The 65,081-nt window shown below is 38.6% G+C and overlaps 4 protein-coding genes across 4 annotated transcripts; all 4 read right to left on the bottom strand.

Annotated features, from left to right (window-relative positions):
* Nucleotides 1-4,847: 4,847 nt before the first annotated feature.
* Nucleotides 4,848-5,780, bottom strand: LOC122213586 (olfactory receptor 2A14-like). Its single transcript, XM_042927661.1, has one exon. It carries the CDS (start codon nucleotides 5,778-5,780, stop codon nucleotides 4,848-4,850), a length of 933 nt encoding a protein of 310 aa, XP_042783595.1.
* Nucleotides 5,781-20,558: 14,778 nt separating this feature from the next.
* LOC122213585 (olfactory receptor 2A12-like) lies at nucleotides 20,559-21,491 on the bottom strand. The gene has a single exon (XM_042927660.1). It carries the CDS (start codon nucleotides 21,489-21,491, stop codon nucleotides 20,559-20,561), a length of 933 nt encoding a protein of 310 aa, XP_042783594.1.
* A 10,038-nt stretch (nucleotides 21,492-31,529) lies between these two features.
* LOC122213584 (olfactory receptor 2A25) lies at nucleotides 31,530-32,462 on the bottom strand. Its single transcript, XM_042927659.1, has one exon. The coding sequence runs from the start codon at nucleotides 32,460-32,462 to the stop codon at nucleotides 31,530-31,532; it is 933 nt and encodes a 310-aa protein (XP_042783593.1).
* Nucleotides 32,463-43,458: 10,996 nt separating this feature from the next.
* Nucleotides 43,459-44,516, bottom strand: LOC122213583 (olfactory receptor 2A5). Its single transcript, XM_042927658.1, has one exon. It carries the CDS (start codon nucleotides 44,451-44,453, stop codon nucleotides 43,521-43,523), a length of 933 nt encoding a protein of 310 aa, XP_042783592.1. The 5' UTR covers nucleotides 44,454-44,516; the 3' UTR covers nucleotides 43,459-43,520.
* Nucleotides 44,517-65,081: the final 20,565 nt, after the last annotated feature.

Raw genomic sequence — 65,081 nt, 5'->3', positions numbered from 1 at the left:
TGAATTCAGCAAAATCACAGGATACAAAATCAGTATACAGAAATCTGTTGCATTTCTACATACCAATAATGGAGCAACAGAAAGAGAAATCAAGAAATTGATCCCATTCATAATTGCACCAAGAACCATAAAATACCTAGGAATAAACCTGACCAAAGATGTAAAAGATCTGTATGCTGAAAACTATAGAAAACTTATGAAGGAAATCGAAGAAGACACAAAGAAAAACATTCCATGCTCATGGATTGGAAGAAGAAATATTGTTAAAATGTCAATATTACTCAAAGCAATCTACACATGCAGGGTGATCCCAATCAAAATTGCACGGGCATTCTTCTCAGAGCTAGAATAAACAATCCTAAAATTTGTACAGAACCACAAAAGACCCCAAATAGCAAAAGTAATGTTGGAAAAGAAAACCAAAGCGGGAGGCATCACAGTCCCGGACTTTAGCCTCTACTACAAAGCTGTCATCATCAAGACAGTATGGTATTGGCACAAAAATAGACACATAGACCAATGGAATAGGATATAGAACCCAGAATTGGACCCACAAAGGTATGGCCAACTAATCTTTGACAAAGCAAGAAAGAGTATCTAATGGAAAAAAGACAGTCTCTTTAGCAAATGGTGCTGGGAGAACTGGACAGCAACATGGAGAAGAATGAGACTGGACCACTTTCTTACACCATACACAAAAATAAACTCGAAATGGATGAAAGACCTAAATGTGAGACAGGAAACTATCAAAACCCTAGAGGAGAAAACAGGAAACAACCTCTTTGACCTCAGCCACAGCAACTGTTTGCTCGACATGTCTCTAAAGGCAAGGGAAATAAAAGCAAAAATGAACTATTGGGACCTCATCAAGGTAAAAAGCTTGTGCACTGCAAAGGAAACAATCAGTAAAACTAAAAGGCAACCGATGGAATGGGAAAAGATATTTGCAAGTGACATGTCAGATAAAGGGTTAGTATCCAAAATCTATAAAGAATTCACCAAACTCAACACCCCAAAAACCAAATAATCCAGTGAAGAATTGGGCAAAAGCCATGAGTAGACACTTTTCCAAAGACATCCCCAGATGGCTGATAGACACATGAAAAGATGCTCAACATCACTCATCATCAGGAAAAAACAAATCAAAACCATAATGAGATACAACCTCACACCAGTCAGAGTGGCTTAAATTCATAACTCAGGAGACAACAGATGTTGGAGAGGTTGTGGAGAAACAGGAACCCTCCTATACTGTTGGTGGGAATGCAAACTGGTGCAGCCACTCTGGAAAACAGTGTGGAGGTTCCTCAAAAAATTAAAGACTGAATTGCCCTATGACCCAGCAATAGCACTACTAGGAATTTATCCAAAGGATACAGGAGTGCTGATTCATAGGAGCACATTTACCCCAATGTTTATAGCAGCACTTTCAACAATAGCCAAATTATGGAAAGAGACCAAAGGTCCAACAACTGATGAATAAATAAAGAATATGTGGTTCATATATACAATGGAATACTACTTGGCAGTGAGAAAGAATGAAATCCTGTCATTATGCAACAACATGGATGGAACTGGAGAGTATTATGCTAAGTGAAAGAAGTCAGTCAGAGAAAGACAGATACCATATGTTTTCAGTCATATGTGGAATTTGAGAAACTTAACAGAAGACCATGGGGGAAGGGAAGGGGAAAAAATAGTTTCAAACAGAGAGAAGGCAAACCATAAAAGATTCTTAAATACAAAGAACAAACTAAGGGTTGATGGGGAGTGGGCAGAGGATGGGGAAAATGGATGATGAGCATTGAGGAGGGCACTTGTTGGGATGAGCACTGGGTGTTGTATGTAAACCATGAATCATGGGAATCTATCCCTGAAGTCAAGAGCACACTGTGTACTCTGTTGTTAGCTAACTTGACAATAAATTATGTTTAAATTAAAAAGATACAACCACATAAAAATGTCTTTCAGTCCTTGGTAATTTTTAAGAGTTCAAAGAGGTCTGGAAACCATATATTAGAGTACCACTAAACTAATTGGTAGATTGCCAATCTAGAAAGGGTCAGAGCTGGAAACAAATGAATCTTATCTGATACCAATAGTTTTATAGTTTTCTCTTGTTGTTGCCACAAATGAACACAAACGTAGCAGCTTAAAACAGCACACATATGGTATATATACACATACAATGGAATATTACTCAGCCATTAAAAAAGAATAAAATATTTTCATTTGTACCAACATGGATGGTTGTAGAAGTATAATGCTAAGTGAAATAAATCAGGCAGAGAAAGATAAATACCACCATTTGGTTTCACTCATATGTGAAATTTAAGAAACAAAACAAACGGAGAAAGGAAAAGAGACACACACAAAAAAACAGACTCTGAACTATAGAGAACAAACTGGCAGTTACCAGAAGGGAGGTGGGTGTGGGGATGGGAAACATGGGAAGGGGATTAAGAGTAGTCTTATGATGAGCACTGAACAATGTATAGAATTGTTGAATCACTATGTTGTATACCTGAGGCTAACATAACACTGTATGTTAATTATATTGGAATTAAAAAAAATTAAAAATTATATATACATATATATACACATTCATATACACACACACATACACTCTCTCACACACACACAATGTAAAAAAAAACACCCAGACACATTAACAACAACAACAAAAACCCTAAGCTACAAGTGTTATCTCTCAGTTTCTCTGGGTCAGAAGTTCTGGTGTCGGATTCTCCGTTTCTGTCTCACAGGCTAAATTCAAAGATGTGGCTGGGTCTGCAGTCCTCCTGCAGTCCTCATTGAGGGCGCCCTCCATCCTCACACTTGAGATCTCCTGACCTCCTCCTCTGCTGTTAGATGGGAAAACACCCTGCTTTTGGAAAGCTCACCAGACCTGATTAGGCCCACCAACATAACCTCCAGAGTTTAAGATCAGTTGGTTTTGCAAAACATCTTCACAGCAGAGCCCAGATTAGCCCTTGATTAAAAAAGAGGGGCAGGTTCCTCAGGGGGCCATCTTGAGGATCCCACCACCCACAGTCTCTTAATTACAGAGCAGTGCCTTCATTTTCTAGATCCTGTACCTTTCCTCAGACAGGTGCTATCCTGTGACTCTCTTTATCATCTGCCACATGCACCTCCAGGACTCCCTCCCCAGATAATCAAAGTAATTCTGACACTTAACCCACAGGGACACAAATTTCCATTTCTGTGTCTCATGCTAAGTAACAAGACCAGCATATTTTAAAGTTCCTTTTAATTCCTAATTTATACAAGTTTAAGAGAACCCTTTTTTTGCACAGTGCACACACCTGGCCCTCGGCCTGGTGCTCTTACAGCACAATGACCATATTTTTCTCAGCATCTACATTTAGAAGAGCACTTAGATAACAGGTACAGCAATGTTTTACTTAAAATAATAGAAGAAGCAATAACATGAATATGGCCCATATTTGGAGGAGCCAGTGGAGACGAGGCACAGACTCAAAGAAACATCTATAGCCTATAAAGCCATGACATACATTTTCACATTTTTGATACTAATTTGATGACTTGTTCTCCTTGGAGCTATGTTGTTCATACCTTGTAATAACCTTGTGCAGAGCTATTTAGCATAGAAATGAGCTGTGGGTTAGTTAAATCAAGTTCTGCCTAAGACCAGCCATTTTCCATTGATATGACAACTTGTGAAAGATTTAACTGGATCTCCCAATACATTTGGTCATCAATATCAGCATTGTCATATCACTTACTTACATAATGTAGCTGAATTTTAGCAATAATGTCAATGTTACCTCACAGCAGAGCATAGTCATGGTACAATTCAGTTTCATTACAGAACATATCAGAGATATGTAAGAATTATAGTCGTATTTGCTATGACATTCCAACAGGTTTGGCCCTTGTCCATTTACCAGATTATCATGACAGGTGTCATTATAATTAGCCAAGATTCACTGATTTCTCAGTTCCAGTCAATTGAAGACAAAACCAGTTACCCTATCTCAGTTTAAAGTCTTGTACTGAAACTAGTTTTTATTGTGTATCATTATATATTGATGAGGATACTCCGTTATTCCAAACAGTTCCTTTTCCTCCCAGCTGATGAACTTGACACATCTTAGAAGTTCATGAGCTTTGTCATGCTGTACAGAGGCTGTCAAAAGGGCCTGCAGTCTCCACCACCACCCTGCCTGCATGGTGATGCCCTTTCTTTACATGGCAAAGATTTGCCTTTTATAGGAACCCACAAAAGGGTTCTTATACACCCTTTATTGTTCTTATACACCCTTTATTGGTTGTTTTCTGTGGAAATGTCCATAAACACAGTGATGTAAACCTTCTCTTGCTCCCGTCTTCTGCCTTCTGACCACCCTGGTGTCTTTCCTACATGTCCCTGGGATCCTGCCTCCTTTTCCAGAACCTGTGAGGACAACAAACTTTGTGCTTTCCTAATATATCTCTGTGTCTCCTCATGTGGTCGTACTTGACTCACCATTGCATTTAAAATGTACAAAACACTTGGTATGTGGCTTGCTTTCTTCACAGGAATATTGAAAATCAGAATGATTCTGAAAAGGTCTAATATTTATCAATTTTGCAAACGTTATGTCTTGTGCTTTTTGCATCATCTCTAATAATCTTTGCCTACCAATGGTCATGAAGACATTCATCTATTTTATTTTCTAAAGTCTACATGGCTTCAGGTTGTATATTTAAGTCTAAAAGATTCTATGTTAATGTGGTATTTTTTATAGCATAAGGTGAAAATGCCACCTGCCAGATTTCATTGGGAGCAAAATGCCTTTCCCCATGTTGGTTTTTGGTATCCTTCATACGTGCCTCTGTTTGTACAGCGTTCTCCTCAGGGCACCCTTGACCTCTGTGTTCCTCAGGCTGTAGATCAGTGGGTTCAGCATAGGGTTGAAAAGGCTGTAAAACAAGGAGAGGATCTTCTGCTGCTCCTCGGGGTGGTGGGATTTGGGGGCCATGTACATGACAATGGCGCTTCCAAAGAAGAGCCCCACCACGCAGAGGTGGGAGGAGCAGGTGGAGAAGGCCTTTCTGCGGCCCTCCCCGGACTGGATCCTCAGGATGGTGAACAGGATGCGCGTGTAGGACACCAGCACCAGGCAGAGGGGCCCTAGTAAGATAAATACACAGGCCGCAAAAATGACCACTTGGTTGAGCCAGGTGTCAGCGCAGGCCAGCTTGAGGACAGATAGGATTTCGCAGAAGAAGTGATTGATTTCATGAGGTCCACAGAAGGGCAGCCTCAGGATGAGAATTAAATGGACGAGGGCCAGGAGGAAGCTAAATACCCAGGAAGTGATGGCCAGGACTGTGCACACTCTCCAGCTCATGATGACAGTGTAATGTAGGGGATTGCAGATCGCCACAAGCCTATCGTAGGACATCACGACCAAAATCAGGCACTCTGCGTGAGCAAAAGCTAGATACAAAAAAGTCTGCATAATGCAAGGAACAAAGGATATGGTTCTTCTCTGAGTCAAAAGATTTGCCAGCATCTTGGGTACATTGTTGGAAGCATAGGACATATCAACGATGGCCAGATGGGAGAGGAAGAAGTACATGGGGGTGTGCAGTCTAGAGTCTAAGCAGATAAGCCCTAAGATGACCCCATTCCCCAGAAGAGTGAGGGTATAGAAGAGACAGAAAAGTCCAAAGAGAAAAAACTCCAGTGCTGGATAAACCTGGAATCCCAGCAAGGTGACTTCTGTGACCCATGTCTGGTTGCTTCCCATGCTCCTATGACAGAGACAGACAAATCCATGTTCACAACCAGAAGATCAGAGTTCCAGGACAATCAAGACACAGAATATTACTAAATGTTACAGAATGAGCATTTTGAAATATATTACTCTGGATGGATTTACGGTCATTTATCTTTAGATATGTTAAAAAACAGTGTGCTCATGTAAACCAGAAAATTCCACTTGTATCAATGGAATGGCAGGATATATATGTATACAATTTGTTATAGGTAATATTACAACATGATACATCATATACTGCACCTAAGAGCATACACACACACACACACACACACACACACACACACACACACACACACGCAAACATATGTTGTTTTGGAGGATTCAGGTGTTCTGGCTTCCCTTCAAGGGTGCGAGTCTTGATTATTACTAGAGTTAGAAGTGAGACAACCCAGACGGAACATCTGCACTGGAGATATTTTTGTCTCCTAAGTTTGCTTGTCTTCTTGGTCCAAGATATGAAGTGATTAGGGTCCTTTTCTTTATATATGTTGCTTACTTATCCTTTTACCTTCACACATGCTTTTCTACCCATTTATTTCAGATTTGAAATGCCTTCTAAGTAAATTCTCAATTTTATGATATCTTTAAAACTTTGTAAGCCCCTCGTTTTCAGCTAATACTCCCTACAAGCATCTTCTAGTACCTCTTTTCCATCTCCAGTGTTTGTGGTTTTATTCTGAGAGGTTTATTTACTACTTTATGACCATTAGATGCTGAAATGTGGGCACAAGTGAAAGAATTCTTTGGCTGCAAGCAATGAACACATGTACATATCCTACATTCAGGTAAATATGATGATATTTTTGCAGCTTTTTCAAGATTGAAACTCAAAAGGGAAAATGAATTTACATTAACAGTTATCTTGTAATTGTATTTTCTTTGGGTGTTTTCTCCTTTCCCTTCCATAACTTAAGACAGAGACAAATCTCAGAGCTCATTTTCTAGTGTGACAGAATTGTTTGTCATCAGGATGTCTTTGCCGCTTTGGCAATTCCTATGGCCATTAACTCCCCTCAGATCTTCTACACCTGTTACCATGCTGACTGCCCACTGCTGTTTTGATGTGTTCTGGGCAGGTCACAGGGAGTGGGGATAGGTGGAGCATTGGTTGGATATTTCTTTCCAGGGAGCTCCTCCTGGGAGGTGGCTAGGGTTGTCCAGAGGCAGAAATGGTCATGGAACTGCCACGTGGTTATGTTACGCTGAGAAACCATGTGACCTGATGCTGTCCCTTTACACTCTCTTCACATTTTTCCCAGAAACAGCCTGAGACCTATCTTTACTTTCTAATTAGGCAGTAGTTTCAAATCCAACAGAACTTTCAAAATAATTTCATTGCTCTCTCTGTAAAAATTTAGATCCTCAAATTCATATTTTAAAATCAGGATTATATTGTATAGACTTTTTAAACTACCCTCTTCCCTTAATATAATGAACATTTTTCATGTGTTAAAATAATATTTTACAGATATTATTTAAAACTAACATATATTCTATTATAATTTATTTAATTTCTTATTGTTGAAAAACTTTTGGTTCTCATTTCTCTTATGTTTATCAGCACTGAGATAAATATTCTTTCAAACTGAAGTTCTGTCTATATTCATGGTTACTTCTTTAGGACATATTCTAAAATTCAAATTGCGGATGTTAGAGACATTTGAAAGCTTGTGATTCCTATGATCAGCTCACCTGCAGGAAAAACATACCGATTTCTCCCTCTGACTGTGGGAGAATTGTGTTTCTCTCCCACATGGTCAGCTATACTAAGTATTATAAGTTACGAACTTTGAAAATGGAATATGTGAATAGTTTATACAGTTTAAATTTATATTTCAACAATCCATTAACACATACTCCTTGAATACATCATCTGTTCTGGCCTGTTTCAAGCTCTCGAAGAACAAAGTAGACACAAAAGTAGACACATTCTGAAAGAGATACAGGTAGCGAAGATGTCAGGTGGTGTATTTGTAATCTACTCCTCATGTTTCCATTTAGGAGAAATCTCCCTCCCCCAGATGGAAACACTGTTCTCTATATGATTTGCAGAACAGGAAACAGGAAGTGAGGATGCCCTTTCTCTGCTCTCATTTTTGGCCATATACATTTCTACTCCTTCAGGTTAAAGCCTGCAGGAATATGTACTGTCCTGTTTAGAGGTGGGAATGGGCTAATGATTGGGATTTTAATTTGGAGAGACATTTTGTTAAAGATATAGACCATGTTTTCCAATAAACATAACTAATAAAATATATATTTTTTTAAATTTTTACCTGATTTCTTGGTTTATTTCTCTATTTCTTCAGACCAGGATAAAGGAGACACCATGGTTGATTACCACCCCTAAAAACCAAGAGCAAAGAAATAAAATATTTGTTGACAGTGGAAAGTATGATGAAGAAAATAAACAGGGTAATATGATTAAAAGTCACTTGGTTTGAAGGGGGGTGGTGGTTCTTTAAATGGGATTGTCAGGAAAAAAAATCTCTCCAATAAAAAAACACATGGGTGGAATGTAAATGATGAAGGGGGGTGCACCCAGTCTAAAGCCAAAGTAGACGTTCCTTGCACAGGGAACCGTAAAGACAAAATCCCTGTGTGGGAAGGATTTAGTGAGGTCTGGGAACAGAAAAAATCCAATGTACCAGAACCATGGTGACCAAGAAGATGTAAAATATTCATTGTAATCCTGCTTATATTAAAAAAAAAAAAAAAAAGAAAAAAGGAATGCTCATAAAGGTTACAAGTTGGAGGCAGATTAAAATAGCTGGCTACTTTTATAACATAGAATATGATGCAGACATTTAAAAGGTTAATATAGATCTAGGGGTGCTTAGGTGGTTCAGTTTGTTAAGCATCTGACTCTTGATTTTGGCTCAGGTCATGATCTTATGGTTCAGGAGTTCAAGCCCCACAGTGGGTTCTGAACTGACAGTGAGGAACCTGCTTGGGATTCTCTGTTTCCCTCTCTTTCTGCCCCTCCCCAGCTTGTGTGCTCTCTCTTTCTAAAATAAATTTAAAAATTTTTAAAAAGTTTCATGTAGATCTTTGTACAGTGGAATGAAAAGTTTTCCACATAAAGTAAAAAAAATGTGTATATAGTATGATCCAACTTATATTTTAAAATATAAACATATTTACACACATATGTCTTTTGTATATATATATGTATATATATATGTATATATATATGTATATATATATGTATATATGAAAATTCTGTAAGTTAAACATGAAATTGTTTATATTGATTATTTCCAGACAGTAGGATTGTATAGGGATTCATCTTTTATAGAAATCGTTTATTTGTCTGTTTAATAAACTTCATGCATTAATCAGGGGAAACAAGATATTTTCATTTTGGAAAAATCTATAATGTAACATAAAACAAAATTTGCACATTGTTCCTGCTCATCTTGAGAGTAATCCTCCCCAAATTTTACCAGGAATCTCACATCAGAGCAGATTTTCTGAGAGTTTCAACTGGGAGAAATATATCAGTACATTATAAAAAATAGTAACCTTTGACAGGAATGGGGAAATGGAAAACCTCAAGCTCATTTTTTTTTTATGCAGATGTTTTTTTCCTGAATCATCCTAATAGAGAAAAAGATCAAGATCTTCCTTCAAATAAAAGTAGAAATAGGGGCGCCTGGGTGGCTCAGTCGGTTGAGCTACCGACTCCAGCTCAGGTCGTGATCTCACAGTTTGTGAGTTTGAGCCTCACTTCAGGCTCTGTGCTGACAGCTTGGAGCCTGGAGCCTGCTTCAGATTCTGTGTCTCCCTCTCTCTCTGCCCATCCCCACTCATGCTCTGCTCTGTCTTAAAAATAAATAAAACATTAAAAAAAATTTTTTTTAAATTGAAATAGATCTGAAATCAGGTTGAAAATTATTGCAACACCTGCCAAAATAGGAAAAAGAGTACAGGCAGAGGTGTGACTTTGTACAGGCCAGAGAAAGGACCTTTGTCATTCAGAGATGCACACCGTATTGCCCTTTTAGTTTCCTTATTTGCAATGCAGCTTTTGGGGATTGGAGGTGAAAAACTGAAACACTGAGGACAGAAATAAAACCAGTACCTGTAAGCAGACTCAGAAGTGACAGAGAGTTTAGCAATCATCCAGTCCAGGAATCTTTCCATCAGGATCTTAGAAAAAGTCACTTAGAATCGCCCTGCCTACTGGAGGGGACTTTTTATTCCAAGCCAGTTCATGAAGGCCTCCTCTTCCCCTGGATACTGTTCAAGTGGTACTTTCCTGTTCCCCTCTGTGAGTTCACTTTATTCATATTCTTGTGGTTGACCAGCGTGCTTACTAGTAGACAATGTGCAGAGTGAGCAGAATTGCAAATTTGAGAGACATTCACCCTCTTTCACAGGAACTTACGTGTCTATGCCTATGTGGATTTGGTGTTTCTCTTAGAAAAAGGTGGTCATCTTAACTTCCTAGGTTTTGGGTGCACACTTCACTGGAGGTGCCAAGAAATAGCAACAAACTACGATTGGTAAAATATCTTACAAAGTCACTCAAATATTACGGATTTTATTTGGGCTGATAGGTCTACTTTTGACTTGTTTTTAAATTCATGCAAAGAGAGCACAGTTAAAGGATGTATATTGAACTTCCAATTCGCAGATATGAAATGGGAAACTGTTCAATTGTTTGGACAATGCATATGTAATGACAGAATGGAATATGGCATTTTGTGGACAGACCAAATATTGTGTTAATGGGTCCCAGTGAATCAAACCAAATAGGGGGGTTCAGAGAGCTCCTAACGCCCAAGTCCTCCAGGAACAGGAACATCTTGTCAACATTTAAGGCTCTTCTTGAATAAGCACATTCTGTCACTAGGGAAAGCAAGGCAAAAGTAATGACAGAAAATTTGATAATGCCTTTGGAAACAAGTCTTATATGCAGGTCTTAGAGCTAATAAAGACACAGGAGGCAGGAAAGACTAAATTTCTTTCCAAAGATTCCCTTTGGATGAGTCATAGGAGATGAAATGTGATATGAGCTTCATATTATCAGGTGGGTAGGAGAAGGAAGGTAGGCTGAGCACAGAGCCTGTGCCCAGGACAGGCTCTCTGGGCCTGACATGGAATCCTGAGAGTGGACCAAAGGAAAAGCACAGTGGGCTCATCTGTGATGGGTCCCTCGTGTTCCTACTGCGCCCAGGCCAGTGACCCTGGACAGCAGACACATGGATGCGTCAGCTATCAGCTACGCCAGTCATTAGCTTCCCTTTCCCAAATGATTAGAATTGTCTGATTAATCCAAGTGCATAATGAAAGCAATCTGGACTTACGGAGGTTTACATGTAATTTGTTTTCTAAGACATCTGAAAGAAACTGGTAGCCTATTTCCAAAATGGCAGGAATGAATAGAGAGGCAAATAGAATTCTTAGCAAAACAATTTGTTTCATCAACTGTGAACTACAAACACACCATATGTCATGCAGGATGTGAACTGCACCCTTTTACAGTTTTGTAGGAAGGTCGCGAGGAGACCACTCTACAATGACGGCTAACTACACATACCAGTTGCTGGTCAGCTCATCTGTGAGGACAAGGAAAATAGAATGCAATAGAAGGTGAGAGCATTTTTTCTCTTTTAAATGTTGGCGTGGTTTTGCATTTTGAATTTCACAGCTCAAGTCAGGTTTGGTTTTCCTCTGAGAAAAAGCCTGTGGCAAATAACAAAGAGAAAAATGTCTACAATGATTTTAGTGCCACCTTAGCTACATATTAAAGAAAGATCTTCAGTGCACAGAACAAGGGCAAGTTTCATGGATACATTTCTCTGTTCTTCCACAGCATGAAAATTCACAGGGACTGAAAATAGCAAGATCCTGAGCAAGGATGAAAGCACCATGGTTAACAGTGCTGATCAGAGCATCACCCCAATCTCCATTCTGCAAGGTGAGCTTATGAACTAAAGCCACTTAGTCTATGCCTCACTGCTGCTGTTTGTTTGTTTGTTTGTTGAGCACGCTTCACACCCAGAACGGAACCCAATGCCGGGCTTGAACTCAGGACCCAGACAGAGATCAAGACCTGGGCTGAGATCAAGAGTCGCACACTTAACCAAATGAACCACCCCGGTGCCCCTCAACTCATTGTTTTCATCCATAAAAAAGTGACAACAGAGGTCTAAAGGGTGGCGGTGAAGAATAACTACATTAAACTGGCATATTCTACGAGTTACAGAAAGGTTAACTGTGGCTAATAGCATTAATAAGACCACAAATGTCAAGAAAGAGTCCAAATCATCAGCATTAGCGATCCAACAAAATCATGAGATTGTAAACTCACATTTATCTTGCCTCCGTTTGGTTATTTTGGAGTTGAAATAGAAAACGCACCACTTTTGCTTCAGATTCTGTGTCTCCCTCTTGCTCTCTGCCCCTCCCCCCACTCGCACTCTGTCTCTATCAAAAACAAATAAACATTTAAAAAATTAAAAGGAAAAAAAGGGGCACCTGGGTGATTCAGGTGGTTAAGCGTCTGACCTCAGCTCAGGTCATGATCTCACGGTTTTTGAGTTCGAGCCCACATGGGACTCTGTGCTGACAGCTGGGAGCCTGGAGCCTGCTTCGGATTCTGTCTGTCTCTCTCTCTCTGCCCTTCCCCCACTCACGCTCTGTCTCTCTACCAAAAATAAATAAACATTAAAAAAAAAAAAAGAAAAAAGAAAACACACCACATTACTTTCATTTCTGTTAATGTTTTTATATACTGATTTAAAAAATTAAGTTTCAAACAGATTTTAAAGAAAAGGAAAAATCCTTTAAAGGAAACTCACTCCCGGATTCAGGAAGAAAACACAGGTTTTAAAACTCAAAAATCTCTTGAAAGGAAAGGAGGCTGTACTTTGGGTATTTAACACTGACCCACAGTGAGAATATGTAATGATCACTCTGAGGGAGAGTCCTGGGGTGTCAAAGATGGGGTTCTGGGGCAATTTTCACACTTACTCAGAAATTACTTAGCATCTTCCAACAGTGACTTCAAGACTTGATCTTACCGAGCAGGAGTGTAACAAACAAACATGGATTCTGGGCTCAACTGCCTGGGTTTCCATTCTGATGTGGCTGCATATGTAGTTTTGCAACCTCTCTGAGCCTCTCCCTTCGTCAGCATCACCAGCTGCGAAATGGGTTGAACGATAACCCTACCTCATGGGTTAATTTACACAAGACATTTAATAAGTGCTTAATGATCTATTTGGGGATTTAGAAGCCACCATGCAGAGTAACTTCTGGATCCAATAAGGAAATATGTTAAGAATCATAATGTTCCTCTGCTGAAACATAGAACAAAAAGAGAATCAGTACATCAACAGACCTGGGTTTCCCTTGTAAGAGAATGCCATCTGTCTCCCGGGCAAGCAATTAGTGGGTCCTGTTTGGGCAGAGGATGTTTCCCCGTGTCTGCAGGGGGAGGCGTTTAACAGGCAGGGAAGGAAGATCCGTCTCAGGGCAAGGAACCACTTACCTGTGACTTCAGGATTTTTTTATTTGTAAGGAGAGACACCTGGGCCACGTGACCTCTGAAGTTCTTTGTAGCCCTTTAGTCAGACCGTATCCTACATGCTGATTCCTCTTCTCTCACACAGTCAAGACAAAGCTAAGAGCTGCCACATGAGGACGATGAGGGGAGTGTGGACAGATGGTCCTAGAGGGCCAGAAGCAGACAGGGAGCGGTACCTAGAGATCCTCACCAGGACTCTAGTTCTGAAGGTAGGCTTAGGGCCACATGGAAGGCAGCTAGTCACTAATGCCCAGAGCCAGCAATTTCATTCCTACCCCCTTTCCCCATATCCCACCTGCAAACCCCTTCTAGGGGCTAATGAACCACATTTACTTACAGTGGTATAATCTGTGTTCTTTTCTTCAAACATAGCCTTGGGTTTAAAAGAAACCGCACAGGGAAGGACCAAAATTAACTCTCCTGTGCAAAAGGGGTCTCATCGGGAGGTGAAGCCCATAGACACGGTTCTCTTGGCGGAACCTGATGATAGATCTGCTTCCGCAAGCAAGGGCTTTCTTCTGTCGTCATTTGAACCCAGCTCCCTCCCTGCAGACACAGATAATGATTCAAGGGACAGAACCACATAGCATTCCATCCACTCCCATTCTCCTCAGAGAGATTTAAAGTTTGCTACTTTTCTTTCGGCAGGCGAACCACTAAACAGATTTCCCATGTGTATTCATTTTGCTCTTTCGATGTCCCCTGGGAATTTTTATGTGCATTTGTTTGGGACTTGTGTGTGTGTTTTTGTGTTTGCTTGGGGTTAGGTGAGGTCAGGATGTCTCTAAACTATGCAAGACCCTGGCACAGTAAATAAAAAAAATTCAAGATCATGTCATAAATTAATTTCTCTCAATATGTATTTTACCAGTCTTAAAATTTCCCCACACTGGAATTCTTTCTGTTTGTAGAAGAGAGGCTGTGATCGCTTGATCTTTCATGGTAGGGGTCCCATGGGTCCTGTTAAGACATCATCTCGGAGAAATAGATTTCTCCTAATAGAGGAATGTTATTGCCAGATAATCACTGAACATTTCTGACTTACAAGTATTTTTGACTTGGCAGTTTAGATATATTTCTCCCTTAATTTTCTTTTTGTAAAGACATTTTTAATGTTTATTTTTAATTTTTGAGACAGAGAGACAGAGCATGAGTGGGAGAGAGGCAGAGAGGGAGAGGGAGGCATAGAATCCACGAAGCAGGCTCCAGGCTCTGAGTTATCAGCTCAGAGCCCAACGCGGAGCTTGAACCCACGAACTGTGAGATCATGACCTGAGTTGAAGTCAGACGCTTAACTGATTGAACCACCCAGGTGCCCCTCTCCCTTAATTTTCTGAAGTTTATCCTCCATTTCAAACTTCTTGAGATTTCTGGACCACATTTTATTTCTTCATCCTGAGTTAAGACTTACAGTTGAAATGAATTTCTCTCTCTCAATCTCTCTCACCCTCTCTCATGCACTAAGTGATGTTTGATGATAAGAAAGTCCTTCCACTTCTAACTTCCAGAGGGTCTATCTAAAGTTTCAGTTCTTAAACTGTGGTAGAAAAGACACTTCAAAATAAAAGTATTTAATCTATTGGACAGGGGGAAAAAATATATATATATATATGGAAGCGAGGCATATTGGAGTTATTTCTTTTCTTAAAATAACCTGGGTGGATAGAGCCTCCCTCCACATACCTCCTTATTCTTCAACACACACTCTGAATTTTATTCAAGTACTACTCCCTCACCGCTCCCACTCTTGAGATGCTTATTCCTTGTTCCAAGTCAATTTTATCCTTGTAGTGTCCATTTCACTTCAAACATAATACCAATCCTTCAAAGCATTCAGGGAGCCCTCTTCACCTACCCAAACCCCAACTGGTCTCCCTTCTCTGGAAGACTAATGGCACTTATTATAACATCCTTCAAAATTGTGCTTAAATAATTTTACACCCTTATTATTTTTATTGTTTGCATTTCCTGTATTTTACAAGGAAAACAAGATTGTTACAGAAGAATATGTTTCACTCACCAATACCCAGATAGAACCAAGTTGGTGCATCCTCATTCAAATATGTATAGTTACCACTTTTATTTCTTTTGATTGAACAGTATGACAATATTTAACACAGTGTATTGTGGATACAAAGGGGCTTATAGTTTGTCTCTACTATTTTGTTTCTAATCTTTGAAGTGGAGGAAGCAAAAGCATTCCTTGTGAAAAGTCTTAGACTTCTTTTATTATCAATAATTCTATTGACTAATATTTTATATTTTAGTAAGAATAGGTATTATAAAGTATACTTGGCTCTATCATTAGTGATGGACCTTTATTAAAGAAGGTCAGTATAGGGGAGCCTGGGTGGCTCAGTTGGTTGGTTGAGCATCCGACTTTGCCTCAGGTCACGATCTCATGGTTTTCAAGTTCGAGCCCCGTGTCGGGCTCTGTGCTGACAGCTCAGAGCCTGGAGCTTGCTTCAGATTCTGTGTCTCCCTCTCTCTCTGCCCCATCCCCACTCATGCTCTGTCTCTCTCTGTCTTAAAAATAAATAAAACATTAAAAAAATTTTTTTAAAGATCAGTATAGAGATAGAAGTGTTTACAGATCACAAATACAATACCTAAATATCATGTTAATATTTTGCCATCTCTGAGATAGTACATCCTCCTGCAGAGGGCATGAGTCTGTTCCCTTCCTTTCCCTTCCCTTCCCTTCCCTTCCCTTTTCATTCAACCTTGCACATAGAATTTCAATGGGGCGTTTGAAGAAGATAAAATAGTATAAATGATGATAAGAAATGAGAAGTGTTGATGACTGTTTTCACCACAACTTCTGTCATGATAAACATCTCTAACTGTATGAAGCTGTTTAAGGATGTGCTCCATCAAAACAAGGGGACTACACTGAGAAAGAGGAAGACATGAGATTAATGAACTAAGGAATCTAACACAGGGTAAAGGCAGATGGTATTGCCAGGGAACAGCCAGTCCAGATAGAAGGAGAATGGAAATCTCCTGAAGGATGGACATATTATTTGAGGCGGCTGATGGGAATTGAAACATAGAGAAAACCTTAGGAAGAGGGACTAAGAGTCCAGGTGGGGGGAAAAACACAGCAATTGGTTACTATCACCTTTATTACTTGTATCTATAAGCTGTTAATTGCTATATACTTCCTGCTTAGAAATCAGGTGAGGGAAAATATTAGCCTAATAAAGAGTTTTCTTTCTTTTTTTAATTTTTAAAGTTTATTTATTTATTTTTGAGAGAGAGAGAGAGAGAGAGAAAGAGAGAGCGCATGCACACAGGAGGGGCAGAGAGAGGGAGAGAGAGAATCCCAAGCAGGCTCAGTGCTAACAGAACTTGAACTGATGCAGGGCTTGAACTCATCAACCATGAGATCATGACCTGAGCTGAAATCAAGAGTTGATATTTTACTGACTGAGCCACCCAGGTGTCCCAAGAGTTTTCTATACAAACTTGTTCACACTGCTGATGTGCTGTGGATAAATGGACTTCAGTGGGGGTGTTGTTTCTTTCTTCCAGCAGATTTTTCCAGAAATTGTGTCTCCTTGGTTGGGTTGATCAATGCGACAACAACACTATATTGCACCCTGCTCAGGATTGGAGAGTGGGTGCTGACCACTACTATCTTCCCTAATCAAATGTTTATCATAAACCAGTAATGTGTCAGACACTAAGGGATACAACTGATGGAGACAAAATCTGTATTCCCCTTGCTCACATTCTAGTGGTAAACAGGAGAGCTACACTCATGTTACCCTCTTTCTTAAAAGTCTCCATGCTCCTTTTTTTAAAAAATATTTTGTAATGTTTATTTATTTTTAAGAGAAGAGAGAGAGAGAGAACACCAGTGAGAGAGGGGCAGAAAGGGGACAGGGGATCCAGGACAGGCTCTGTGCTGACAGCAGAGAGCCTGATGCGGGGCTCAACCCCACCAACTGTGAGATCATGACCTGAGCTAGAGTCGGACGCTTAATCGACTGAGCCACCCAGGAGCCCCAAAGTCTCCATGCTTCTTTACCAGCCTCTCTCTCCACCAACTTTTAGGGGGAAAAATGACTTTTTTGTTGTTGTAAAATGGAAATGAGCTCCATATGTAAAAAATAAAGCAATTCTGAAAAGTACAAAGAAAAAAATCTAAAATTATTCCAGGTCAAAGCACCCTGAAATAACTATTATGGCTAAATAGCTCAAGAAATCCCAGAGATTTCTTCAAGTAAATAAACAAATTCAGGGCTAATAGGACAGATAGATGAATAATTTAACAAAATGTAATCACATGATATTTTAGGAAAGTATTTTCACTCTTTATTTTGTGTAAAAAGAATATTTTCCCCAAATGAAAATAAGCAGTTCAGAAAAATACAACAATATCACCCACACATTTGGTTAGTAGACTCCCACATATCTCTGTGTACTTGGATAAATAGATGGAGGAAAGGATAAATAGATAACATTTTAATGAAAATTGTTTCATATTCCTCATGCTATTTTTAAGTGTGTGTGTGTGTGTGTGTGTGTGTGTGTGTGTGTATAATCTAGCAGAAGGAAAATTAAGTTCCCACTATGTAACTAAAATGTTTATTCTAGTTCAGAGTCCTTTTTAATCTTACCAGATTCTTAATACAATCTCTTTGATATAACAATTTTTCATTATATTTAGAGGTTGTAGCCTTTAGGTTTTTAAACATTATGCCTTAATGTGAGAGAGTATCCATTGGATCCCTAATACTAAAGGATAAGAAGATTAGCACACTTCAATTTCCTACTCAAGATTTCAGAAATCTTGTGTCAGAACTTGAACCATTTAGCAGATACTATTGGTTGTCTGCCTTATGGCCATTACCACTTCCTGAGCTAGTACTGATATTCTTGAGGTATTAGATAGTAAACTTATCAGAGAAAGTGGGTCTCACTGATTAAACCATAATGGATCTAAGCCAAGTTCTCAATTTCATCCTCTTTGTCAGTGACTATTTAGAGATCACCATTTGGCTCAATATTGGCCAACGAAATACAAGGAAAAATCTGCTGAGAGGGAGTAATTATATGTCAGAAAACTCTCCCACCCAAAACATCTGAAAATGGCTCATCTACCAGGTGGACAGGAAAGAGAAAAATCTCCATTTTACCCTTATTCCTAAGGTCTGTTTATTTTGTAAAAAGTGATTTGGGTACAAAGATAAACTGGAGTGATATGATAGAAAATCACCTGTTCCAGACACGTGTGACTCTGAAATATGCTGGTCTTTGAGGAGGTAATGTCTGAGACCCAATAAATTAGAAGAACAGGTAGAAGAGGACTCCACATCTTGTCTTTCCACTCTTTTTACACCCTTTATTGATTGATAGACATTCTTAATTTTAATCTAGTCAAATTCATCAATGTTTTCTTTTGTGACTAACAATTTTGTATGTTATTTTAAAAATCCTTCCCCTTCTTATCTTTTAAAAGCTTTATGTATAGTTCATGTTTGACACTTAGGTCTTGAAAACACTAGGAATTGAGGTTTTTTTGCCCTTCAAGTATCTACATGGTTCCTTAAGTGTGCCGGCTCTATTTACTGCAAAGCCCTTCCTTTCCCCCACAGAACTGCCATGGCACATCTCTAATATAGCAAGTGTCATTTTATAAAGGCATGAATCTTGCTTCTGTGCTTCGTACACTGTTCAGTTTATTTATTGGTCAGTGCCTGGAAGAGCAGCACGTTGTCTTATTTACTGGTGCTTTATGGCACACGGAAAAATTAAATACTCTCACCTCATTCTTTATCTTTTTAAATAGTACTTGGACTAGCCTTGGCCCTTTGCATTTTAGAATGTATTCTAAATGCAGAATGTGTATTCTGCACATACCCACACCACTGAAATATTGTAGGATATTGATTAGGACTACATTAAATATATTAATCAATTTGAGGAGATTGGATCTTTATTATATTATGTTTCCCAGTCCAAGAAGTTGGCATATTTCATGTTGTTTACCTGTGTATTTACCAACTGAGCCATCCAGGCTCCACAAGTTACTATTGGAACTCAATAAAGTTTTCTAATTTTGTCTTTATAGTTTTTTGTACATAGTTTGTTAAATTTATTCCTAAGAGTTTTAAAATGAAGTCCTATAGTCTCACTAGCATTTTGCAAAATTTCATTTCAATTATTTGTTGTTATATAAAAAATGTAATTGAGGGGCGTCTGAGTGGCTCAGTCGGTTGAGCGTCTGACTTCCGCTCAGGTCATGATCTCACAGTCTGTGAGTTTGAGACCCGTGTCGGGCTATGTGCTGACAGCTCAGAGCCTGGAGCCTGCTTCGGATTCTGTGTCTCCCTCTCTCTCTGCCCCTCCCCCACGCATGCTCTGTCTCAGAAATAAACATTAAAAAAAATTTTTTTAATGTAATTGATCGTTGTATTGATTTTGTATCAAGCTACTTTGCTGAAGTTTCTTATAATTTTAATAATATATCAAAAGATTTCTTTGGATTTCCTACATCTATAATCATGTCACTTGTATATAATCACAGTCTGTTTATTCCTCTGCAAGTGTGTGTGTGTGTGCACATGTATTTCTCCTTTTTGTCTAACTGTGCCGGTTAGGGTCTCTAGTAAAAAGGTTAAAGCACGGAAAACAAGTGGTGATAGTCTACATCTTTATCTTATTTTTTATCTTACAGGGAAAGGTGCTAGCATTTCAGCAGTAAGAATGATATCTATTATATGTGTTCTTTTGTTTTTTGGTAGATCCTCTTAGGAATACTTACTGTTATACTAGGTTTAAAGAGTTTTATCATGAATTGATGTTGAATTTTGTCAAACACTTTCTTGGATCTACTGATATATATCTTTTTAATGCGGTGAATTATTTTCATTGTTTTAATGTTAGGCAATTCTTGCATTTGGAAGATAAAAACTTTATCAAAATGTAATATTATTTTGTGGACTTATTTTACTAATATTTTCTTTAAGATATTTGCATCTCTGTTCATAAATAGGACTAGACTACAATTTTCTGTTTCATAATGTTTATCTCAGGTTTTGTATTAATGGCTTAAATGGTAAGAGTATTTATATTCTCATTTTATAAGAAATCCAAAGATAAAGACTACTGAGTTTGTTAAATTAAGGGACTCAAAAGTGCATTCAAGGACCCAGAACCATGAGGAAAACCCACAGGCTTGGAATACTCCAAACCACCTCTCACACTGATGTCTTCTTCCTCAGAAATCTCCTCAGGGCACCCTTCACCTCAGCATTCCTCAGGCTGTAGATCAGTGGGTTTAGCATAGGGTTGAAAAGGCTGTAAAACAATGATAGTATCTTTCTTTGTTCTTGAGAATGGCGGGATTTGGGGGCCATGTACATGACAATGGCACTTCCAAAGAAGAGCCCCACCACGCAGAGGTGGGAGGAGCAGGTGGAGAAGGCCTTTCTTTGGCTCTCCGAGGACTGGATCCTCAGGATGGCGAACAGGATGCACGTGTAGGACACCAGCACCAGGCAGAGGGGCCCGACTAAAACAAACACAGAGCCCACAAAGAGAACAGTTTGGTTGAGTCTAGTGTCAGCACAGGCCAATTTGAATACTGACATGATTTGACAGAAAAAGTGGTCGATTGTTTGTGGCCCACAAAAGGGCAACCTCAGGATGAGAGTAATATGGACCAGAGCCAAGAGGAAGCTGAATATCCAGCAAGTGGCAGCCAGGATAGTGCACACTCTCCAGCTCATGATGACAGCGTAATGTAGGGGGTGACAGATGGCCACATACCTATCATAGGACATTACCACCAAACTCGTACACTCTGTGACAGCAAGTGCCAAATACAAAAAAGTCTGAAGTAGGCATGGAGCAAAGGAGATGGTTTTCTTCTGCATTGTAAGATTTGCCAGCATCTTGGGGACAATGCTTGAGGCATAGGACATGTCGACAATGGCCAGGTTTGAGAGGAAGAAGTACATGGGGGTGTGCAGTGTAGAATCCCAGCAGATGAGCCCCAGGACCATCCCATTTCCCATCAGCGTGAGGCTATAGAATAGCAAGAAGAACCCAAAGAGGAAAAGTTCAAGTTTGGGGTCAACCTGGAATCCCAGCAGGATGACTTCTGTGATCCATGTCTGATTGCTTCCCATGTTCTTTTGACACACAGACACAATGCCACACATAGGATAGGAGTTTTGGAGCTGAGGGGTAGAAAAGGAGAAAGGAATGATCTGTTCATACAGAGTGAGAATTTATGCAGGGGCCACAAATCAGTAATTCATGGATCCAACCCAGTCCAAAGTCTGTGGTGTTGACCTGTCCATTTGGCTTTTGGAGACATTTAACAAATTTAGTTATTTACTGATATTAAAAATTAGTAGGCTTCACATAAAAATTGGAGTCTCTGGCTACTGTTTAACAAATAGAAGAAATGTCATTTCTTGAAATTCACTGTAAGCAATAATCAGCTGCAGCTAATAAGGAGATAGAGTCAGATTCTCTTCCATTTACCTCCACTTCCACTAATTTCTATTTTCTCCCAGAAATACTATTAACAATAATAACAGACACTAACAATGTTATCATTGCATTTACACTATTGGTTGTATATTTAGTTAAGAAGAAAGACCTGTGCTCAAGAGGGGTTCCTCAGCCTTCCTCTACTTCAAACACATGAAGATGAGAAATCAAAATATAAAATACAACCCCCCAAATAGATATCCAGAGTTTAAAATGAGGTCATTCCCACAATGCCAGAAATGAATCAGAAACATGTATGCTCCAAGTGTGAAGGCAGAAAGTTACACCCGGAACTCAGCTCTTACAGAGTCAAGGCAAGTTTTGGGAGATGGAATATACTAATATAATCGTTCAATCCTAAGGGCTTGGATATAAGAAGAAGTTTAAAACAGCTATTGGGCTGCTGGATAAGGTGACTACAAAGAAGACAATATGCTTCCTGGGTCTCTCATTAGATCACCAGAGCCTGAGACACTATTATATTACATATTACATTTTATATATTGTATATGCAGGGCTCATGGAGCTGGGGTGAAGAATAACAAAAATTCAAAATTACAAGACAGAGAGAAAGAAAAGGTGGAAAAAGCAAAAAACCATGCTAAAAAAAAATCTTTCACTCAGCAGGTGTGCCTAAACACTTATTTTGGGAAAAATAAGTCCTGCTAAATAGGAAAAACAAAGTAAACATTTGGAACTTGGAATTCACTCAAGATTTAATAAAGCTATGGCACAATCTCCCAAAGACTCCAAGAATGGTTAGGATGCTCCAATAAATTAATAAAGGCATAACAATTACTAAAATGCTTGATAAATTAAGAAAAATGAATAAGGTAGCCATAAAAAAAAGAGTGTATAAAATGGATCAAGCACACACATTTGAAATAAGACATGATGCCACATTATTTTGTAACCAATAAGGAAGATCATTTCCAGACCTCACATTAAAGAGAGAAATAGTGCATTGGAAGGTCACATTTAAGAACCCTCCCAGATGTTAATACAGACAAACAAAGGGGTACCATTTTGAAGGTGCAGTCTTGAGACATGATTAATCCGACTGAGCAGCTAAACTTAGACGTGATAAAGTTTCCAGAGCAAAAGAATGGAGAGAACAGTGAAGATATAATACTTGAAGAGATTTCACGAAATCAACTCAAAATAGAACTCAAAAATTCAAACTAGACCTAAATCCTTAAATGATAAAAAAAAAATGCATTCCACTTAAGGAGTGCAAAAATTAAATGTACAGTCAAGCAAAATGAGGTATTTTTCATTACTGAAGAATATGTGAATCTTCAGATAAAAAAATGTATTCTGATAACAGAATAGGATAAATAAAAATTCCCAGTGATTGCAAGTTCTTAACAATTATCTCTCCAACTGTCGTCTTTCCTCCATCGCCTACATTTCACTGTATCTAGACCCTGTGGGTCTTTTATTCAATCGATGTGTAGTCGATCAACTTATGTCCCTTCCAAAATCCTTTCAGATTGTTTTTCTTTTTCTCTTCACCACGTGATAGACTTTTTCATAACTATACCCTAATTGTACATTTACTCTATGACTGACACCAGGTTAACATTTATCCCATCTACCTAATTTTTTAAATATTTAAATGACCTTACTTTTCCTTCCTAAGACTTTAAAGGTGATTCTTACCATACACATTGTTCTTGATTCATTATAGTGCTCTTTTTATTTCATTCATAGGTTTCATGATTTTGTCATAGCAGCAATAATTTCATTTGTGTCTTCAGCAACTTTTGTTAGACTGTTTTATCATTTACTTTTTCCAGGATTAAGAGGAAGTACTAAGAGTTACCAAAGGTAAAAACAATGAAATACATAGGAACGACAATTCAATGGCCGCTGACGGCAGGAAAGGGTCTGAAGACATAAGCTACTGCCTTTAATGTGCCAAAGAGGTAAGCTGATGTTCCAAAATTTTGTATCTTCAAGAACTCTCTCTAATGAATGAGAGCAAAGTGACGCATTATTGGATATACAAATAAGAAGGGTATTGATACCTACAGATCCTTCCTAGTACACTATTAAAGTATATTCCTCAGGAAGAATAAAAGCGAACTAGAGGTAAATCAAAATACACAAACAATATTGACACAGCACTTGAAAAATTATGCTGGTAAATTTTATAGCCTGTGGGTTATAAAGTAATTATTTTGGTATTTTGAAGAGGTGAGATGAAATCTTTTAAAAATACTAACTAAACAAGGAAGGGATGTTTGATAAGTGGCAAGTGCTGAGATTCTTGATAAGAATTGAAACCCCAGTGGCTTTAAATTTTTTAGAATAATTTATTAAACTTGGATGTTACCAATTAATGAAAATCATCAAAAACAGACATAAAATCTACAGTTTCCAAAATTATAAGGCAAATAAAATAGATTAAAAACATTATCAATCCAGCAGCAGGCAGAAGGGAAAAAAGGAGAAAGAAACAAATAAAATTTTGATTGAAAACACAAAATAAGCTGGCATTAATCAATGTATATATATATATATATATTATCACGTTACATGTAAATATGTCACTAAAAGACAGAGTTAATCATATTAGATGGAAATCAGAAAAACAAGTTACAAAACCCTTCAAGAGTCATACCTAAACCACTCAAACATAAATCAAACTCTCTCTGTGTCTCTCTGTCTCTCTCTCACCCACAAACATACACAAAGGCTAAAAAATTAAGTGAAAAAAAGGGGAAAAAAGAGAAAAATGACAAAACAAGTCCTTGGCCACATAAATACGTAATACCATTCCAAAGCATCTATTGGCACAGAGGAGATACTGTACAATACTAATTGGGAAAAAAAATCCACCAACAAGATAAAATTCAGGACCCATTTCCTAAAAAAAGACTTAGCAAACTTCAAATAGAAAAGAACTTTAGGGGAATCTGGGCGGCTCAGTCAGTTAAGCATCTGACTTGATTTCAGCTCAGGTCATAATCTCACAGTTTGTGAGATCAAGGCCCACATGGGGCTCTGTGCTGACAGCACAGAATCTGCTTGGGATTCTCTTTCCCTCTCTCTGCCCCTTCTCCCCCCTTCTCAAAAAATAAGTAGTAAAAAGAAAAGGACCTTAATCTGAGAGAGAGTATTTACAAAACCTATAGAAATATGATACCTAATTAATGAAATAGTAAAAGCTTTTTCTCTGAGTTAGGAAACAAGCTTACTGTGCTCCACTTACACTAATGTCTAGTTAGCACTGACTCTATAACTAGCCAGAAATAAAGCAGAAAAGAAAAAACAAAGGGCATAAGAATTAAAATGGAGAATATAAAATGTCATTATTCACAAAAACACAATTATGTATGTAGAACATTTTTAAAAATTTATAGATAAATTATTGAAATCAATGAGTGATTTTGTAAAACTCTGAATTCAAGGTCAATGCACAAAATGAAGGATGTGTGTGTGTGTGTTTATAGATTGGAAAATTTGTAAAGTTCCAAATCTCTCCAAACTGATCTATACCTTCAACGAAATTCAAATCGGAATCCCAGCAGGTTTTTTTTTACACGTGGAAATTAATAATCTTATTGTAAATGTTATATGAAAATGCAAAAGGTCAAGGATAGCCATGGGAATCTTAAGAAGGAAGAATGAGGTAAAAGGAGTTAGTCCATCAACTACCAATACTTATCACAAAGTCACAGTGATTAAGTCAATGTGGTATTGGGCAAAACAAACAGATCAATGGAACAACTTGATTGACTCAGAAATTCGGAAATACACACACACACTCATGCATGCACATTCAAGTGCACTCATATGATCTACAGCAAAGGTGGCACTGGTATTTGCGATACATGATGCCAGGTCAGTTAACTATCTACGTGGAACAAAATTAAAACATGGCCCCTACTACACCTAATACACAAAATAAACTCAGGGTAGGTTTTAGATCTAAATGTGAAAGGGGAGAACAAACTTGCCAGAATACAAATTAGAGGATCTTAGAGCTGCAGATATTTCTTACACAGAATCCAAAGAAAAGATTTTCTCATTACAATATTAAACACACTGATGTGGATTCTCTTACTTTTTTTTTCTTTTTGCATTTTTAAAATTTAAGAACAACACATTTTTGCTTTGTTTTTTTTTTTAAAAAAACACTTTTTGGGACCCTTGGGTGGCTCAGTTGGTTGAATGTCCGAGTGTTGACTTTGGCTGAGGTCATGATCCCAGGGTATGGGATCCAGCCCCGTGTTGGGCTGCACACTGAGTGTAGAGTCTGCTTAAGATTCTTTCTGTCTCTATCTCTCTCCCTCTGCCCTTCTCCCCAGCTCACATGTGCACTCTCACAAAAAAAATAAAAATAAACTTTAAAAATGAAAAAAGAAGCAATTCTCAAAAGTGACTTAATAAAGAGCTCATTTAAATTCTTTAAATTTTATAAAGCAAATGTTGTCACTGAACATGGTGCCAGACACAGAACAGAGGTGAAATCGTTTAGTAGTAGTGGCTTTTACCACATTTCCATGAGCTGTACTTTCCTCTAAACTTTACTAAGTGACAATAGTGGTCACATAATTCCATTCTAGGATCTGACAAAGAGTTTCCCTAGGATGAGGACTCCCATCCCTGAACAGTAAGCCTGGAATGCCAAATAAGAATAAGCGAATCAGGCACCTCTCCCAGCTTCACTGATAAAGAAAAAATAATAATGGAACTTTGTCCAATAGGTATAGGATGTGTCCCTGCCACTGACCAACACCTCCCTCCTGGGAGGCTTATAAAAGAAGCCCCAGTGTTCTCACTTTCCTGGTTAGAAAATATCTCTAAGCTGTAGTAGGAGCAGGTAGTTCAGTTGGGGAAGAAATGACAGGTCAAGGAAAATTGCAGAAGATCTCTGGCTTCATCTTCTCCAATTATAAAAGGAGGCTAAAGGATTAGATCCTTCTTAGGCTCCTTTCTGTTTGATACCATGAGTCACAGACATCTAATTCCACCAGGTGTGACTTCCCATAGGTGTGACTGGGGAGGGGTTGTGACAGCATGAATGCCAGGTGATACTGTGAGGACACCCCCCCACCCCACAACATAGTGGGGGAAAGAGGTCTTCACAAAGGAGACTGTTCCTTCTTTTTAAACCTGATGATTTCTGCCAGCCTTCTGGCTTGCTCTTGTGTTAACCATCAACCAGCTTTATATATAATGATTTGTACAAAGGGGAATGCTATTTCTGGTGTAGCTCTTAAACTGGGCTTGAATGTACAGGAAAACTCACAGAGATGGGGGAATGAGTCGCCGACTCCCTGGAGCAGGTTTGCTGGATGAGGAGACACAGATATCCTTTCTACCTTGACCAAGAGGACAGTACTCAGGAGTGTTCAAGACACATCTGGATATGAGGGCGTTGTACTCTGATCACCTACAACCACCCCAATTCACAGAGGCATACCTGTGCATCCAGGGAACACATTACAAAGCGTCTTCACACATTGTCTTCCCTACAGACTAGTGTAAAACCTGCCCAGAGTTCTCCAGCTTTGTCATCCGTGTGGGTATGTGTGTGTGCACCTATTTATGCAGAAAAGTGAGAACTCAGGGAGAATGGCATGAGTGATCCTACTCAGGAGGACCTTGGCCTGAAATGTAGCAGATACAAGTCATATTTCATGGCTTACGTCACACAGTACAAGCCTCAAGTATTTGGACGTCTTATGTACTTGATCTTCAAGTGTGCCTGGTTTCATGTCCCGTTTTGGAATGGTTTAAATGTTATGGTGTAAGTGTGCCCCCCACTCCCCGGGGGCTTGTTAAAGAAGCACCTATAGTCAAAGGACTAGATCCTCCCCAGGGAGTGAACAATCTTTGCTGAATAGTATTACTGTAAAGTGAATTATAAAAAATTCCCATTGCAAATACTTAGTTTTACATGGAAACTCACAGAGATTGAACCTTATTCCCTCCGTGCTTTCTTGTCTTCCTTTGATTGCAAGCCACTCCCTAAATATTTCTTCCTTTTTTTAACATTTATTTTTCCATCACACACTTTAGGGAGGTAATTTTAGTGTCTCTGTGCTAAGCCTTTAGGTGTTAGACTGAATTTCAACAATGAATGTCTCTGTCCACCTCCACACATCTGGAGGAAAACACAAAACCCAGACGACTCAGACCCCTTTAAATTCATGAGTATTCACATCAATTTGACCCTTGATGCTACCAGAGCGCTTCCTGTTTCCTGTTTCTCTAGTCTCCTCGCCAGGTGATTTTTCCCCCATATTTTCTCTCTTTAAGCCTCCCATGAGTCCTCCCACTCAACAGTCCCAGCTACTGACTGACAGTGACTGAGGACACAAAAGAATCAAACAAGAACTTGCACAACCCTAACACATTGACGGAGTTCCTGGACCTGCACTTATTCCCAGCTCCTCGGCTGTTACTGCGAAGTTACTGGGTTGTCCGTCATGAAGGACAGTCCGCCACTTTAGGCCAGGAATCCAGCCCTCCTGCCTACTCAAGAACTGTTCTCCCGCCATTTGTCTCAAATGCCTTTGCTCCTGTTCCTTTAAACATATCTATAGTCAAATGTGAGACCGTTTTTCTCACCAATTATCTTGACTTTGCTAAACCCAACGACCGGTTCTCTATCCTTATCTGACTTGACCTGCCAGCAGCATTTAACACAGTCCATTGCTCCCTCTTTGAAACACTCCTTTCCCTTGACTATCATGATATTCTGCCTCCTCCCACCCCAACCAGTGGTCCTTCTACTTTTCTGGCTCTTCCTTCTCTGTCTCCTTGGCTGGTTTCTCTTCATTTCCCATGTCTATGAACACTGACATTTTTCAAGGTTTGTTCTTTGTATCTATTTTCTGACCACTTTCTATGGCGCCTCCTTGGTCCCAAGGATTTTACATGCTGATAACACTTAAATTAAAATGTCCTGCCAGGCCTCTTCCCAAATACAGTGTTCTGGACTGAATGTTTGCCTAGTACACATCCCTGTGAATCAGCAGTGCCCACTGACCTCCTATCTCAAGAGAGTAAATCCATCATCATTAAAGGCACTGACAAGACTCCAATTGTAAGCTTCCCTCTCATGCCTTCTCTCTGTCATTGAGAGTGCCTGCTTTATGTAGAGACTGTTTCATAGAATATGTTTAAAAATGCACTTCTATATACCTATCCCTTCTGTTCTCTTTCTCTCTTCTCTTCCCTCTCTTTGGTGATCAATATTACTTTATATATATTTTTACATTGCTAATTAAACATGTAAAGTGCTCATTGTATTCTCAGAGGTTGACAAAATTTAGTCTTAATTCTACAATTTGGATTAGAGTTTAAAAGTACAGGATTCATGGTCTGCCTAAATTCTAATCCTAACATTACCATTTATACTTTAACTGTTATTTGCTGTCATATTAGATGTTATGATGTTTTGTTCCTCTGTTCATTCCTTCATTACTGGCCCCTTTTTGTCAAATATTTTGTAGTGCACTGTATATTTTTTGAGTTATTTTCTTAGTGGCTGCCCCTTGGGCTTATGATCAGCATTTTAATTTATAATAATATGGTTTAGGTTAAATCAACTTAATTTCAATGGTTTATAAATAACCTTCCTGTGATCATCATGCTTTCATAAAGTGAAAATTAACCCAAAATTAGTTTTGTAGAATGATACTAGAGATTTATTTACTTCTTTGCTCTTATATTGCTTAAACCTTATTCTCCCTCTCCAGAGGCTGCAGAGATGCTGATTTCCACTATGAATGTAGGGCTGTTGCTTTTCGAGGATTCTGCAGAGCTGGGGAGAAAGTGATGGAAACACAGCAAGTTGAACCATCCCAAAACTCACTGTTCTTAACAAGGTCAGCAGTGTTTCTTGCATAAACACTCCCCAGATTGTTGCCTCTTTTTTCCCCCCAGAGTTCTTAAACAGTCAATTTATACCAATTTGTCAGAGTACTTTTTTCTTTATGGAGCAGAAGATTTTTGGAGATCCTTGCTACATTATTTCTGTTGACCAGTGCTTATATTTTTTGAAGGAATATATATAAATAAGTATATATATTAATACTATGTTAACATATTAATATATATATGATCACATATATCCATATTGTCCATAATGGTATTTATTTTCACACAGCTTTAATTAATTTTTAAGATAAATTTTGCTTATATGATTCTTTGAGAGAGTCTCATAAAAATGCATTGCTTGGGCAAATTTATAAATAATTTTCCTGTGATCATTGTGCTTTCACTAAGTGAAAATTAACCTGAAAATATCTAATATTACTTTCATACAATGATACTATAGATTTATTTTTTCCAAAGACCTCAATAAAAGACTTTTACAATTAAGAAAAAAGATTTTACTTTCCAGACTTGAAATAAACTCTCTGTTTGTCATTTTTTTCCCATAGCGGAGAATTTTCCAGTAGCTGCTTAAATGTTATCTTTGGTAACTGACTTGTACTTGACAATGTTTGGCCCTCTGCTAATTATATTCATTTGATTCTCTGTTCTACCTCTGAGATAATATATTAGTTTTCTAGGGCTGCCATATTAAACTATCACACACTGGTCTGCATAAACAATAGAAGTTTATTTTCTCACAGTTCTAGAGGGTGAGTAGTCTGAGATTTCAGTGTGGACAGGGTTGATTCCTGCCAAGGTCTCTCTTCTTGGCTTGTCGATGGCAGTCTTCTCCCTGTGTCTTCACATGTTTATATCTGTGTCCTAATCTCTTCTTATAAGGACATCAGCTCTGTTGGGATAGAGCTTACTTTAAACACCTCACACTGATATAATTACCTCCATAAAACCCGATCTCCAAAACATCCCCCTTTGAAGTATTACAATGCCATGACTTCAACATATTAATTTTGAGTGAACACAACTCAGTCCAAGACAGCTAATTACTTGCTTGTCAGACAATGAAACCTTACCACATGGTATGTATGATTAAGGGCCACAAACCAACTTGCATAGCATTTGCTTCCCAAGTACCTGACTTGATCTTTCAGAATAACCATAACTTTTGGAATATGGTTCAGGATTATACTGCCCAAGTTCTTACCGTGTCCTTATATTTACTAGCCAGACATCTTTTGTGTTTTTCTTGTTGGTCGTGGCATCACAGTTATATTTTTCATTCTCTATCCCATGAAGCCATGGCTCATGCTCTTCCTAACTTAAATTGATTATGCCTTAGAAAGCATTACTATCACGGGAATTTATACAGGAATTGTATTTTAATTGCAGAACTATTTTTGAAAGAGTAGACAACTGCTGGATTTCAAATATCGAAATTACTATGTATCAATCTCTGCTAATTGCTGTATCTTAAACATTCTGCCAATACCTTCCTTTATTTTATAAAATGTTGTCTCTGAGTCCTGATGGCAGAAAAATATACAAATTTATTTCCATTCATTCAGAATATTTAATATAATTATATTACAAGTATGTCCACTATTCAGCTGGTCAGAAGTTATTTTCATTTTCTTGTGTAGCATTGACTTGCGATGCCAGAGGGAGGAAAGTAGAATGAGCTTTCTTGGGAGCTAGGAAAGTGTGAAGATGAAAAGGATGCCCTTGAGCATGTTTATGAATCCTGGTAAATATTGGATGAGATGATTTCTCGGGTCCCTTTAAACTCAGTTATTTTATTATTCTACAGATTTTCATGAAGTTCGCTCTTTTTCAAGCATCCTCTTCAGAGCAGCTTTGACTTCTTTGTTCCTCAGACTATAGATCAGAGGATTGAGCATGGGATTGAAAAGGCTGTGGAACAGGAGGAGATATTTCTTCTGCTCCTTGGGGTTCCCATTACGGGGCCCAACATACATTATAATGGCTGTGCCATAAAAGAGTCCAACCACACAGAGGTGGGATGAACAGGTGGAGAAGGCTTTCTGGCGCCCCTCCCCTGATTGAATCTTTAGGATGGCACATAAAATATAAATGTAAGATATCACAATGGAGGAGAATGGTCCTACCAACACAGATACTGCCCCAGCCAAAACCATAGTCTCATTAATGTGGGTATCTGCACAGGCAAGTTTGAGGACAGCTATAATTTCACAAAAAAAGTGGTTAACTTTCTGGGGTCCACAGAAGGGCAATGGTATGAGTAACACTAGATGTACTAGGGCTAGGAGAACTCCTAAAATCCAGGAAGTCAATGCCAGGGTGATGCAGACTCTCCAGCTCATGATGACAGAGTATCGGAGCGGGTGGCAGATGGCCACATACCGATCATAGGACATCACCACCAGGAGAAGACATTCAGTATGAGCAAAACTCAAGAACAGAAAGGTTTGTGTCATGCAGCCAGCAAAGGAGATGGGCTTGTCTGAATTCACGAGGTTTACCAGCATCTGGGGCACCGTGTTGCAGGCATAGGCTATGTCGACGATGGCCAGGTGGGAGAGGAAGAAGTACATGGGGGTGTGCAGTCTGGAGTCCAGCCAGATGAGTCTCAGGATGAGCCCGTTCCCCAGCAGGGTGAAGGCATAGAACAGGGAGAAGAGCCCAAAGAGAAGCATCTGAATCCTTGAGTTGAGAGGAAATCCCAGTAGGATGAACTCTGTGACAGAGGTCTTATTTCTCCCCATTTCTGTGTGAGACAGTGGGGCTCCCAAGCCTGAATGCCTGAGGGAAGGGTTTAAACATGATGGACCTGTGTTTGTCGTTGTTTATTTCCTAAGAAAATATCTTCAAGGATGCTTTTGTCCTATTAGTTACTTACTAAGTGAAAATTATGCATTCCAAATGAAACAGAAGGAAATTTTTTCACTTCAATAAGCTAAATGCTAATATTCTGTTAAAATATTCAGTAAATCTGGGATGCCTGGGTGGCTCAGTTGGTTAAGTGACCGGCTTCGGCTCAGGTCATGATCTCACAGTTTGTGGGTTCGAGCCCTGCGTCGGGCTCTGTGCTAATAGCTCAGAGCCTATAGCCTGCTTCAGATTCTGCATCTCCCCCGCTCTCTGGCCCTCCCCTGCTCATGCTCTGTGTCTCTCTGTCTCTCAATAATAAATAAATGTTTAAAAAAATTAATAGTATTCAGTAAATCTTATGTTTCTTTCCAAACCAACTTTCATCACGGTTCAAATGTTAATACTTAAGTGGTCTTCATAGGAGCGGGTACTTTCCTCAGTTTGGAATGATTCTATCAGAGGTTTGCCCATGCATATTCTCAGATTGCAGTATGCATATCTCCATACGTGTGAATTTGTACTGATGTCTCTTAGCTAGAATATATCTAGAATATGAGGATGGGAAGAAGGATAAGGTGAATGTCAGAAAAGCTTCCATCAGGTTTTCTCATGAGTTTTTGCCTTCAATATATAAATTATTTGTTAGCCTTGTGATCTTCACTGACAGCATAATCTTGAACAAAGTGAGAGAATGGCAGGCTGTTTGCAACAACTCTGGCCAGGTTTCAAATGGAGACCTTTGTCTTTTGACTCTTGTACCCACGATGTTCTATTCTGATTGTGCTATCTCATTATCAGGATGTTACCCCACCACCCCTCTTATACTCTATGTTATATTTACATTCTGTATCTATCTACCTACCTATCTATATTCCTACACTAATTTAAGGACTCTTGAGTCCTTATTACGTGCAGTGTGTTTTCTATATTATTCTATTCCATTATTTAGTAAGAATTTTGGTTAGGGGGTTCCTGGGTGGCTCAGTCAGTTCAGTGCCTGACTCTTAATTTCAGCTCAGGTCATGATCTCACAGTTTCATGACCCCACATCAGGCTCTGAGCACTGACCACATGGAGCCTGCTTGGGATTCTCTCTCTCTCCTTCTCTCTCCGCCCCTGCACCACTTGTGTTCTGTCTCTCTCAAAATAAATAGACTTAAAAATTTTTTTTTGAAATGTCAGTTGAATGATTTCATGGTGGATCGTAGCCTAGGACTTAAAAAGTACTGTCCCTATCCAAGGCTAGAGCAAGAGCCCTAACTATAGATTCGTATTCATAGTATTAGTAACATATTTTAAAGCTTCTTAACTCTATGTGAAAAGATAATTATTATTTATCATGAATCTTTCATTTTTTGTGGCTTAGTAAATTAGAAAAAATCTTTCACCACACAGTGGGTGCTCTGAAGTTGGAATCATTGTAACTTTTAAGCCATTCCTCCTGTTTTCTTGCCTGTCTGACTCCATATCTTCAGTCCAGAATCCATCTGAATTTCACCAAAATAAGAATCCTAGAAAAACTCATAATTGAGTTCCTACCAGTTCCCCATCCACTTTTCTGTTAAGTTAGTATTTGAAAGCTTTCATAAACAAAAGTGAGTAAACTTTTGCCCTGCTTTAAAGACAGAATCAGAATTCAGAACAGAAATTATTGAAGGATGATTTTACCTTAGTTCAAAAAATAAGAATCTCCTTGGAAGCTGGTTGTTTTATTAGAGCTGAACTTTAGGTCAGTGAATGTTTGAAATCAGAAATTGATTAACCATCTATTCAAGATGGGATTCCTGTGTTATGTGAGAAGTTGACCCAGAAGAATGCTAACTTCCCTTCCAACTATAGGATTCCTTGGCCCTAAATGTGTAGAAAAGTGTTAGCCATTTCCACTTTGACTTTCTTGCAATATTTGGAGTCAATGGAAATAACAATGCTGTTTCTAAAATTTCATATGATGAAGGCACACAATAAACCAGAGTAGGAGGGCCAATTTTCCTCCTACCTACAAGTAGCTAAAAGACAAAATATAAAATTCACAGATATTTACTAAACATACCATATGTCCTGCTACGTGTCTCAGCTGAGGGCATATAAGACGGTTCCTGTCTGCTGGTGTATATAACCTGATTGGAATGACAGGACTGCTAAAAGCATCCACAAAGATGGTAATTCTTATATTTAAATAACTCACCACAAGAAATTTCACCTTCAAAAAGAAAACCTTCAGGACACACTTCTTCTGTAACAAACTCATTTTTTGGTGCTTACTTAAGTTCTTACTTACTTAAGTTCTTACTTACTTAAGTTCTTACTCCTTAAGTTCATGAGGCAATAGAAAGGTTTGCAAGAAAATCTCTCAAACAGCTGTTATAATTTAAACAAGAAACACGGGGTACCTGGGTGGCTCAGTCCGTTAGGCTTTGGACTTCTTATTTCAGCTCAGGTCATGATCTCGCAGTTCATGGGTTCTAGCTTCGCATCAGGCTCTGTGTTGATAGCTCAGAGCCTGGAGCCTCCTTCAGATTCTGTGTCTCCTGCTCTCTGTCCCTCCTCTGCTGACGTTCTGTTTCTTTCTGTCTCTCAAAAATAATGAATAAATGTTAAAAAAAATTTTTTTAAATAAACAACACTACATGCAGGAGAGGAAATGATACATATTAGGTGTATCTAAATTATCCTATTAGCTAAGGCTATCAATAGCAGAAATTTGGCATTGACAGGCAATAGCAATTGTATTTTGAAATATGATTGCTCAGTACAGCCTGTTCGAAATTGTGTAGTGAACAAAGACTAGGTAAGAAACTTGGCTCAGATTCACAGCTAAAAATGAGATGACAAACTCAATAGAAGTTGGGTGAAGTGAAAGCACCCCAAAAAAGTAAATGGCATTTGTAAGTTAATGCTGAAATTCGTTTCTTCCCATGATCTCTTGCAAGAGAAAAACTTCTCCACAGGGGCAAAGGAATCTCTTTCAGAAGAGAGGATTTAATCTCTGCTCAGCTCACCCACCTCTCAAGATACTTCTGAGTGTTCGGTGTAGGGAGAGATGAACACCTGTCCGTCACACCGCTGTCTGCTGCTCCCGGGGAAGGGGGGGTCTCGCTGTACTTACCTCTGGTTTCTCTAGAAGGATGTTCTTGACAAAATACTGCTGTTGCGGATTTCTTCACTCATTGTGGAGCCCATGATCCTAAATGTGAGACGCATTAGAATGCCTTCCAGGCTCCTTCATACATCACAATTACTACAAGCTTGTTTTATTTCGGTTTCAAAAACTCCAATGCCCCCCCTCCCCCGCCACATCCTTAAACCGCCAAATAGATTAAGTGGTATTTAGGACAGATGAAACTCATATTTTCCCCATGCTCGCTGGTGTTGGCTAAGTTTTATACCACACCTGATCTGATGGACCATGCATCCTTTTTTTTTTTTTTTTCATCAAATCACCACAAGGAATACAATTTATAAAGTAAGACCAGGTAGCAGGACCTATAGAAGCTATGAGGAACATGTTAAGGAGTTAGGAAATAGGATAAGGTATCCCAATGGGACTTGTTAAGTCCTGTTTTGTAGGATTTACCTGGAGTGCAGAAAGGGAAGGAAAACTCTCAGCAGGAAACAATCTCTATTTTTTAATTTCCAGAGATTCTGAGCTCAAGGGGACTGGAAAACCAAGGTCCCCCTAGGTCTTCCCTAGGTAGCCACCATTTTCTCTCTCCTTAAAATGGAAATTAACTGACCGCATCTTATAATTCTGGGGAATACAAGAGTCAATTTAATAGTGACTTTGTAATTTAAATTTATTTTGTTCTTTTATCTGAATCAACTCTTATACACAAATATAAACAGGGTAAAATATAATTCCTAAGTTAAAGTTATTTTAATGTACATGCCAACTAAGAAAATTATCAACAGACTGATTATTTTTTAACCTGAGAGCACTGACCTGCCATAGATCTGAAATGGGCTTTTCTCCATCACACCTGTTCAGGGAGAGGCTTACTGGTGACCAGCATCCAGCTTGCACCCTGACATGTTGGAAAGATGCTACCCCTCCTACTGATAACATCCAAGGGCATCTGGTGCCTAGAGAGAAACACTCATCATTACCTGTATTTTGTTCATAGCCCAATTTATTAAACATACAAAAGTACTACTTTTCCTCCTTTTTTAAATCTACTAGCATAGAAGGGTCCTATTTTTCTCAAAAAAAAAATGTTTTTGCTTTAAGTTCTTTTTATATGAAAAATATCTTTTGTTTGATACTGAATATACTGTTTGGTTTACTGATTATTTAAGATTTTTTGTATTTATTTTACCTTTTGAGATTTATTCAATAAATTACTTTTCTTCTACTATCCTTTGGCAGTTTTGCTGCCAATGTCATATTAGCCTTGTAAAATGAACTAGACACTTGTCCCTCTTTTTCTGTTCTCAAAAAGGTTTTATATGATCTGCAAATTAGCCATTTCTTGAAGATGGGTAAAATTTGCCTTTAAAACCATATGACTCAATGTTCTCTGATTGTAGGATAATTTTGGTCATCAATTTTTTTGAAGATTTCCTGTCTAGATTTTCTATTTCTACATAAGGAAGTTTTAGTGATATTTCTAATCTTAAATTTTATTGTAATAAATTTTGTTCATAGAGTTGTCTTTTCAATCTCTACTTTTTGGTTATATAACTTATTATTCCCAACATTGTATATATAGACCTTTTCTCTTTTGTTCCTCTCATCAGTCTTATCTGTTTTAGTGGTGTTTGTTTGTAAAAGGAATCAGGTTTAGGGGCCCTGGTGGCTCAATCGGTGGGTGGAGCACTCAACTCTTGACTTCAGCTCAGGTCATTACCACACAGGGTTTGTGGGGTCGAGCCCTGCCTCAGGCTCCATGCTGACAGCTCGGAGCCTGCTTGGGATTCTCTCTCTCCCTCTTTTTCTGCTCCTCCCAACTCATGCTCACACTCTCTCTCTCTCTCTCTCAAAATAAATAAATAAACTTAAAAAAAGAATTAGGTTATATTTTAATGATCTTCATACTCCATTTTTATCAATAAAGTTTGTTGTTATATAAATTACATCCTATCTTTAATTCTTGATCATCTTCCTGGGTTGAATATTTAACTTCCTTTTTGCGTCCTATTTTTTTAATAAATGTAATCTGAGGTATAAATTTGCTTTTCTTCTACCATTTGAGCTGTACATCTCAAGTGTGATATTCAGAACTTTCATCATTATTAACTTCATTTTTAAAACACAAAGGGGATACTTTGGTGGCTCAATTGGTTGAATGTTAGACTCTTGATTTTGGCTCAGATCATGATGCCAGGGTCTTTGGATCCCAGGGTCTTTGTTTTTCAAAGCCTGTATTTCTAGTTTTTTTTGGGATTATCAATTTGTTTCTGAGAACATTTGCTAAATCCTTTACTAACAAGTTGAATTTACAAATCTTTTCATTATAATTCTTGGGGGGTTTTCCCCCTAATTCTACACTGTAGCTATGTCGTCACATACATACATATTTATGATTGTAACACTGTCTTGATAGCTTCTTACCTGTATTTGTATATTATAACCCTCTGTATGCTAATGAATGCTTTCTGCCTTATATAAACATGAATGCAAATTTATTTTTTATTTATAGGTAAATAAACTATTTATAAAATTAATCTATATTTAATAAACTATTAAAAATAAATAGTTTTATTAAAAAACTATCATTTGTATTGTTGCTTCCACTTATCACATATTTGTTCAGGGATATGCTCTTCAAGACCCTTATTCCCAGATTTTTTTGTGTGACTGTGTTTTAGTTGCTTTTGTAAACAATATATAAGCTATATTTTATGGGTTTAAAAATATCAATGTGAAAATAGGATGTAATCTATTTTCATTCAATGTAATTACTGAGATATTTAGACTGTCTACCATTTGTGTTTTTTCTTTAGCACTCTTCCTCTTGGCTTTCATGTTTCTCTCTTCTTTTGCTTTCTAAAGAGATACTTTAACATTGTCTGACCTGGTGCCCACTCTTTTTTTACTTCATCATTTTGCCTTCACTTAGTGAACAAAATTCCTAAAAGTCTTGGTCATTTTCATTCAGAGTATAGGTAATACACACATACCTATAATAACTGGATCACCTTGAAACACATCAGGCAATTTTAGAAATATTTTACAGTAATTTTCTGTTCTTCAACTCTCATACCTGCCTAGATATTTGATGTCATCACTCATAGTGATGTCCCAAATTCAGAGTGTTTTATAAACCTCTCTTTGAATCCGATGGGAATCCCATAGGAACAGAAAAATCATATAGATTATTTCAATAGAGAATTTAATGTAATAAAATGGTTATAGCAAAAAGGAGCAGAGAGAATTTAACATAACAAAATGGTGACAGGAAAAATGGAGCTCTGTGATAAACAGGCAGGAGCTGTGTGGGGCAGCCGCCATCTCTAGGGCAGAGGTCGGTGTAGTTAAAATCTAGAAGGTCAGAGGAATCAGGGTCCAGACTACCGAGGAGGGGAGGTGGCCCCCCAGCTTGCACAGTTGTTTTCCAGGGGGTTGGGGGGAGGAGGAAGACTCACTTTGGGGAAGTCAGAAAACAAAGGCTGCAGTGACAGACATCAGCTGCCACTGGCAAGCTAAAGAGAGATTGAGCCAACATGACAAGACCAGCAAGCAAACAGGAAGGAGCAAGTCCCTTTCCCCCTGGTCTAGGCTCCCAGTGTCCCTTAGAGCTCCCTACCCACACAGCACAAGCAACTGTAGGCCACTGAAATCAACAATCCAAATGCCCCAATGTGGTTAATCTAAACTGTAAGCTTGGGTACAATATGCTGGGGTTTTCAGATTTATCATTGAAGAACAAGCTTCTACATCATTCCTACTGAGAACTAATTAAGGGAGAGACACAACGAGGATGTGACTTGGATGTGGTACCAAATAGATTTGTTAACTCCTTACCCAGAACTGAACCCACCGCCTTGTCATAAGAAACACTATCAAACAACAGGCCTTCCTGACAAGACCCAGCCCTCATGCAACTTAAAGCACAGAGGGGCAGAGAATGTGTGCTTCGTGTTGATGGCTGACACTCAGTGGGAGGAGAGAGAAAGATGGGCAGCCAGGCACGCAGAGTTGCATCTCACAAACAACAACCTGGAAGACTATTTTAAGTGTAATTCGCTCCGTGTGGATTCCTCCAAGGAAAAGGTAGTTACTCCATGCTTACTTCCTTCATACACCATGCCCAACACAAACAACCCAATACTCAAAAAAAGTACTGCATTGTCGTTTCTGGACTAGCGCTTTTTTTTTTTTTTTTTCAGGTCTTGCTAAGTACCTGTTTATTTGCACTCAATACATTTGGGAAAGTCTGCTACCTAGCCCGGGTCACTGTGACCACAGAACAACAGATGAAAAAGATAAAGCACTGAACAGCAAGAAAAATTCATCCCACCCTCGTGAGGATTTCAGTGAACCAGTAAGAAATTGAAGATAAATAAAATAAACAGATACAGCCTTCATCTTTTACGAATTACTTCCTCCTCAAATTTCCCCCATATATACACTTTGGAGTGTTTATATATATATATTCAGTCAAGAAATGGTAGCATCAGTACATTTGAAACACCTCTGAATAAAGAATAAAGCTAAAGCAATTCTGCATACATTTCATTGTGGTGTAAGAACGATATTACACTATGGTGATGAGGGAGAGGCTCTGATAGCACCCATCTGCTTTCTACATAAGAAAAAGAAAACAAATCTAACATCACTTTTTAAAAAATTCTACAAGCCACATGCCAAAAATATATGTTTTTTAAACACGACTGCTTATCATGTAATTAATATACAAATGTTACATGAACTGGAAATAAAGACTTAAAAAGGTTAACAGCTAAAAAAAAAAAAAAATCAGGTAAACTGGTGCAGCCACTCTGGGAAACAGTATGGAGATTTCGCAAAAAGTGAAAAATAGAACTACCCTATGACCCAGCTATTGCACTACTAGATATTTATCCAAAGGACATAAAAATACTGATTTGAAGGGGCACAGGCACCCCAATGTTTATAGCAGTGCTATCAACAATAGCCAAATTATGGAAACAGCCCAAATGTCCATCGACCAATGAATGGATAAAGAAGATGTATATAAAAAAAAAAAAAAAAGAAGATGTATATACAATGGAATATGACTCAGACATAAAAAAGAATGAAATTTTGCCATTTGCAACGACGTGGTTGGAACTAGAGTGTATTATTCTAAGTGAAATAAGTCAGTCAGAGAAAGACAAATACCATATGATCTTACTCATATGTGGAATTTAAGAAACAAAACAGATGAACATAGGGAAGGAAAACTAAAGTAAGATAAAAACAGAGAGGGAGGCAAACCATAAGAGACTTTTAACTATAGAGAACAAACTGAGGGTTGCTAGAGGGGAAGTGGGTGGGGGGTGGGCTATATGGGTGATGGGCATTAAGGAGAGCACTTGTTGGGATGAGCCCTGGTGTTGTATGTAAGTGATGAATCACTAAATTCTACTCCAGAAACCAATGCTACCCTATATGTTAACTAACTTGAATTAATTAATTTATTAATTAATTTATTTATATTTTTTAACTAACTTGAATTTAAATAAAATCTTGGAAGAGGTGTGCTTGGGTGGCTCAGTCGATTAAGCCTCTGACTTCTGATTTTGGTTCAGGTCATGATCTCATGCTTTGTGGGAGAGCCCCACATCGAGCTCTGTGCTGACAACACAGAGCCTGCTTATGATTCTTTCTCTCTCTCTCTCTGCCCCTTCCCTACTTATGCTCTCTCTCAAAATAAATAAATAATCTTAAATAAGTAAATAAATAAAGAAAATCTTGGAAGAAAAAAATAAAGTCCTATAACTCAAATACTGAAACAATTAATGGTAATCTCCCATACACTCAGGAATTTTCTGTTATCTGTTAACAAAATATGGTTTTGCTTTTATTTTCTCCTTTTGAGTCAGAGCTACTCTTTAGACCTGCTGGAGGACATCTCTTCATTATTCATCTACACTAGTTATGTAGGGAGAAGCTTGGCCTTTCTCATCTATTTTTTTCTCAAGTATTTTTGAACTCACATAAAAATGAATGCAATCCCCTGAGTTTTCTATTGGGTCCTTGTAGAAACATTCTGAATTCATACTTATGGATTATGTTTTGTGTGAGACACATTATCCTATATTTACCTCTTCCTCTTTCTTCTTTTGGTTTAACCTTAATTTAAGGTATACATATTTTAGTGACTATAGTAATTTTCTAGGTATAGTTAAAACATTATTTTTATAAAAAATATTGCTTGTTTTTCTTCTTTCTACCTTTAAAATACGTCATGCAGTAACTCCATAGTGCTTATTGTTACATTTGGAACCAATATTTTTTTATTCAAATTATTCTTTTTTGGAGGAGAAGGAAGCAAAGCAAGTTTTTTTTTTTTGGGGGGGGGGAGCAGAGCAAGCATAACAGGACAGAACAAGCAATGTCCTGATACTCTGGATATATGGAGACTAAGATAATGGCTAGAGACAAAATGTTTTGCCCAAATGCACTAGCAGGCAGAATAGTCAAGGAAGGGAATAGTCAGCAACCAGGCTTTTTGAGAAGCAAGAGGAAAATAGTGCATTAGGGGAGAAATGGAAGACAAAGGTTTCCCTGTGCATCTTAATTTCATGCAAGAAGAAAAAGGGAGACTGATAATGATACACGAGAGGATGTGGAAAAAATAGAAAGACCTACAGAAAGTGGAAATAATGCACAATCACATATATCACACACCTGAATGGCATGTGATATCCCAGAATAGAGAGGAAGAGAATTCAAAAGACGCCACACTGAGCGTGTTAAAGAAATCCCTGTTGTCATACTCTGTTGGCCACGTAGGTCCCAAACTTGTGGATACAAGGAAACAAATTGCTCTTCCTTATCATTCTGACCACTCGGGTCTAGAATAAGTGATTAATATCACTTAGAGCATAATATCACTTAGAATTTTGTTGACGTTCCTACAAATCTTTATCAGACTTTGTCATGCTAGTGGTTCTAAATGTGAGTTTACAACATCATGTTAAGCTGCTGGCCTCCCTTGGAAGAAATCCCTCCAAGAGTTTGTTGCTTCTGTGACATTTTATGCCAACCTCCTAATGGTCAATTGTTACCTACATCCGGCTTTGTAACCTGAACACTGGACAAGGCAACTCTCCCTAATAACTGAGTCTCGTATTTATTCTAAACACAAACTCTTTTAAAGTAAATGGAGCATAATTAAATAAAATGAAACAAAGATCCTGATATTTCTCTGCCTCTCATATACATATAAAAAACCCATAAAATTAAACTTTGCTTTTCACAGGAATAGACTCCTCAGGCTCTGATGCACATAATTTTTCAGAACTAATGTCATCCTGCTTAGACTTTAAGTTCCAGATGAGGGTGTTGGCTCTACCCACAGTCCTCACTGTATTTCCTAGGAGGGGACTGCTTAACAAGGTCACTATTTATTCTGTCTTGCTAGAGGTGTACTATTGTACAGAATCGATCATGGCATTATTAGCATATACTTACAGCAATAAAGGAGATGGAAATCTTAGATGAACTTAAGGGGAGATGTCAGAGAAAAAAAGCCTCAAAAGAAAAGAAACTGGATCTTAGGTAGCTCTGGGGATTGGCCATAGGAGTCCATGGCTCTCTGCTCCAGTGTTTCATCACTACACAATTCTCGTATGGCCTGTACTTTGTGATTTTCCACTTACACCTTGTGGTCTGGAAGTACCCCATGCTTAGGGACAGAATCTGATCAATATATAGTTTTAATATTGAAAATCTTATACACGAGATTTTTGTAAGGCATTTGTATTATCATCACCCCAAATGTCATAGAAAACAACTCTTCCACCGTCAAGACCATCTCTGGCATCCCTCACATTGATCTCTCCAACCACAGCACTCTCCTCAGGGCGCCCTTGACATCGGTGTTCCTCAGGCTGTAGATCAGCGGGTTCAGCATAGGGTTGAAAAGGCTGTAAAACAAGGAAAGGATCTTCTGCTGCTCCTCAGGGTGGCGGGATTTGGGGGCCATGTACATGACAATGGCGCTTCCAAAGAAGAGCCCCACCACGCAGAGGTGGGAGGAGCAGGTGGAGAAGGCCTTTCTGCGGCCCTCCCCGGACTGGATCCTCAGGATGGCGAACAGGATGCGCGTGTAGGACACCAGCACCAGGCAGAGGGGCCCGACTAAGATAAACACAGAAGCAGCAAAGATGACAACTTGGTTGAGCCAGGTGTCAGCGCAGGCCAGCTTGAGGACAGACAGGATCTCACAGAAGAAGTGGTTGATTTCATGAGGCCCGCAGAAGGGCAGCCTCAGGATGAGAACCACATGGACCAGGGCCAGCAGGGAGCCACATGCCCAGGAAATGATAGCCTGAACCGTGCATACTCTCCAGTTCATGATGACAGTGTAACGTAGGGGGTGGCAAATCGCCACATATCGATCATAAGACATCATTACTAAGATGAGACACTCAGTGTGAGCAAAAGCCATGTATAAAAAGGTCTGCATTATGCATGGGACAAAGGAGATCGTTTTTTCCTTGTTCAGAAGGTTCGCCAGCATCTTTGGGACATTATTTGAGGCATAGGCTATGTCAACAACAGCCAGGTGGGAGAGGAAGAAGTACATGGGGGTGTGCAGTCGGGAATCCAGCCAGATGAGCCCCAGGATGGTGCTGTTCCCCAGCAGGGTGAAGGCATAGAACAGGGAGAAGAGCCCGAAGAGGAACACCTGAGTCAGTGGGCTGAGTGGGAATCCCAGGAGAATGAATTCTGTGACCCATGTTTGATTTTCTGTCATTCCCTGACAACAGTATCTGTATCAGTCACTGCTGCTGAGGAACAAACTCTGATCTGGGTTACTTATTTAACAGAAAGAGGGGTTTTAAGGTATTTACTGTCTGTTCGCTCAGCTGGCAATCCTTTCCAGAGCCATTATGTCAACTCCTTTAATCCACTGTAAAGCAGAAAGAAAAATCTATTCAGGTAAGTAGTGCAAGTGAGCACAGGATTTCATGCACCATTTGGACTTTTACACAATTTTATTTAACTTTGATCGCGAGATCTATGTTTTTACTATTATGATGGCAGCCACAGAATAATGTGTTTTCCAGAATGACTGTTTCATTTGGGAAGTCCCATAGCCATAGTCTCGTATACTTTTACTTTCTAATTGATTTAGATTTCCAATTTTGTTCCCACTTCCTTTTTATCATTTGGTTTGAGCTGATTTTATAACTTGTGCAGAGTATACTGCACATAGCAGGTGCTCAATCAATGATAGAGTAAATAGGGGCTCCTGGGTGGCTCAGTTGGTTAAGCATCTGACTCTTGATTTCAGCTCAGATCACGATCTCACAGTGGTGAGGTCAAGTCCCACCTGCTTGGGGATTCTCTTTCTCCTCTCCCTCTGCCCCTCCTCTGCTAGTGTACTTTGTCTCCCTCCCTCTCTCAAAAAAATAAAAATAAAAAATAGAGTAAATAAATAAATGAATTAGGGAATAAGATTTATAAATGTCACTTCAAGGAGGTCTGTTTCCCGCTGTGTTCACTAGTTTTGGGGCTTTAGCAAATGAAGTCGTCCCTAAGTTTTTTACTTTCTGAAGCTACACAGGAAAATCTGACTGTTTCCCTTTTGAGCATGAGCAGAGCAACATCACTAATCTGGCCAGCATTCATAGAAGTAATTTATCTTATAGGGTCAGGGCAAGTGGATATCATGTGAAGACTTAACAGTGTAATACCTCTACTGCTGCCCCACCCTACCCTCTTGCAGGACTGCTTCCCTGGTTCTGCATAGATCCTACACCCCACTGCATTTGGACAGTTCCTAATACAGCACCCATTTGTTGCATGTATGGATGAATGGATGCATGGTTGGATGGATGGGTGAATGGATGCATGGTTGGATGGATGGGTGGATGGTTGGAAGATAGGCATTACGCTTGGAATGACATCCAAAGTGCCTATCCTGGGATTTAATCAAGACTTTGTCTCTTTCATTTTCTCTGGCTGCCATTCCACCAACCATATGACCACAGGGATGACAGAAAGGGAAATCCTGAAATGTTCCACATACACCTATTAAATGACAATTCATGATACACATGATCATTCTCAATAGGCAGCTTATGATTCCAACTCTGAAAATTTCAGCCCTATCTTAAGACCAGAAAGTTGCCTGCCCTTAAGTTGACCTTGTACCTCCTGTTCAAGACGCTAATTTCTGGAGTCCTTCCTTCCTCCAGACTCCAGCTTATTTCAACTACTGCACTTTGAAAAAAGCCCTTTACTCACTGTGGCACCAGCCCTTGTCTTATCTCAGAGATAGGATTAGATTTAGAGGAAATTGCACAGAAGTCGGCAGAGATTTTGAAGATCTGAGGACTTACCCCCTCCAACTGTCTCTGAAAGAGGGACTTTCAGGTGCAGGCCTTGTCCCTGTTCCCTTGACACAGGCTGATGCAGGTCCTGGGGGCTTCTCACTGTGAACATCAGCAGTAAAGATTTTATAGCAAGCTCATCTTCACCCCAAACCACCCAGATTGTCCCTGAGTGTCCCTGGGGGAGATGAGACAAGGACACATAAGACACAGATACCGTCTCTACCAGAAGAACAAAGTTGTTTGTCTCTCTGTCTCTATTTCTCTGGGCCCTGGGGATGGATGTTCAGAAGAAAAGGAGCTAGCAAGTGATGAGTTAATACCCAGTTGGATCCATACGCAGGAAACTTGTGTAGTAATAAGAATAAACATACTCCTGAGACCACACTGCAAATTATACCCCCTAAGTATTTGATGGTGATGGGTTCCTGGATCTCCATCTTGTCTCAGATGGATTTTGTGAAGCTTGTAGGAGGCAGAACATCACCTTTATGAGATAATAGCTTGAAAGTCAACATGAATTTTTTCTTCCCTCCTTAGATAATTATAAGATGGTTGTTGGTAGATCAGGAAAACTCTATCAACCTTCTCAACTATGCTGAGAAAGATGCTGAATCCTCTCCATATAGTACCTGAGATTTGATACGGGGTGTTGGAAGTAAGGGAAAACAGAAACCAGAGTAAAGCTGCTCTTGAAGAGGTTTCTGATAGAAGCCTCGGAGTTTGGAAGGTATCACATCTTTACTATGATATACTCATGAGTTCCATGAACCTTCTAATATAATAATGCCTTGGGCTGAGATATTGACTTTATATTCACATAATAAAACATAAACAGAGGATGTCTTGAAAATTTTTGATTGTCTCTCTTTTGTGGGTCAGTCCTGTGTGTGTATTTGCTCAATAGGCAAAGTTTTGGAAAGAAACATCCAAAACTCATTTATCAGTTCACATTTGGTTCTTTACATGAAAGAGGAGAAATAGACTGTTAATGTGTGAACAATATGGTTCTCTGTTAACAAGGGAGGGAAGGAAGTATACCTATGGTTTTTGGCTTACATCCTAGTCAAGGATTCAAAGCATATGTATTTCTATGGGCAGAGTAAAAAAACTCAAGTAATAAGTGTCCTGAAATTTTGGAAGAGTGAAAAATTTATAAGCTATGTACAGTGGTTACAAAATTAACTGAAGCATTTAAGATAAATTTATTGACTACCTAAAACTGGAGAATTAAATACTTCCATGATAATTTTGAATTTCTATATAATATTCATAATTATCTACATGTAGATTCTTAATTTAAGTCATTCTTTTATTAATTTATAAAATTCATTCAGTTTATATTTACTGAGCCTCTGTTATATGTGGGCACAGTCCTAGACACTGGAGAAGCAAACATTAATGAGATACTGCCTTGATCTTCAAAGACCTTACAGTCTCTCTCAGAGTGAGCCATGCAAACAAACAATTTAGGGGCTATGATAGAAGTGTGCACAGTACACCATGGGACCAAAGTAGAATGTGTTACATTATTCTGAAAGGGAGTCAGTATAGGCTTGACAACAAATGAGATACTTAAGCACTGTTCAGGAGGACATAAGGTGAATAGAACATACCAGGCTGTCCCCTAGGGTATGAGGAGGGAAAGGAAAAAGAACAATATTGGAAAGGGTCTTCACAAACAAGCTTCTGTATTATGTCAAAGATGTTGGCTTTGTTTAGAATAAAAAGTAGAATTGTATGACTAAATACATGGTTACAAAGATTACTTCTTGTTTAGTGTAGAAGACTATTTAAAAGAAGAAGATTGAAGACTGTGAGGCCAAGCTATCTGAAGAGTAGGTGTTCAAATGAGAGATAGTGAGTACTTGTGTTAGGGGTGGTTACCATAGGGGTGGGGAGGAGAGAATGCATATGAAACACAATTACAATAAAACCTTGGTTTGTGAAGATAATTCGTTCCTGAAACATGCTTGTAATCCAAAGCACTTGTATATCAAAGCAAATTTCCCCATAAGAAATAATGGAAACTCAGAGGATTCATTCCACAACCCAAAAATATTCCTATAAAAGATTACATTATTGTAATATAATGAAAAATAATAAAGAAATACAAAATATAAAGAAAAATAAACAAATTAACCTGCACTTACCTTTGAGAACTTTCATGGCTGATGCAAGGGAGACAAGAGAGAGAGAGGAGGATTGTTGTGTAGAACGACTTTCACTATCACTAAGGGAATCACTGCTGTCTATTGGCTCAGTGGAATCTTTTTCTGCATGGGGGCCATTGGTTATGCTTGCACGGATGTTGACTACACTACAGTATTAATAAACTCTTGTCATAAACTGTATTTAATGTAACTGGCAATATGGCGGCAGAGGAAAGAGTCTATATCTGCAGGCAGCCTGACCTAGAATGAAGCAAAGCATTCCTAAGCTTACTTTTGAATGGAAAAGCAAAGGACCATCCATAGGTTCTTTGAAGTGACAAAAAAAAAATACACTAATGCCAGTTGTGGGCACCTTCCAACATTCTGAAAAATCACTGACTTCTGCCAAACACTGTGGCCTGAGATGGAGCATCCAAGCATGAGAGCTGATCACCCACCATCCCAGAGAGAGAGAGAGACAGAGACAGAGAGAAAAGAGCCATTGGCTCAGTTGTGATCATGTGATAGACGTTTGGTGTCAGGTATGACTTGTATTGCAAGACATCACTCGTTTACCAAGTTAAAATTTATTAGAAATGTTTATCTTGCAAAACACTCGCAGAACAAGTTACCTGCAATCCAAGGTTTTACTGTAACAATATTTAGTGACATTTTGTGTGTGGTGAGGCAAAAAGCAGACCTTGGATGCTTCCCAGGTTGCTGGTTTATGTGGTTGTATATAGAGGTGGCTTCATTCACTTATACAAAGAATACTTTGGGGAGAATGTATTTATTGCAAGGCCTGAAAAAGAGTATAGTTTTAACATGATGTGGTTGATGTGCCTATGAGACATACAGGTGGATATGTCCAAGAAGGAATTAACCAAATTGTTTTGGAGTTCATGAGAGATAACTAGTCCAAAGTCATGGATTTGGGAATCACATGCATTAGGGGATAGTTAAAGCCATGATAATGAAAAAAGTAATTTAAGGAGAGCAGTTTCGTTGACAAGAAACAAGGACAAGAACAGTGTCTTAAGAATGACCAATATTTAAGAGTTGCACAGAGGAAGATAAACCTCCAAAGAAGAGCAAGAAGAAAAATCAGAGAAATAGGCAGCAGACCAGAAAATAGAAAGGAAGGAAATCAGAGAGTGATGTTACCCCAGGACACAAACTAAGATATGAGTATTTAATCCTCGGAGTAATTCTATCTTTTAGGTACAAGAATATTCTCCTGCCCAGAACTATACTGAAGTGAATATTTATAGAAAAAATAAAATAAAACCAGGGGCACCTGGGTGGCTCAGTCAGTTGGGTGTCCAACTTCAGCTCAGGTCATGATCTCACAGTTTGTGAGTTCAAGCCCCACGTTGGGCTCTGTGCTGACAGCTCAGAGCCTAGAGCTGCTTCAGATTCTGTGTCTCCCTCTCTCTCTGCCCTGCCCCCACTTGTGCTCTGTCTCTCAAAAATAAATAAATGTAAAAAAAAATGTTTTTAAGAAAAGAAAAAAGAAAAAAGAAAATAAAATCAAAATTACTAAGAGAAATCCATTATTATCCTTCAAGAAAAATACATCACTGTTTTTTGCATCATTTCCCATTTGCATTGACCTGTGCAAGGGTGAACATTATGCAGCAAGTAGAGACAATTTTAATTTCCAGAGAGCCTACTATTAACATGTCAATCAGAAATATAATACCATTCAGGGGCACCTGGGTGACTCAGTTGGTTGACCATCTGACTTTGGCTCAGGTCATGATCTCGTGGTTTGTGTGTTCAAGCCCCATGTCGGGCTCTATGCTGACAATTCAGAGCCTGGATCCTGCTTCGGATTTTGTGTCTCCCTTTCTCTGCCCCTCTTCTGCTTGCACTCTGTCTCTCTCAAAAATAATTAATATTAGAAATATAATACCATACAAATATACAGTGACTTCATTGTGAAAATGAGAAGTAGTTATTACCCTGTGTGAAACGAGGATTCAACTGATAGCATATGATGCCAAGGACAAAGAGGCAGATGACCATAGATTTCCAAGGTGAGGATTATAGTTCAGCCTGCTAGGCATCCATCACATTCAAAAGAAGCTTCCGTTAGTACCCTGGAGGCACAGCCATCCTCCAGCAACTCATCACATTATTCTTAATTCGTCAACACATGCAGAAAGGCTGATGAATAGGAAAATAATGGATTTCACACTTTCTCATTTTTTTTCTCCAATTAGGGGACAAAAGTCAACTCTATCTCTCGTATCTCCAGAACCACAGTGTAGACTCAAAAGGAAGAAGAAGGAGCAAGGACATTCTCAAACACGGAAGAGTCAGTGTCAGATATTCTATGTATTAATAATATGATTCTGGAGGACAAATTTTACATCTGTTAATTTGTTGGGTTTTTTAAAAAATGTTTATTTACTTATTTTGAGGGAAGGAGGGGCAGAGATAGAGGGAGAGAGAGAATCCCAAGCAGGCTCCGTGTTGCCAGTGAAGAGCCTGTCATGGGGTTTGATCTCATAAATCTCATGAACTGTAAGATCGTGACCTGAGCTGAAATCAAGAGGTGGACATTTAACCGAATTAGCCACCCAGGTGCCCCTTTGTTGTTGTTGTTGTTGTTGTTGTTGTTGTTGTTGTTGTTTTAAAGAAAACCACTCCATTCTTTCTTAACCTTTCAACTGTTATGCATTTTTTAGTGTGTTTAGGTGATAGAGAAATGTTTCTCAAAGTATGGTCCCCGGACCGCCAGAATGAGAAAAACAGTTCACTCTTTGTAAGGAAGCAAAAAGCACTTTGGAAACTCTAAAACTCAAAGTAAACGTATAGTACTATTTTTTAAAAATAGTACTTTTTTTGCATGCAAAGAACCTTAAAGAACACTGTATCCAAAGGTGTCATTTTAAAGATGAGAATACTGAAGTTGGACAGGTATGACTTATTCAAAAATAAAGGCATATTTCAGGTAAGAACCCAGGCATCTCAAATCTAGTGTATCTAAAATGTACATTTCATAATATACATTCAGTTTTCTTCTCCTGGCTTCATCTATCACAGAAAGTTGTCTCACTACCCACACGCCCTTGCAAGTTACTCAAGTAAGAAACAGAGTCATTCTGGATTCTTCTTCCTCTCCAGAACGTATATGAATTCTGTTCATTTCTTTCCAACGTCAGTGCCATTACGGTACCCCGCAGAGTAGGGTGGAGTGGTGGGGGGTGGTTCCTAGGTAAGAAGGGAGGGAGAAAGGTTTGATCCTCATAGTTATAATGAGACTTAAATACATACATTTAGCGTTGTTTCCATTATCAATTAGTCAAGTGAAAGTACTTGATCTGTGCCTTTTTTAACCTCTGTGAGGCTTTATTCTAGTCGAAGGTTGACAAAATCCAATAAACCAACGTAAAGTCTCTTAACGTGGCTTTCAGCTTCCGTTCCATGCCCTCTTGCTTAAAAATCTTCAATGTCCTTTCTTTGAACCATATAAAATCCAAATTCCCTCTGAAGGCTATGAAAGTGGTAAATGATCTGTCCCTTCCTGCTTCTTAAACCACATCTCTGGAAATCTTCCTCTTTGATCAGGGTGTTAAAGGTGTACAGGACCTGGACAAGTTCTAGATCATAGAAACTCTTGCCAGCCTCGGGGGTTTTGCACTCACTGGTCACTATGCCAGGAGTATGTCCTCAGTTTAATTATCGCTTGTTCCCCCCCTCCCCCAACCACACTATTATACACCACAGCAGTAAATGTCACAAACCAAAACTCTTATGCCTTTTCACTGTTGTCTTTGTCTTCTCTACTCAAAGGGAAGTCCTTAAGGGCAGGGACTATGTCTTCTTTCATTATACTGAGAGCCCAGTGGCTTCTTCTAGTAGGTGCTCAATTAATTAGCTACATAAATAAATCAACACTTTTATGATGATCAGGCTTATTTCATAGGCACTAATTGAAAAAGGTTAACGATCTATTAGTCACTTCATGCTTTTTATGAAATACACATTTTTATTGAAGAATATCACATTTTTATAGCCTTAGAAAAGCAGATTTTTCTCATATGTTTGCTCACGGATCACCATTTTCATTACACTGAGCATGATTTGTAAGATATTCAGTTACAGAACTCCCTGTGCCCCACTTCTGTGACTCTTTGGTGTTTTCTGATCTTCTGATCTCCTTTTCATTTCTTTCTTCCTGCATCATTTTCTCCTCCTTCCTCTTTCTTCTTCCTCCTTCCCTCCCTCTCTTGCCTTCACATTTCCCTCCCTCCTTGCCCCTTCTCTTCTTAGTGTTCTCTTGGGCCCTTCTCCTCAACACTCTCTCTTCTCTCTTATGAATGTAAATTATTTTCAGTCATAGAGTGACTCATAATTAAATGAGGAATGTCAAACAGGATTTCAGATAACAAGGTAACAAATAGCAAAAACCAAAACAAATGAAAGAACAATGAAAAAGCCTCTTGGGGTTCCTGGGTGGCTCAGTCAGCTGAGTGCCTGACATCGGCTCAGGTCATGATCTCGCGGTTCATGAGTTTGAGCCCCATGTTGGGCTCCGTGCTGACAGCCTGGAGCCTGGATCTTGCTTGGAATCCTGTGCTTCCTTCTCTCTCTGCCCATCCCCCACTCATGCTCTGTCGCTGTCTCAAAAATAAACTTAAAAAAAATTTTTTTAAGAAAAAACTTCTTAGCAGCGTCAGATCGTAAAGTTCCTATGCCCACTAGCTCAGAGGGCACATGCCCCATCCTTCCCCTACTTATCTATCCTGAGGAGGTATAAATGTGAATGATGCACAGACTACCTTAGCTAAGAGCCCCATTGCCTCTCCTCTTCCAGAAGGCTTAATTCTTCACATTAAGAGAATTCTAATTGTAATTTGTCCTTCCCTCTTGACAAACAGCTTATAGATGGATCTTTAGTAACCTAGGTAAAGAATAGGTGTTTTCCAAAAGTTTAACCCTACACTCCTTGTAATTATGTCAATGTTTGTCACTAAATATAGCTGAGCATGAGCTCAGCTCCATGTGAGGAGGGTCATGCAATCACCCATCGGTTAGTATGGAATAGTGGCCATAACACTCAAGTTGTTTTTTTTTTGTTTCATGCCAATCCTGGACATACTGTAGTAGTGGAGGTAGCAATATATTTTCCCTCTTCTCAGCGACAACTTGCATGATACATAAAACATCTGTAATACTGGTATATGAATCCAAGATTAATGATTTATCATTGATCAAGAGAATAAAAGGTTTCATGTTTCTATAACTAGAATGCGGATTAGTCAAAAGAAAAGTCAGGAGTGCTTAGGTTGAGATCTAGGTGAAATTCACATGATTTAATGATTACTGATGTGGAATTATCCCACACACAGAATCTCAAATATTCCCAAAGCCTAAGACCATGAAATGTCTCATCTGCATCACTCAGCAGAGGTCAGAGGTTTGAGACTGCTGTACTGATCAATACTCATTATTTGAATAACACCTACAGACGAATGAGAATTGCCCATTATAGTGAATTCCTTGCCAGTAAGTGCCCCTTTGATAAGTTATTTTGAAATAAATAAAAATTGTCTAGTTTAAATTTGTATAGTCTGATTGATTATATTCTCTATCAGGACACACATTTAGTTGCTATCTGTATCTAAAAACCTTAAAGGGCACCTGGGTGGCTCAGTTGGTTGAGCATCCGACTTCAGCTCAGGTCATGATCTCACGGCTTGTGGGTTCAAGCCCGCTTCGGGCTCTGGGCTGACAGACAGCTCAGAGCCTGGAGCCTGCTTCCGATTCTGTGTCTCTCTCTCTCTGCCCCTCCCCTGTTCGTGCTCTGTTTCTCTCTCTCTCAAAAATGAATAAATGTTAAAAAATTAAAATAAAATAAAATAAAATAAAATAAAATAAAATAAAATAAAATAAAATAAAAACCTTGAATTGGGTTCACATTTATCTCCAGAAATAAAATCCTTCAGCTTCTAAGAGTTCAACTGGTAATGATAATTAACACCTTGGTTCACTTCTTGGTATGTGTCACAGACTGTTCCAGGAATTCTGCATACCTACTCTCAGGAAGCAATCATTCAAAATACACCCAAAACTGAATAACTTCATGTGAATGAGAAAATTGAGACTCCAAGGAGTTCACTGACCTTGAACCCAGGTCTAATTACAAATTGCATAAACTACTTCACCACTGCCCTATTCCTTGTCTGGTATGCTGATTTGGTAAGCCCAGGAGGGATGCGAACATACATTCCATATGCAAGTTGGTCGTGCTGCCTGAGTTAATTTCATAGTTGTATGATGTTCCATTGTATGAGGATATCATCATTTACTTAATCATTTTTTGGGTACTTAGATTTTTTTCCATATGCTAAAAATATACTACTTAAAAATATTATATTAATATTATACATGTTATAACATATGCACATACTATGAATAGAGGAATATTCTGTACATAAAACTTCTTTATTTGGGATTATATCTTTAATTTTTAGAAATATACTTACTGAACAAAAGATCAGAAATATCTTCGTGACTCAAGTCAGCACAAACTAATGGTCAGACAGATCAATGAGCCTTGCTCTACCACTTATTAGCTGTGTTACTGTAGGCAAGATGTTCAATGTCTAAATTATTTCTTCATCTATAAATTGGGTATAACATCAATATTTCAGAGTTCTTGTCAGATCTCAATGGAACAGTAAAGAGATAACTATTACTTATTATATTATTAAAGTGCTTTTTGCAAAGATTGATCCAATTATTTTTTCCATTGTAAGCATATAAGAATTTCTTAACATCTCCTTGTTTGCGTGTCTCTCTGTGTACATGTATATAATTCCTAGACTTCAGTGATTTGCTAGTTTAAAATTGTGTCTATTAAATCTGCATGTGTCTCATCACTACTAACTATGCTGTGCTCTTCTCTGTACATCAGAGGGCACCTAGCATTGATCCATATCACCATCGGCACTATTTTAACCTTGGCCAGCTGATCATATTGGCTTCTGCCAAGTTTCTCCACCATAACGTAATTTTCCCTTTATAATCTATTAGAGTTTTGTAGGAGATATTCTGATGCTATACCAACATTTTGATCCTGATCAGAATTTTATCCACTAGGTTTAGCCTCAACTGACACCTCCTGCCTAAATCAGTCACCATTATAATGGTCGCCAAATAACAACTTCCTATTTCCATCATTTCCTCTACATTTATGAATTGTCATTCTGCTAAAGAAGAGCTTACACATCTCTATTTATTTTACTGGTTATTTATTTGTTTATATCATTGTCATGAATCTCTATTATATTAAATAAAATTTAATATTTTATTAAGTTATAAACTATTATTTTCATTTTTAATTTTATTTGGCCAATGAGAGTCCCTTCAAGATGACTTCTGTACCCTATTTTTACATCTTCACCTTCCTTTTTTTTAGTATTTTCTTATTTTCTGTTGTAAAAGATGTTACAGACTCTTCTTGTACTTTTTTTTCTTTATCTTTCCCTGGCATTAGCCATTTTTTCAGGAAGCCCTGCTCCCTTTAGTGGTAGAGAGTTATTAAGCCAATATCTGGGTTCTCAGTGTGCTCACTGCCAGCATAATGTCAGCGTTTGTAAGAAGACCAGCAAACGGGGGTGGGAAAGAAATGCATTTACATGTCTCCGTATTTACACACACTTATATATACAGATACATCTATAACTATTTCTACATTTATGTACACATTTTTAAATATGACTTCATTAAAACATGGTAACTTGTACTTCATCAAAATTAAAAACTCCATTCTTTAAAAGGCACCATTAAAGGGCACCTGGGTGGCTCAGTTGGTTGGGCGTCCGACTTCAGCTCAGGTCATGATCTCACAGCTCGTGAGTTCGAGCCCCACGTCAGGCACTGTGCCAACAACTCAGAGCCTGGAGCCCGCTTCAGATTCTGTGTCTCCCTCTCTCTCTACCCCTCCCCTGCTCATGCTCTGTCTCTGTCTCAGAAATAAATAAAAACATCAAAAAAAATTAAAAAAATAAAAGGCACCATTAAGAAAACAAAAGGACAAACTACAGAATTGAATAAAATATTCACACTGCATATTTCTTCTGTCAAGCACTTCTGTCAAGAATATATAAAGGCCTCTTAAATTTAATAAGGAGACAACCCAAATAATAAATGAGCAAATGGTTTGAACAGATACTCCACTAACAAAGATATACAAAAGATCAATAACACATTTAAAAATGTTCAACATCCTTAGCCATCAGAGAAATACATATTAAAACAAGAAGACACCACAATACACCCACTAAAATGGTTAAAAATTAATTTTTTAAGTGTATTCATTTATTTTGAGAGACAGAGGGAGAGAGCAAATCTCTACCAGGCTCTATACTGTCAGCGCAGAGCCCAACATGGGGCTTAATCCCACAAACCGTGAGATCACGACCTGAGCCAATATCAAGAGTTGGATGCTTAACTGACTGAGCCACTGAGGAGCCCCTGGTTAAAAATTTAAAACCAAACTGTGGAGAAGATGCTAATCAAGTGGAATTCTCATATATTGCTGGTGGGAATGTAAAATGGAACATCAATTTTTCAGCGCCATATAAACTGAAACATATACTTCTATGTGGTAAATTAAGTAAATACTTTTAGGTATTTTCCAAAGAGAATGAAAGCATATTTTCAAAGACATGTATACAACTGTTCAGAACTACTTCAAAGAAAAAAAAACAAAACAAAAAGAAAAACAACTCAAATGCCAACCAACAGTTGAATGGATTAAAGAATCATGGCATATCCATATAGTGGAATACCACTCAACAATAAAAATAAATGAACTTCTGATACATGTATTAACATGGATGAGTCACAAAATACGTTAAGTGAAAGAAGCTAGATAGAAAAGAATATATTCTGTATGCTTGCATTCAAATAAAGTTGTGGAGCAGGCAAAACTAATCTATAGTGACAGAAATTTATTGTGGCATATCAATGGTTGCCTAGGGCAGAGGGTGAGGGGGCATAAATCCACTGTAAAGAGACACCAGGAGAATTTTTTGAGGGATGGAAATGATCTACATCTTGACTGTGTTGATTTGTCACATGGACTTGACTCTTAAAATAGATACACATACCGTGTGTAAACTATTTCTCAATAAAGTTGTCTAAAAAACAAAATGATTTCATACTGCTTGCTCTTATTCCAATCATACTCCTCTAGGGACTTCTAGTCTATCACCATTCCATGGTTGTGAATACTTTTCCTAGTTGTGAGAAAGTTCTCAAAGTGTTTGCTTATTTGCTCAATCAACTACTTCTTTGTTCAATGCATCCATTTGATGCTATCTCCATACTCTGCATCCTGGAGTGCCTCCAGCACATTTGCTCAGATTTCTGCATGATTACCCCATCCATACCCATGCAACTGACCAGCTCGTAATTTCTTTTTCTAGGAAAAGATGGTGGGAAAGATGGGAATGTCTAATTATTTCATTTCATAGTTTTATTCTCTTCTCTTCATCATTATCTTTGTTTCCACTGATCTCTTCTTTTTTTCTGTATTTGTCTTTCATTGGAAACTCCAGATGTGTAGTTTTATATAAGGTGATAGGATGGTCCAGCTATCCAGTGTGTTGAGATTCCCTCAAATAGGAATGTCTCCTGGACTGTTTGGTTTATCCAATGAGTTCTTCAATCTTGTGTCTACTTGCAAGCAAGAGGGGTAGAATGCATCTGACTGTGAGAGACTGGGGCGCAAGGAGAGTAACTGGGCACACTCTCATTCATTGCCCAGACTTTCATTTAATTCCTCTGTCTTTAGACCCAAGCATCCCTGACTTCTGCTTCATCTGGGGTCCCAGAATCTAGGACTTCTTATCCTCAATTTCTCCAAAGAATGAGCTTCCAAGCTCCTGCCCAGGTTGAGCTGTTGCCTAGCTGTGTGGGATGGTGCAGAATCAGAAGATCCAAAGTTGTAATAACAGACTTTCATCTTATTCCCCTGTTTTCCCCTTTTGTGTACCCCAGGGTCCGCTGTTGCTAGTCTAAGTCTTCAGCTTCCCAGGGGCTAATGTGTCTTACCTCTTATTGGCTTCCCCTTTCTGCATGCTCAGTGGTTGGTAGCTTCTTATTTGATAAATTAGTTACCACTCCTCCATGTGCCTTCCATGTTAAAAAAAAATGCTTCAGTTCCTCTTATTCACTTATGTCTCCTCTGCCATTCTATATGCTCCTGTACATTATACATTGTGCTCCATTGCCACTTCAGTGGTATCTGGGAAGGGAGAAGAGATGAACATGTATGATAAATCCTTCTCGCTCTAAGAGACCACTTATCACATAAAATTGTCTACTTCTGTCAACTAATTCTTCACTCTAAGAATTCTCTCTAAAATAAATTGAAATTTATCTAAATTTTTACACAAGAAAACTGCCCTAGCATATTCAGGAAAATCTTCTATTAGTAGATTGCTGGCTTATGTTTTTTCAGTAATTATTTAATAAATGGGGGAATTGTTTACCTTTAAATCATGATGTGAAGATTCTTTATTAAATTCCATCAAAGGTACCCTGTCAACGTTTCTCCTGCCTGGACTGTCTATAATGAATTGAATCCATTCTGGGTTCTTCTTACATTTACCTTAATCCCAACCCTGCTCCACTGGTATGTTTGATAGATGGTAAATATAAAAACCAATGTGAATTCAAGGTCAAAGAACTCAAAATTGGTCACTTCAGCAATAAATATCAGTCTATTCCATTACTTGCCTTCATGGACCCAAACTTACTTCTATAAGGATTTGCATTAAATGTTTTTCATCATGAATGGATTAGTTTAATTGAATGGTCAATTTGGTTTGTGCATGTATAAGAATATACACACATTCTTTGTGTGCTGATTTCCTGGGGATAAGGGAAATGTCTGACATATCCATCACGTTAATTAAAGACCTGAGGTAGCCTGAGTCTGGGGATGAGGTTGGTGAGAGTGTATTTATGTTCCTCACCGAAGACTGGTCAGTGTTCTGGCTCTTTCAGTTGCTAGCCAACTGGTCATAGCTGAGAAGCCTAAAGGCTGCACTCAAATATGAACCCAAATAGAAGAGCCTCACCTATCAGGGACTTCTTAAAGCCTTCTGGCATGTTCTCCCTTGCTTCCTTCCTCCCTACCTGAGTGACTGAAAAAAATCTAGAAAGATTTTAAGTTGAAAGGTGTTTGCTCCTCTGAGGCTGCCCAGGGAAATCACCTTCAGGGTTTCTCAGAAGTTTTCTTGCCCTTGCTCCCAGAGAGCTCCTGCAACTTCAGTTAGTTCACTAAGGAACCTCATGGAGCCATTTAGAGAACTCATTAAAAAGACACAGCTGGAAAGTTTCCCTCAGGTATATTGGAAAAGATGGAAAAAAACTTTTTAATTGATCTCAAGGGAATAGAAACTATTTCAGGATCTAAAAAGTAAGTGTCAGGAAAAATCTCCTTGTGGAGTTCATTAAACCTTGTCTCTGTTAATTATAGAGCAGTGCTCCCTGCAGGCAACTGCTCAAGAGACCATGTGTCACATGGCCTTTTGGGAAAATATCCTGGTTGCTTCACTGTGGGATCTCAGAGTTAGGGTTTAAGTGGAGTGTGGAGACAGACTCCTTGGAGAATGGAGTTCCAAGCATCTTATCAATGGATTGAGCTCTTTCTCCTATTCACACATTTAAATAAGAGAACAATAAACCAAATAACTGCCAATATATTCCAGGCACAGTGCTAAGACATTTATATGAATTATTGCCAATCATCAAAATAATTTTTATAAGTGAATACTTATTGCCTTCCAACATATAAAAGAAGAAGCAAGTTCAGTCAAGTTAAATAACTCATCCAAAGTCATATAAGATCCCAAATTTAAAACTGATTCCGAAGCCTTCTTCATTTTTCTGCTGAGAGAGTCCAGCATGAACTCAAGCATAGTCTTCCTAGACCTACTCATAGTCCCTAGTTAAGTCACCCAAACAACCACCCTGCATTTTTTTCCTTGGCAATACAAAGGAAGACAAAACATGGCAGCATTAGCTGAAGACATGATAATAAAGGATATAAGCTAGAATTTCCTCAAAAGTAATATGATTCCTATTTTAACATTTCCCGTTTCTAGCATGTCTGTCCCAGTTACTGTTAATCCCAGATCTAATTCCATCTTCTCCTTGCAACAGTCCATTTGGACATCTTTGCTGGTACACTAATACAATAGAATTTTTCTCCATAAACACCAAATTAATGCTAAGTTATTCAACCCTCTCACTTCTTCTGTAAGACTTAACTGAAGTCCAAGGCAGGGGAATGCTTGAGGTTAATAAGTTATAATGTTTATCTGGGTCCTCCGAGGGCTGATACCATGACATGATTAAATGTGCATGGTATATATTGGGGAAACACAATGAGAAACAATGAGGAGGGATCTAGTGAAGGTTTGGAAAGCCATTTGACTCGGGTCTGATTCCTGTGAAGGAGAAAGAGAAGGAAGGAAAGGAGCATATATGCATGCACCACATAGGGTTTCAGCCAGAAACAGAGGGCTCACTTAAATTTGATAATTTGAAGAAAGTTTAATGAAGGAACTACTTACATTGCTATGTACAGGGTGTGGGGAAACCCAAAAAGAAAGTACAAGATTCCAGAATAATGCAGAATCCTGGGCTGGTAATTAAACTACTTTACAAACTCTAAGCCTAAAGGAGAAGAGGAGACTGCTGTTATTAGAACCTGGAGAGAAAGAGGAATGTGTAGAAGGGTGGCTAATAGAAGCTGGAATCTTAAGTCAGTTGGACCAGTCCATGCCACCCTACAGGGAATTTCCTGTAGGGAATGAATGAATACTAGACCTCACTGTCCTCCCTTTCCTAGTATCTTGTCTTTGTTTCCAATGAGCCAAACCCACCCAACAAGAAGCCAGAGAGCAGTGAAGCCCCATGGTGTAATACACACAGATGTGTCTTAGCGGGCACAGAGAAAAGTGAAGCATGGATATGGAAGGGGCAAAGGGAAGATAACCACCTACCATTTGATTTGTATGTTCATCAGAACTGGCCATGGTCTTATACTCCATCAGATCAGGAATCTGAGGGAAATTCCACACAAATTTTATTTATAAATATTTACTTATAGGAATAAATAATGTCTCAAATAGTAATAAAAAGTACAGGATTTAATAGTTATACGAAGATGAAGGGAAAGATCTTTAGGAAAGATTGCCAACTAATAATTGTAAAAAGTAATGAAAGAATTAGAAAATCACTATTTTGTAGCCAACTTAATTGATTCAAGCAGTCAATGAATGCTACAATAATTGGCTGAAAATATTGTTAGGAGAGAGAATCCCTACATAGTCTCCAAATTTAATTCACTAATTAATTTCAGTGGAGGACAATGTCCCTTTACAATTGAGAAATCTGGTGGAAATCACCTAACCAAAACACCAAACAAACTTAACACATCAGTAATGGGACAGACTGACATCGTGCACCTCCTTTTATAAGACACTGGGAAGAACAAAACATCATCTATGCAGTTTTCCTCCCCAAAGAGGTTTATCTGGATCTAGATATGATGAATCCAAATTTCAGGACATTCTACAAAACAACTACCCGGACTCTTTAGAAATATCAATGACATGAAAGACAAAGGGAGAGGGAACATTTTGAGATTAAATGAAGCTAAAGCAATAAGAGACTAACCGCAATGCATGATCTTTGACTGGATCTCAAATTGAAAAAAAAACAAGAAAAAACAAGAGCCATTAGTATATATATATAATATCATTGTATTAATGTTAAATTTTGTGAGTATGATAATGGTATTGTGTTTAATATTTGGTTTTAGGAGATAAATGCTAAATTACTCGAGAGTAAATTGGTTTGTGTACTTATATTCTACTAAAGTTCACTCATTCTAAAATATACTTTTAAATGATTCAGCAAAAATATATATTTGCAATCATATATATTTATTTTGTATATATCATATACACTAGAATACAGATTACATTAACAAAAATTATATTTTCCCTTCTTTAACCTCAGCACTATTGAAATTTTATTTATTTATGTATTTTAAGTTTATTCATTTATTTTGAGAGAGCAAGCAAACAGGGAGGGGCAGAGAGAGAGAGGAGAGAGAGAGAGTCTAAAGCAGGCTCAGCACTGTCAGCGCAGAGCCTGACATGAGGCTTGATCTCACGAACCGTGAGATCATGACCTGAACCAGAAACAAGAGTTGATGCTTAACTGACTGAGCATCTGGGCCCCAACACTACTGACATTTTAGTCTGGAAAATAATTCTTTATTGTGGAGAACTGTCTTATACGTTGTAGGATGTTCAGCAACACCTCTGTTTTCTACCCACAAGTCACCTATAGCATTTCCCTTCCTTAAAGATAATTGTAATGCCCGAGGTCGCGAAACCCCCCACAAGAGACCACCAGAGTCGTAAGTCAAAGCCAAGCGGCAAGGGTCGTTTATTGCAGGTTCGAACCTGGACCTCTGCGCACTGGTCGCCAGTGACGCTGAGAGGCCCCGATCAGGGTTGGTACAGCGTTTTTATAGACAGAGACAAATAGCACAGGGGAGGTTTCAAATTATGAGGGGCCTGATTAGTTGGTTATAAAGTAAGGACATTTGTTGTTCTCTGATTGGGCGTCCTTTGTCTGTTCTTTGGTGGGAAGGCTTTGTCCGTTACTTGTGGCAGGAGGAAAAGGGGGAAGGGGGAAGGGGGTAGGGGAGGAATGTGTTAAGCAAGCAGGTTTACAGAAGCAAGAAATGCCGGTTAGTTTGTGTACAATCACTTATTCTATTACATATCAGACTACATTCAGGAAAGGTTTCACAATAGACTTCTCAGCAATTGTATTTCTTATCAAAGATCCACAATAAGCAGAAAAGAGAACTTAGCTTTAAACTAAGGCAGGGCTGTCATTTGAATTTAAAGCTGTTCTTTTCAATAATAACAAAAAATATGTCCAGACATTGTCATATGTCTGCTGAGGAACAGGCACAAAATCACCACTGGTGTATGTCTAAGTATACCTGTATATCTATATCTAGCTAGCTAGCAACTAATAGAAAGCAATATAGGTAGGTAGGTAGGTAGGTGTGTGGGTTGGTAGGTAGACAGGAAATATTTCAAAATACTAACAATTAGCAGTTAGTAAATATAAGAGGAGATATGTATGTTCATTATGTTATTCTTTCCAAAATTCCATCGTTACAAAAATTTCACAATTAAAAAATGTAAGGGAAAAGTAAATCAAATAACACATCAACTAAATCAGCAAACAAATGTAACACAAAAATGAGAACACCAAGAAAAACATAACATGTAAAATATTACATGACAGTCTAACTTTGACCCACTTTCCTTCTCTCATTACTTCCTTTGGTTTACTTTTGATAGCCAGAAAATCTGTTCATATATATTTTCTTTCTCTTTCAAATGGTCAAACACAGGGGCGCCTGGGTGGCTCAGTTGGTTAAGCATCCAACCTCAGCTCAGATCATGATCTCTTGTGAGTTCGAGCCCCACGTTGGGCTCTGTGCTGACAGCTCAGAACTTGAAGCCTGCCTCAGATTCTGTGTCTCCCGCTCTCTCTGCTCCTCCCCCACTCATACTGTCTCTCTCTCTCTCTTTCTCTCTCTTTTTCAAAAATAAATAAACACTAATTTTTTTTTTAAATTATCTAACACAGACCACTTATTTGGCACAGAGGTAGCCCTCAAACATCAGCTGTTAACAGTGTCATCTCTAGTCATGTCCTATTTATAAAAAATAATCAAACTGATATACAAACTAAGAAATCCTACCCTGAAAGGGCAGTCGTTTGAATGAGCACACCCTTCCCAGTCAGCCTGTTCCAGGCCAACCTTCCTTCCTTCTCTTCCCCCATTTGTCAGTGTCTCTTCTTGTTCAGAACTCCTGAGTTTAATAAACGACTCAGGTCATTCAGCTTCAGCTAATTTTAACTCAGTCATTTAAGCTAAAGCTTAATAATTTTGCCAAGCTGGTGTTTTAGAATCAGACCACTATGATGAAAAAAGAAAAAGAAGCAGCACAACGTGGGCCATTAATTGCCTTTATTTCCCCCCTTCTAACCCACTGCTATCCTTACACCCTGTGAAAGGAGTAAAGGAAACCTCGTTGGAAATGGAGTGGGGGAGCCTGAAGGGGGCGCTCACATGCTTACCACTCCTTGCAGTCTGCACCACCAGCAAGAAGGAAGAGGATTCTTACCTTGACAAGGGAGGACCCTTTTCACATAAGAATTTTATCTCCTGCCTTTAAGGAAAAGATAGGAAGATCCCTATCTGTCCCAACAACAACGCACTAACCACCTCCTACAGCCAATGAGAAACCGTCATAACCTCCAACTCTTCTTCAATGAACTTGTGTTCAAAACATGCCTCTCCAATTCCCCCCCCCCCCCACAAAGCCTAGTAAAATCTGACCTTCTTTTTGTCTTTTGGGACTTGCCTGTGGTTCGTCACAGTTTGCTTGTCCCCAGGGGCAAATTCCTCTGCTATTCTCGAATAAATTCATTTTGCTAGTAAAGTAACTGGCTATTATATTTTTAGGGTTGACACTCTGAGCTTTGTGACCACTCATAACCTCTGAAACATTAAATCTACTCATCAGCTTTCCGTTCAGTGAAGTCCACTTGTTCTGGCTCTTTGACCTCAAAGAACCTATAGTCCTCCATTTTCTTCTTTTAGTTTCACTTCTTTTCCACTGCTTAGCCTCCATGTTCCATCAGTAAAGAATACTTTTAAATTTTTTTAACTTCTACTTAAAATTTTTTTTTAAATTCTTTTAGAGAGCGAGCGAGAGCAGGAACGGAGGAAAGGAGTCGAGGCCGGGGATGGGG

This window comes from Panthera leo, chromosome A2, assembly GCF_018350215.1.
Source record: "Panthera leo isolate Ple1 chromosome A2, P.leo_Ple1_pat1.1, whole genome shotgun sequence".
NCBI classification, from domain to species: Eukaryota; Metazoa; Chordata; class Mammalia; order Carnivora; family Felidae; genus Panthera; species Panthera leo.
The sequence above is the reverse complement of the archived record's forward strand: the minus strand, read 5'-3'. Positions and strand labels throughout refer to the sequence as shown.

Bases quoted from the DNA above. Each gene is read 5' to 3' on its own strand.
- LOC122213586 (XM_042927661.1), bottom strand. From the start codon at position 5,780: ATGGGAAGCAACCAGACATGGGTCACAGAAGTCACCTTGCTGGGATTC.
- LOC122213585 (XM_042927660.1), bottom strand. From the start codon at position 21,491: ATGGGAAGCAATCAGACATGGATCACAGAAGTCATCCTGCTGGGATTC.
- LOC122213584 (XM_042927659.1), bottom strand. From the start codon at position 32,462: ATGGGGAGAAATAAGACCTCTGTCACAGAGTTCATCCTACTGGGATTT.
- LOC122213583 (XM_042927658.1), bottom strand. From the start codon at position 44,453: ATGACAGAAAATCAAACATGGGTCACAGAATTCATTCTCCTGGGATTC.